The sequence below is a fragment of the Prunus avium genome, chromosome 3, assembly GCF_965620075.1.
Source record: "Prunus avium chromosome 3, drPruAviu1.hap1.1, whole genome shotgun sequence".
Taxonomy (NCBI): domain Eukaryota; kingdom Viridiplantae; phylum Streptophyta; class Magnoliopsida; order Rosales; family Rosaceae; genus Prunus; species Prunus avium.
The window spans coordinates 26,781,214-26,853,302 of NC_142286.1; the positions used below are offsets into that span (position 1 = coordinate 26,781,214).

At 39.5% G+C, this 72,089-nt stretch overlaps 1 protein-coding gene and 1 long non-coding RNA gene across 4 annotated transcripts; one reads left to right on the plus strand and one right to left on the minus strand.

The window, feature by feature from the left end:
• Nucleotides 1–27,138: 27,138 nt before the first annotated feature.
• On the plus strand, nucleotides 27,139–59,262 carry LOC110765284 (protein ACCELERATED CELL DEATH 6-like). Of its 3 annotated transcripts, none has more exons than XM_088251103.1 (5): nucleotides 27,140–27,365; nucleotides 27,504–28,260; nucleotides 29,094–29,623; nucleotides 58,119–58,555; nucleotides 58,759–58,897. In XM_088251103.1, the coding sequence occupies exons 2-5, from the start codon at nucleotides 27,531–27,533 to the stop codon at nucleotides 58,769–58,771; spliced, it is 1,710 nt and encodes a 569-aa protein (XP_088107229.1). In that variant the 5' UTR covers nucleotides 27,140–27,365; nucleotides 27,504–27,530; the 3' UTR covers nucleotides 58,772–58,897. The 3 variants fall into 3 exon arrangements, with proteins under 3 accessions (XP_088107227.1, XP_088107229.1, XP_088107228.1); XM_088251102.1 differs by having other exon boundaries at nucleotides 58,696–58,869; XM_088251101.1 differs by having other exon boundaries at nucleotides 27,139–27,365; nucleotides 58,119–59,262.
• LOC148295839 (uncharacterized) lies at nucleotides 38,525–42,506 on the minus strand. The gene is made up of 2 exons (XR_015834683.1): nucleotides 39,327–42,506; nucleotides 38,525–38,839 (listed from the first exon to the last, which is right to left on the minus strand). It is a non-coding gene; the product is annotated as an uncharacterized LOC148295839 (long non-coding RNA).
• Nucleotides 59,263–72,089: the final 12,827 nt, after the last annotated feature.

A 72,089-nucleotide genomic window follows, 5' to 3' on the forward strand; every position in this document is an offset into this window, starting at 1 on the left:
AATCTATACTTCATTAGATTCGTGCACTTGCGGGTATTTTTAATTGGTTGTTTGCACATTAATTTGTGTCCTTTTAGGAATGCAACAATTTTTGGCGCCGTTGCCGGGGAACTGGCACGGTTGCTTATCTGTTTTGTTTGAGTATGTTTAGAGTACTTAGTTTTATTTTTGTTTATTGATTGTTGTTTCATTTTATCTTGATTTGTTTTTGTTTCTTTTTCTTACAGGAACATCCGAGGAGTCATCTCCACCATCTCCAATGGCAGCCGCAACTGAAATTGTGGAACTTACTATGTAAGAATACTCCAATAAATTTGTGATGGAGGAAGCAAATGTTTTTGGCTCATTTCATAATGAGTTGCCTATGAATGAATATTTCCGACAAACATACAATCCGGAGTGGAGAAATCATTCAAACTTCTGGTGGACCGACAATCCAAATTTTCAACAAGTGTCATATCAACCATATCAAGGCCAACATAATACTTGTCCACCTTATGGTCAACCCCAATATTATAATCCACCACCACTTAGTCAATCTTACCAACCACCTCAAGGACCAACTTTGGAAGAAATTGTTGCTTCAATGGTTAGAAACACAGAGAGTTTCATCATGCAGAGGAATGACACTCACATGCAGAGGAATGATACTCACATGCAGAAAATGGATAAGGCCATTGCCAATCTAGAAAATCAAGTGGGGCAAATTGTCACAGCTTTGAGTCAAAGGGAAGCTAGGATGATGCCTAGGCAAACAGTGATACCAAATGGGCGTGAGCATGTTCAAGCAGTTACCTTGAGAACTGGTAAGGTAATTGGTGAAATTGATGGTTCTAAAAATTTGATTCACAATGTTGATGAAATGCAGGTTGAACAAGTGACTGAGCTTAAGGAAAAGGATGAAATCAACATAGAGGAAAATAAACAAGCAGCATCTTCACCTGAGTGGATCCCAAAGCATGAAATTGCAAGAAGGGCAAGAAAGGAGAAGGTATGTCGTGAACCTACTGATGAAGATATCTTACATGGTCCTTTTCCTCACAGGTTGATGAGTTCTAGGAAAAATCAACATGCCAAGGACATATTGGAAACTTTCAAGCAGGTGCAAATCAACATTCCTCTCTTGGATGCAAACAAGCTCAAGGAATACGAAACTGTTGCATTAACGAAAGAGGTTTCTGCTGTTTTGCAAAGGAAGCTTCCTCCCAATTTACAAGATCCAGGAAGTTTCACAATTCCTTGTATAATTGATGATAAATTGTTTGAGAAACCTTTAATTGATTTAGGTGCTTCAATTAATCTAATGTCTTATTCTATTTTTGAAGTACTAGAGGAAGACAAGCTGAGCATCCATGTTCCAAGTACCAATCATATGTTCAATGTCATTCCTTCTACTCAAATGAGAAGGCCACCCGATCCTAAATATGTGCCTCCTCCATCTAATCCACGTATTGAAAAGCGCTTAAAATTGGTTTTGAAATCTACTCATGCGCATAAAAAGAAAAGAATACGAAATGGGTTGATTAGATGGCAAAGAGATTTGAAGAAACTTCATGTTCGGCACAAGGAGGCGATTGAGCCAAAACCCCCTAAGTGACCATGGTATGTTGGAAGTCCGGCAAAAGACTTTAAACTTAGCGCTTCTTGGGAGGCAACCCAAGGTGAATAGAAGAAGTTTGTTGTCGTCCTAATCGCTTCAAAGTGGAGTTTCTCTAGACTCAAACTTTCTTTTATTTAATTTTATTTATTTAATTTTTGTGTTAGGGTTACAATTTTCCAACCAAGGTAATTTCGAATTTCTTGTTGTTTCTCTTTGTTTTTCTTACTCTTTCTTTCTTTTATTTGTTTGTGTTTCTATTTTGTTAGTAAGTTTGGGAAGTAGATTGCTTCATGATTGCACACTCTGAACTTTGGCTCAAATGCTTATTCCATTTCATAACATGTGATTACATTTATAAACTTGAAAATGCATACATAAAATTCCTAATCACACGTTCATTGTTGCATTCTGCGCCACCTGAGGCTTCTGCTAATTGCCTCTATCTGTTCTTGCTTGTAGAATCTGCAGCAGCTCTACATGATCATCATTCCTTTTTTGCAGCATCTCTACATGCTGGTTGGCACTGTAGAGCCGCTTCTGCAGGTCCGCCACCAGAGCTTTCAGGGCCGCCACCTCCTCACTCAGTGCCCCGCACTCTCGTGTTCTTGCCAGTAGGCGCATGCCCAAATTTGTGGCCGAGACCGCGTTGAGCACGGTTAGATTGTGGGACTCGTCCACTGCCATCTGGTCAGACCTCTGCGCCACATGCAGATGATCTGCAACTGTCAGTCTGCTGACAGTCATGCCCTCCGGCATTACTGCCCTACGCGGCACCACCTCAGAGAAGTTCGAGGCCGAACCATGATGGTATGAGGAGTTTGGGAAGATAAGGTTTGGAGGAGCCCGTGTCTGGGCATTTGGTGGTGCAAGGGACAACTCAAGGTTAAGGTCATCAACAAGCATATCTGGGGATGCCATTGATTTTTCTGTCTGGGCTTTTTGATGGTTTTTCTTGAGTTTGCAGGTTGAAATCCAGGATGCTCCTTCTTTCAACCGAGAAGTGGTTTAAATAGCCATATGCTCATAAGGGAGCCGACACCACTTTGCATTTCCTGCGCAATTTGCGGTTGCGTCCGGTTAAAAGGGGAAGCATTTCTACTTTCGCTTTACTTTCTTTTCCTCCCTGTTTTCTGGTGCATTATGTTTTGATTTCTTTTCAGTTTGTCGTTTTTGTTTTATTTCAGTTGGGGAAGTGTGATTTGTGTCTTTTTCGTTTGTCGCATTCCTTTTATTCCGGTTTGGGGAAGTGCGTTTTGTTTTTCTTCTTTGTCTTTTGCAACTTTCTTTTCTTTTTATTTCCGGAAACGAGAAATTTAAAATTAAAAATAAAATAAAATAAAATAAAATACACGGAAAGGGCAAAGACAACCAGGCACACCACTAATACATTAGAAATTATTCTTTCACAGTGCTCGGTGTCTCGGCCATTGGACCTTTGAGCTTAGCCCTATGGCTATCCTCTTCCGGGGCTTCACGCACAGCCTCTTGGGGCTCATCACTCGAGCTCCCAAAGATCGCACTCTTAGCTTGAGCGTACCTACTCTCGCGATCTGTTTTCTTGCGTTTACCCGGTTGGTCCAGGTCCTCCAGCTGCTTTCTCATGTCATGGGCGTAAACACTTACCATCTTTGAGAGATTTTTGTTCTCTTCCCGCAACGCCTCCAGCTGGTGTCGATTCACCTCTACTATCCTTGCCCTTTCCCTTTTTAAGCTTTTAATAATACTCTGGCATTCTTCCACCATACTTCGCTCCGCCGCCAACTGACCTCTCAGCACGTCCACCTCATGGGACTTCGCAAGTAGGCGATGACCCACACTTGCGACTGTTGCGGTGCTTTGCACGCTTAGTGCCAGAGCATCGCTCACGACCCGGTTGTCATCCCTTGATCCCAGCACCCGTATATCCTTGGGAGTTACTAGATTTCTAGCAACTCCAAGGGCAACATCGTTGTCCAGCAGTATCGAGTCGTTCACTGTCACGTGCCCCCGTGCAGAGGCAAAGTAGGGCATCCACACTGGTGCCACTGCTTGGCCCCGAGTCTGAGTCGGTGGAGCTAGGTTGAGATCCAGCGAGAATGGGTAGGAAGAAGCCATTTGAACTTTCTTTTCTTTTGTTCTTTCTTTCCTCTGTTGTGTGTTTCTACGTTTGTGTGTTTTTCCCCAACTCTTTCTCTTCTTCTTTTATAGAGTTAGTTTTTACATAACCCTAGCCACTGCGCTTCTGCGTTTTGCGCGGCCCTTACGGCCTATCCCCTTAGGTCACCCCACCTGGTCCCCAACCCCTTTAATTACAATTCCGCCTTTCAGCGTTTTTGAGAAACGAAAGTCGTCACGCCTTCCTATGAAGCCAATAATTCTGGCTTGGGACCGTGAGAGAGACCTCTGCTTGTCGACACGTCTCTCCCTTTGTTTCCCGTGACTCACAGGTGTCGAGACTTCAGGGCCCACTTTTTCTATTTTACTGAGTCCTCGCTCTTTGTGCTTCTGACTTGGTTTCTTTGTTTTATTTACTTTCTTCGCTTTTGGGCTTTCGTTTGGGTTGGGCTTTCATTTGGTTTATGCGTTTCATTGGGTTGGATTTCTGCATGTGTAAGACTGTTGTTAGGGCTTACTGTTTTATTTGTTTCTGTTTGGTTTCGTTTTTGTTTTTGTTTTTGCAACCGTGTTGTAGTTGTTTTTTCGTGTTTGTTCTTGTATTTAACTGCTTTATTCCCTTTAATTCTTGTTATAACGTTGTTGATGCCTGAATTCTTTAACATTGAGGACAATGTTTATTTCTAAGTTTGGGAAGGGATAGCAAGTCTTTTTCGTTTCGCTTTAATTCTTGCTTTAATTTGTTCTGTTTTCTTTTCAGTTTTGAGTCTTTGTGTTTTCAAGTCACTTTCCGGACATATATGATGAGATTGTGATGAATGTTTAAATGACTTGATTGAAAATGCTCTAAAAAAAAAAATTAATTAAAATAAAAAATAAAAAATTTGTTATTCACTAAATGGCATCGTTCTAGCATGATATGTTTGAAACCCTCTACGCACTTGCCATTTGTTTCATAATTCTCCAGTTGAGGGACTTGCATGATCCAAAGAATTGTATCAAGCATGAATTAGACTTGTATAACCATATAATGTGAGCTTTGAGCCTTGTGCTTCAATTCATGAGTGTTATACACATATTCCACTTTTCTTGTCATCTGAGTTGTTGTTTGATCTCATTATTCATTGATTTGGTTGAGCACTTAAAAGTTACTCATTCTTGTGCAATTTGATTACATGACATTTGAGAAATGATATTAAGGCCCTCTTTGGACCGTTTGTGCCTTTCAAGCTAACCCTATGCATGCTTAAGCATGATTTTCCATTGTTAACCACCTTGAGCCTATATGTATGCCTTTTCTTTCAAGTAACCAATTATTACTTCTAGCCTTAGCCTGAAAAACAAGAATTTACCTTTCTAAGGAACTCGTGAGCTTTAATTTAGATGTGTTTTTCATGCTAAGTTTGGGAAGGGTTCTTTATCAAAAAAAAAAAAAAAAAAAAAAAAAAAGAGTACTTCACTCAAAGGGTGAAAGAAAAGAGAAAAGTTGTGGTTAAGTGGCAATGGTCTCAAATTAAATTCCATGTTTCTTGGTTGTTCGAATGGAAGGAAGGAGTGTGAATCATAATTGGTGGAGGTATAAGGCTTTGTGGTCTTTTTGATCACCAAAAAAATGAGTGAAAATCTCAAGCGTAATGTTTCAAAGTCTTTTAGTTAATGATTATATGCTCTTACATTGTGAGTTCCTTGGACTTTGTTGTATCCATATCCTTCATTTCTTACTCACCTTGCACCCTTAGCCCCATTACAACCTATAATAAAGACCTAAATTGATCCTAAATGTCATGTGGTTGATTTGCACGCATTTTTCAGCTTTTAAGTGTTTAGCATCCTTCTTGAGATCATATTCATGCATGTTTTTCATCTTGCTAATTTTGAGTTAAGTCCCTTATGGTTTAACTCTATTCTCATGTCTATTATTGAGTGATGCATTGTAACCCTCTTCCGAGTGATTCATTTGTGAGAGGACAACTTAGGTGAGATTTGAAGTTACATTTGTGCTAGGTATGATTTTTGAAGTTGTGTGAAAACTGAAATTGGAGAATGAGTTCCATTTGGCCATCACACTACTACACTTAAGCATGTTGTGTTTTGAACTTTGCCGCCTTGTGAATAATGTCTAAACTGAGTTTTTCTTGTGAAAACTTTTGAGTCGTTTGCATGAGTCGCTCTCTCTTTGGAAAGTGTTCGGAAAGTTTGTTTCGAGTCTTGTTTTAGTTTCTGTTTTGCTCGAGGACTAGCAAAAGATAAGTTTGGGAAGTTTGTTCGGTTCATTTTTATACATGATTTTTCATGTTATTCACCCACTATTTTGAGTTAGTTCTTGACATTTTATAGCTTTTTACTTCCTTTTTGTGTTTTCTTAGATTTTACCTTGGTTGGAATGAAAATGAGCTAAAAGTGCGTTATTAGTTATAAATTCTGTTTTTGTTCATTTTCGTAGGTCAACTTCTTGGCCTGGGATCAACATGCTCTGGTACTCGGATGAGGTCATGATCTTCATGAGACTTGTTCCAATGGATGTTAACTACAACATATCCAAATTTGAGCTCCATTGGACAAGTATTGCCTATCCAACCAATCCAGCATGTTACCACAGCTCTGGAAATCCGAACTTGGCCAGCTTTTACCTCCTTTGTGTTATTTTGATTTTCTTGTTACCATAACTCTTGGTAACAAGAAGTTACCTTAGCTTTGAGATAATTTCTGAAGCAATTGGCATCTTTGTGAGGACAAAGCTTCATGATGGCAAGGGGACAATGGGCTAAGGCTTTATCAAAGGTGGTAGTTTTATATTAAAAGGAAAAAAGCTGGAAAGGAGGAGAGAGGGAGGAGAAGTCAATTGGCAATCAGATATGGAGGGAGCCTTTGAACGTGGAAAGCAATTCAATTCTGAATTCTACAGATTGAGAGCAGATTTTGGAGAGTTTTTGGAGCTTGGAGAAAGCCAAGGTGCAGCCAAGAAAAGTGGAGAAGAAGACTTCCACCATTGATGATCTTGAAGCTTTCATCATTTTCTGAAAATCTGTAAACTCTTTCTAATTTCATTTTGAGTTTGTATTTGAAATAAATATGAGCAACTAAACTCTATAGCTAGGGCTTAGGTTGAAGCCCTAAACATGATTACCTTATTGTTTTGATGCTTGAGTGTATGAATTTCTAAATATTGTTGATGAATTCCAATTCACCAAATTAATCTATCCTTGATGTGTGTTTTTCCTTGGTTGGCCATCTTTGAAAGCATGCCTCTTGAGATTGTTGGGATTATGTGTATCTTCATGTTTTCCTAAGCAATAGATGGATGGAGTAAGAACCATCCATGTGAATTGGTTTCTTGAATACCTAATGTAAACACCATGCTATTAGGATTCTTGTGATGTTCATATTCTCTTTGAACTTAATGGGTTTTCCTTGTAATCGAATCGAAGTACGAACCATACCTAGGTTCGGTTATGAGGAGAGCACAAGTATTGTAGCACGAACCATGCACTTTACGTATATTAGAGAGAATCAATGCGTCTTGAGCCACGACCCATGGTCTTGATTGCGAACATCTTCATCAACACGTTTAGAGTTCATCACTTGAGTATTCATGAACTTTGGTAGAATTGTTTAGGGTGGATTCCGAAACCCTAGTGTTTGTTACATTTTTAATTCCACTCTTTGATATTTCATCTCTGCTTTTCTCATTTAAATTCAAAGTCCATTTACTTTCATGCAATAGAAATAGGTCACTTGAACCAAATCAAAACCCCCCCAATGTGTGTGTGAGTTGTGTGTTTGATACGTGGTGTGTCTTTGATACTGAATTTTATTTGTTTCCGTAATTGTTTTGGACTTTTGGTCCGCGGTGTGCTCTTGCATTTTCTGTTCTGAATCCAACCGTATAAAGAACGTGAATTTTCGACGTACGGTTGGAAAGTTATAGGCAAAACACTGGACAGAGGTCGAAACTGAAAAACAGAGAAACGAATCTGCCCAAAAACGACCGGTCGTTACTGTTCACGACCGGTCGCTCATCACACGTTTATTGAAATTTCGACTCAGCCGAAAAACGACCGGTCGTCACTGTTCACGAGACCGGTCGTCACTGTTCACCGCACTGTTCATGTCACTGTTCACTATTCATGGCACTGTTCACAGGTGATAAACAGGTGATAAAATGGCGATAGAAAATGCTGTTTGTGTTTTTCTTTAGTTTTCTTGTGTTGTTTCATTTCTTTTTCACTTCTTTACTTATTTTTAGTTTCCATTTTGCATTTGCGTATTTGTGGTGTGTCAATTAAGTGTTCTTTACGTACTCAAATTAGAACTTATAGGGAGCCGACAAGTTCTTCGTGGGATCGACCCCGTACTTACATAATCTATACTTCATTAGATTCGTGCACTTGCGGGTATTTTTAATTGGTTGTTTGCACATTAATTTGTGTCCTTTTAGGAATGCAACACATACCCTCCCCGAATCCCCGACTTTTGTATTAAAAATATTTATTATCACATTAATTTATTGTTAAACACATTTAACATAATTATAAAATTCAACTCAAATACTCAACAACACTCTAAAACCCAGGTATTAAAATTTCTTAGAAAATAATATAAAAAATATTTTCATTGAAAAAGATTGGGAAATTGAAAAAAATTAACATATCCCATCCAATAACGGTCAGCCGAACACAGACAAACAACTGACAAAGTGAACATGCTGCAAAAGCTTGCACATAGAAGCCGCATCTTCTTCCTTAGGAGTTAATGTGTCAACTCAGCATGACTCGAAACCCGCACGAGAACTTAACGGGTCAACTAGTGAATGACACATTTATTAAACGGGTCGGGTTTGAGTTGAGCATTCTTGACACGTATATAATCTTGAAACGACACGACCCATTGCCAACCCTAGTTGCCGCTAAGTTGAAGAAGAAGAAGAATAAGAAGAAGAAGGGAGAATGACGGAAGAAAAAAAATATGAGAGAGAGAGTGAGAGGGTGATGCACGGCTCAAGTCAAGCCCTCTAATTTTTAAGGGTTAGTTTTATAATTTTTTTTTGGCTCGAATGCGAAGTGGTAAATACTTTGATTGTTTCATCTAGACACAAGAAGTAATGGTGTGCTAATGGTAAGCTTGTGGGCCGTTTTAGTGTTTTAAGGATAGTTTTAAATTTTTTTAAATAGAAAATTAGATATAACCTCAATTTCTTTTATTTAAAAAACTTTCTTCTTTTTTTTCAACACCATATGGATATGGAAATCTTGATTATGAGAGTGATTTGTGTTTCTTAGCCATCCAATTGGATATGGATACATTTTTCAACACCACATGGATATTTCACCTTCATTATGAGAGTGATTTGTGTTTCTTAGCCATCCAATTGGATATGGATACATTTTTCAACACCATATGGATATGGATATACCTTGATTATGAGAGTGATTTGTGTTTCTTAGCCATCCAATTGGATATGGATACCTCCGTCATAGAGTGGTATGTGATTATACATGTTTGCATATTAATTTTGTTTTTTAAATCAATATTTGTTATGGTGTTTGATTATTTTCGTTATCTTTGGATTGTTTGAATATATTGTTTATTCATGTTTGCATATGAATTTTGTTTTTAAAATTAATATTTGTTATGGTGTTTGATTATTTTCGTTATCTTTGTATTGTTTAAGGAGAACAATATAATTGGGCTTATTCAATAATTATATTTGGTGTTAGGCTTAGAGAATGAATGATAAAAATACTCATACGACAGTATTATATGTTTATATACTAGCAGATATTGGTGTGTGTGTGTATACATACGTTATAAAAAAAGAAAAAGAAAAAAAAGAAGCATACATACATATAATACAAAATATAATAGTATTATACTATTAAATATATTGGCCAAAATATATAGTCGTAAAGTAATATACTCCTATATTTACTATGTATCATATATAAATAAATATGTGGGTGTTGAAATATAACAAATAAGAAGAGGTAAGGAGAGGAATCGGTACTATTAAATATATTGAATATTTCTATATAGCACAAGTGTAGTGGTGCGCTGGTAATCGGTACTATTGTTTGTGCAAATAATTGTGGGAGAATATTCTCTTCTAGATCCTCCGCCCTTTGACCTTCTTTTTCTCTCTTTCTCGATTCCTATAAAAAAGACCGGAGTAAATAGACCACACCAAGGGGGTGTTGGCCAAAGGCTCTCCGATGCCTAAGTTAGTTCAATTGAATCTAGGTGAAACAATAGCTAAAAAAGGGTACGGAGATTTCTCAAGGGTGAGAACCGGGTGGCCGGACCCGTGTGGAGAAAATATGGAGATAGGAGAGCAATGTGAGCGGTGGCAATGGGGTTGCCGCTGCTAGGAGAGAGAAGGGAGAGAGATCTCGAGTATTTTTGCAGGGTTTCGAAGCTAGGTTTAGAAGTAGGTTTAGAGTTACCTTGAATGATGAATGAAGCCATCTATTTATAGGAGCCTCGGAGGCTAGGGCTTCTTAGAGAATAAAACTCATTAGGAAGGAGTTTATTCTTTCCCCAAATTGTAGAGATTGAGTCCATTAGGGATTTGATTGGGATCCAAATCTCCTAATTTGATGATGATTATATCTCCTTATTAGGATAATATCTAAATTAATGACATTATCTTATTAAATAAAGATATTATCCTATAATTAAGATATTATCCTTATTAATTAATTGGTCAAATAAATTGGTTCAATGAATTAATTTAAGGAATATTCTTCTTTTACACGTGGCTTGCTATAATTAGAGACGAAAATATTTGCTTCCACAAATGACAGGACCCGCCCCGAATTCCTTGAAATCCGTGACGAACCCTGTGGCTTTTTCGACATCCACCCGATGCCGGGCCCACTTACTAACATCATCCTCTTCTCAAAAAACAAAGGAAAAGAGGGTTAAGACTTTCTGCTGAAATTTCGGCAGAGTCTCCCCTAAAAAACAGACTTTTCCCAAAAAAATTCAACATGTCAAAACATAATAACAAACCGAACTAGCAGCATGCACAATACAAAAGCACACAGTTTACAGAATAGGCATGTGGCCTTACATCCATCTCTAACATGGGCGATAATAGAGCAATTCTAAAGAGATTCAATTTACAACTGAAAACAAAGTTCAATGGAAATAAAGACAAATAAAGATTGCCCTACAGAAGTTCAGGGCTCGAAAATTCAAGTCTCAGCTCGACCGCTCGGCTCATATCAAGCTATTGCCTGGGGAGTGCAAAACAGAAAATTGTGAGTGGACAAAAATAAAGTTTTATCATAATTGAAAACAACATACTAACCCCACCGTTTGGAAAACGATGCTAAAAACATGCAATTAAAACCATTCATACATAATCAATATGAAACTAAGGTACTCTCGTACTCCCGATATAGTATAGTTCTAGTCAAATTCAATTTCTTTTGACTCTAACCAAACACCTTCCCAAGATATAGGTTTACAAAACGTAGTATGTAAGGAAAACTTTTAAATTAGTTAAGCGTATACATATATATAGTTATATACATATAGACCACGAAAATTCTCATGACTGTATAGATATAACACCACCGGTAATCGTGTTGGTGTTAATCTCACACCAACACGAGTACCGGGGAAAACAATCCAACACAGGGATTGTTTGACTAGTTCGCAAGGTTTCAACTTTCTACCCTGCTTCTAGGGATGAACTGTCCAACCGAGAGACTACCACTCTACAACACACACGCAGGAAAATCCAACGCCACGTGTGGCCAAACCAAACTATGTCTTACATGTGCAGGCTACTTTATCATACGTCGGAAAATCCAACGTCATAACCAAAGTGAGCCCACACGCTGGAAAATCGAACGCCACGTGTGGGTACAGTAACCAGGGGAGGGTACTTAGCATGGTGCAAATACATACTCACATAACAATCAACAAAGTACCCAACTCTCATAAACCACTTGCCCAGTTATCTAATCATAAAGTAAATAATAACTTTTCAAAGCATGTAAAGCATACCCGAAATAATAATAAACTTCAAATATCGAAACAGCTGACTAGATCAAATAAAGCACTTCGAACGAGAATTTTAAAACCGACTCCTAACTTTCTCGGAACTCAAGTGTGTGTATAACGAACGGGGAGTTTCTAAGGTCCAACTATGTGTTTCGAAAGGTGAAACAACCTCGGAAGACTCTCAGTCAATCGAGTGGTCAAACTTCTCAAACTTGGTCAATCAGGCCCACTAGGCCAACGACCTTCGATTTTCGATCCGAAAGTTCCTATGGGCTCAACAACCAAGTCTACTAAACACATTCTGAAAGTTTGGTCTCTATCAAGTGGTCAAATCACTCTCTATAGCACAATCGGATGGTCACCGTTTTAGGAGTACAGAGAACAACATACTTGGAAATGGAGCCGATCCAACGGTCCGAACATATCGAACCCGAATATCACCTAATAGGCGTAAATCCGTTCGAACATCAAACGATAACCAAATTCGAATCCGAGCATACCATTTTGCTCGGGATAACATGGGGAACATTTAAGAACAAAATGGGCCACCACACCATGACCCACACGCCGCCACACACACGAGCAGCTTGTGGGTGTCTTGAGAAAATTTCGGCGACCGAAAAATTCTTGAAACACCCAACAATACCAATACCTACGTGATCGGGACAACTAGGGGAGCACCTTTTGGTCTTAGGCCACGACCAAAAAGTGGTCGAAGCTTGCCGGAAAATCGAATAAAAAACTTGTCAAAACCTAGGTTATAGATTGAGCTTCAAAAACCCAAAATTGACTGAAAGCACCTGAATAGATAGCTAGATTTCGTTGAGAGGGTGAGAAAGCATACCTGGATAGACAAAATTCCATTGTCGTAGTTGCCGGAAACAGCGTTTGAAAATTCGGAGAAAAACCTGGCCTTTTTCGAACTACTGTCGGCAAAGGAGCGGCTGGGCTCGTCAGAGAAAGGGAGGAACAAAAAGATGGGGCCAGGCCGGTTCAAATGGAGGTGGTTTAGTGGCTGGAGGATGAAGTTGCCGACCAAACAGCGACCGGCTGTGTGTACTAAGAGAGAGAGAGAGAGAGAGAGAGATCGGGGGAGGAGAGAGGAGAGAGACGCAAGAGAGAAAAGCTAACTTGGTTTTTTAAAAATCCAACTTTGAAATAATTACAATTGTGCCACTACACTTCCGTTGACCGTAAGTTCTTGCTTAAAACTCCGATTTGAGCCCATTACGTGTCTACGAACTCGTATCAACGAGTTCTACGTAACAATGCCACTCACATCCAAAAAATTGTTACGAATCAAAAAGTGACTAACGTGACCTTACCTCATGAGAAAAAATTGTAATTTCACAATTAAAAAAAAAATTTAAATTTAAAAAACTAAATAAATTAAATAAACTGTTAAAATTGGGTCGGGGTGTCACAACAAATGCCCCCCAGCTTCTACATGGCGCTTGTGTGGCATGTAGGAGATGAACTTGTTTTTCGAGCTTTCCAACTGTGTTTGGGCTTTGTTCTGTGAGTTGGACTCCTTTTGCAGATTGGGTTCCCAATTGGAGTGGGCTTTTGACTGTTCTTGGAGTTGGGTTCTTAGTAGGAATTGGCTTGCGATTCCTTCTTGACCTAGGATGCCCAACCTGTATAAATGCAGGGCTTCTCTTCACTCTTTTTCACATCGCAAACTTAACTTCTCTACTTTCTAGCTTGAGAGAGATCTTGGAGAGTTTGTACTGCTTTTCGAAGAGAGGAGTTGTCGTGCCTCCCAAGGTAACTCGAGCATGTATATTTTTTTTTATTCTTTGTCTTTTTTTTAAACAAAGAGGACTAGGGGGCGGGACCTGACTAGTTGTCTTCGTGACTGCCGGATGAAGGTGGTCGGAGCGTGCCTTTGTATTTGTGGGGAGGCTCCCAAGTGTATAAGAAGAGGTTCGTGGCTAATCTGTACAGTGTTACGATTGAAGCTCAATTCCAGAAGTGGCGGGCCGCTTATGCTTTTGCCATTCCTGATGACGTGCATGTCAAGCTGGCGAAGCCTTTGACTGATGATGTGCCTTGTATGGATGCGAATGATCCAGATGCTAGGATCATCACCTTCCATCCCTTTTATTTTTCCTTGGGCTTCACCTTCCCACTGTCAAAGCTTTTGAAGGAGTTGTTCTGCGCCAGCCATTTCTTTAAGCTGGAGCTGACAGTGCGAGAGTTCTTCTATTTCTTTGAAGTGAGGCACTACGAGAAGTATGCTCAAGTTCGCATCTACCATGCCAAGCTGTTCAATAGTCTTAGTCAAGGAGATCATGTATGGCACGATGATGTGTTGGAAGTCAGTGGACGGTGGGAAGGCAATGTTGGTGATGGTCCTCTTGTTCCCATTACCTATTGCGACGGTACACCATTTTGTTGTTTTGATCTTCTCCTTTTTATCTGAATTTCTTGAAGTATGGCTGACTAACTTCTGTCTTTTGCTTGTAGTGAATGACATATGCAAGAAGTTAGAACTTGGGCCGGACATGGCTAAGGTCGGCCTCGCTCTGAACATTCCCCCAAGGTTTGGTGAGTGGCGATGGCTGTTGAGCGAGTATCGAGCGGAAGTCGATGGACTGTCCCCTACCCAGGATGTCGAGAGATGGAAGTAGAATGGTCTAGACCATGATGATCTGCCTACTGGACAAGAGGAGTGATCTGCTTAATCCCCCTAAAAGAGGAAGGTTGATGTCAAATCCTCAAGAAATCAAGCTACTTCTTCAGAAGCGAAGAATGTGTCTCCGTTGAGGAAGAAGCCAAAGTTCCCTCATCATTTGCTAGGGTTAAACATCTCGTTGGTGAAGATAGCAAGAAGATTGAAAAATTAGGGATGTTCCCCTTAAGGCTCCTATTGACAAATTTAGAGACCGTGATCTGCTCCGTGAAGTAGTCCGTGCGCGATCTTGTTCACCTGTTGAGAGGCAAAGAGATGCATATATTCCTCTCCAAATTTTGGGTCATCTGCACCAGTCAAAGGATGGAGATCGAACTGGGAGGTTTGCTCATCATCATGATCCAGTTGTCGCGTCTCGAGCATTCAAGCGTCCAGTTGATTCAACGTTGTCAACTTCTTTGGAGGTGAGGTTGGCGATGGCTAAGAAAGCGAGAGATTCGTCTGCTCGAGCAAAGGGTTCTTCTGCAATGCCAGCGGTTGATTCTGAAATGGACGAGTCCAACCCTGCAGGGGATACAAACATGTCTAATCTGCTCAAGATGAACTTTCTGTCAAGTCCATCCACTTGTGCTGAGCTAGTTGATCAAATCCGTTTGGCTGGCAATCTTGATACTTTCTCAAGTCTTTCCTTGGAAAAACAAAGGGAAACAACATTTCATCTGCTTCTAAAAGCAAAACTAACGTGGACAAAACTCGCACTAAAATTACTAGCCCACATCACCACAATTAGCCATAAGCCCAAACAAAGCCCACAAATCCAACATAACCCAAACCTTAAAATAACCCATGAGCCTAAACGAACCTTACCACTACCACTTGAAACTTGATAAGATTTAAAAACAAGGAGGAAGAAGCAAAAAGACGAAGACAATAAAGTTCGAATCTTTTCATTCTGCACCATCTTGCACTAAGATTTAGGAAAATCATATTAACCAGACAAAGAGAAGGAAAACCAATTGTAGCAGATTTGGTGGAGTGATTGAAATTTCCAAACCTAATTTAAATTCCCAGATATGATGGGTTCATGATTTCAAATTCGAAAATTGAGTGAAAAACTGAAGAAGAGCAAGAAGCTGACCTTGTTGAAGTGCGATGGAATGAGTCATTTCGGATTGTCAGAGTCGGAGTTGTTGTGGCTGCAGCGATGGGAGGAAGCAGAACGAGGGCAGCGAGGGGAGGAAGAAGAACAGATTTTGGGTTTTTAGTTTTTAGTTTTTAGTTTTTACCTTTTTTGGTTAAGTGAAATTTTAAAAGTAAAAGAAAAAAGATATTTTAAAGTAAATTTTTCTAAACCCTTAGATTAAATCCAAGGGTGGGTGACCACAAGTCTCTTGGACCCCTGTGGTCCAAGAGAACGAGACTGAATAAATGAAAACAACAACTTTGCCAAAGAACGATTGGGTGTTTTTCAGCAACCTTCGTGAAGGACGATGTAGAATCAAATTTAGAGAACATGAGCGGCATTAGGGAGCGGGTTTTGGGAGTAGAATTTGATTGAGAACATAGACTAAAAAGGGTGATAGGGAACTTCAATCTAAACATGGGTTAGAAGAAACCACCACAAGGGGCTTTTTATTCAAAACGCCCCAGTGGACTTATTCACTAACCTAAAAGGAAAATACGAGAAGAGAGGAGGGGGAGGAGAGTAACACCCTCGACCCAATTTAATCGTTTTATTCAATTTAGCTATTTGTGAAATTAAAATTTTGCCCTTGGGTGGTAGGGGCACTTTAGTCATTTTTTATTTTGGAAGGATTTTGGGGAAATTAGTGGCACCATTGCGTGGAGGTTGTCGATACGAGTTTGTAGACAGGCAGCACGCTCAATTCCAAGATGTAATGACTGCGTAAAGGTCTAGAAACGAAAAGGGCAAAAAGGGAATTTTGAAATTTGTTACTGTAGCAAACAGTGCTGCTACAGTCTATTGCCACAGTCCCGGCCAATTCTCTTTATCGTTTCTTTCTCCCTCGGCGAGTCTCTCTCTCTCCTCCGCGCGACACCAGATTTTCAGACGGGGAGTTTGTTATCATCTAGCCACCGTTTTCAATGAAATCACCTCCAAAATCTTCCTCTCCTCCTCCTCTACCTAGCCCACTAGCTTTCTCCGATCGATTTTGCACGGTTTAACGGCTAGAACAAGGAGAAATATTGCTATTTTTATGTCGTCGTTTCCGGCGATTCATCCTCTTAGTGCGTTTTAGCTATTTTGGTAGTTGGTTTGGGTCGATTTGGAGTTTTGAAAGTTCGATTTTTAAACCTAGAATTTTCGACAGTTTTGGCTGTGTTTTGAGCCAGCTTCGGCCACTTTTTGGTTAGGGTCCAAGACCAAAAGTTACTCCCCTAGTTGCCCTTGACGTTTTGGTATAGGTATTGTAAGGTATTTTGAGAATTTTCAGTCGCTGGAAATTTCTCAAGACACCCACAAGCTGCTACTGCATGTGGCAGTGCATGGCCCATTATCTTCAAAAATGTTTCCCTTGTCGTTCTAAGCAGGACAGTATGCGCGGATTTGGAATTGGTTACCATTTGAAAGTCAAACAGGTATTGCACCTAATATGCTCTATCCGAGTTCGATAGGTTCGGACCATTCGATCGATCCTAATTTCAAATATGTCATTCTTTGTACCTCTAGGATATAGTAGGAAGTCGCGGCTCGAGAATTGGAGTCCCGGATACTCCAAATCAATGATTCCAGGGTTAGGCGAAGCGATCGCCGTCCGACCACCTGATCGAGACCAAACTTGCAGGACATGTTGAGTAGGCTTAGTTGAACCCGTAGGAACTTTCGATTTGAAAATCAGAGGTCGTGGGCTCTGTTGACAAATATGGGAAGTTTGTCCCCTCGGTTGACTGTGAGTCTTCCGAGGTAGTTTCACCCTTCGAAAAGTAATAGAATAACCTTATAAATGAGTCTTGATTGTTATTTGAGTTGTTTTGATTATGTTGGGATTATGAGATTATTTTATAGTATTTGATAGTGAGAATAGCACATGCCTGTTAGTTAAGAGTTTAGTATAGTGTGCAAAGTGTAAGATTGTTATTGGTTGTTATCCTAATCTAGTGGTTAGGCTGTTATAAAGTAAAGCACTGTACGCTCATTCTCATTAAGGAAAACATACACAGCTCTTTTCTATATTCTCTGTCTTTTCTCTTCTTCTTCTTCAACTGTTATCATGGTATCAGAGCCATTCATGGCTGACGCCGATTCGTATGGCTCCTGATTCTTTTTCCGCTGCACAATATTTCTTTCTCTCCACAGTATTTCTTTCTCTCTACAAATCGCATCGCTCTTCTGCTAATTTCTTCTTTGTAATTTTCTACAACCCTAAAATCCCAATTCTTTCTCTTCTCTTCGATATTTTCAAAATGGTTACTGCGGCTCAGCTTGCTCTTACACAATCACCGATTTCTTCATTGATTCCAAGCGTAGGAAACACAGTAACTGTGAAGCTTGATGATTCTAATTTCGTCACTTGGAATTTCCAAATGGGTTTACTTCTTGAAGGCAATGGCATTATGGGGTTTCTTGATGGTTCTGCTCCATGTCCCCCTCAATTTGTTGACTCTTCTTCTGATTCTGCCACAAGAATTGTCTCTGATGCCTACAAGGTATGGAAGATTCATGATAAAGCGTTAATGGCTTTGATTACTGCTACTCTCTCTGCTTCTGCAATTTCTTGCATTATTGGGAGTCAGAGTGCTACAGATATGTGGACTAGTCTCAAAGAGCGTTTTGCTGATGTCTCTAGAGCAAGTATTTTTCAGATGAAAACTGATTTACAGAATATCAAGAAAGGGTCTGAGTCGATTGATCAGTATTTCCAGAGGATTAAAGATGCAAAAGACCAACTTTCTACAGTTGGGGTTGATATTTCTGATGAAGACATTGTAATTCTTGCCTTAAAAGGTCTTCCTTATGAGTATAATACTGTCAAAGCTGTTATTCGAAGCAAAAAGAAGGTGGTTTCTCTGAAAGATTGTCGCTCCCAACTCAAGGCTGAGGAAGCTACCCTTGAAGAGACTGCACGTCAAGTTCCACTGTTGACTGCCATGGCTGCTACACCAATTTCAAGTTCTACCTCTAGTATGGCTTCATCTTCTATTGGATCACAAGCATCTGCCGGTGCTTACCCCCATTTGGCACCTTCTCAGTTTCAACAATCCTATCCTCCTCAAGGGTCTCACGGATTTCATTCTTCTCAAGGCTATTCCTCTCAACAAGGGTATCGGTCTCATAATCCTAGGCCTAAGGGTAGAGGGAAGTTGTTTTATGATCAAGGTCCTCGATTTCCTCCTCGGAATTCTTTCTTAAATCCCTCTAATGGAATTCTGGGTAGACCTCCCTTTCCTTCATGCAATGGTGTTCCCACTTGTCAGATTTGTAACAAGAAGGGTCATATTGCAGCCACTTGCATCCATCGATCTACTACTCCTCAGTTTCAACCTCTTGAAGTGGATCCTTGCCAAATCTGTGGGAAAACAAATCACATTGCTGCTACTTGCTTCTATAGAGATAGTCCTTCTTATCCAGGTTCTTCCTCCCAAGGCATCACTGCTATGACTGCTCAGGTTCATCCTTCTATGCCTCAGCAAGAATATTGGATTGCTGACTCCGGTGCAACCAACCATATGACAGCCGATATCTCTAATATCTCTGTGGCTACTCCATATCCCACTAATGAGACCATTGCAACTGCAAATGGGGAAGGTCTACACATCGCCCATATTGGAAAATCGTCTCTTATTACTCATACGCATTCTTTTGCATTGAATTCTGTCTTACATGTTCCACAGATATCTGCTAACTTGTTATCTCTTAATCAACTCTGCAAGGAAAACAAGTGTCGATGTATTCTTGATGATTCCTCTTGGTGTATACAGGACAAGATCACAGGCAAAACCCTATTTCGAGGACTCAGCAATAATGGACTCTATATTCTGCCTGCTCTCTCTTCTGCAAGTTCTACAACTAAAGCTGCTTTTCTTGGGAATAAAGTCACCTCTGACTTGTGGCATTGCAGATTAGGTCACCCTTCCAATTCTATCACTAGTTTAGCTTTGGCAAAATCTCACATTTCTTTTTCCAGAGATATAGACAATCATGTATGTCAAGCCTGTCTGAAAGGCAAATTTACCAAGTTACCTTTTTCCCCTGTCCTGTCAAAATCTCATACCCCCTTTGAAGTCATACACTCTGATGTTTGGGGACCAGCTCCTACTGTTTCTCTTGAGGGCTATAGGTATTATGTAACGTTCATTGGTGAATGTACTCGGTATACTTGGCTATTTCCTTTGAAATACAAATCAGAAGTTTATTCTACATTTGTTCACTTTCATGCCTTTGTGTCCACTCAGTTTGGTGTTCATATTAAGATTCTTCAAAGTGATGGTGGTGGTGGTGAATATATTAGCTCACTTTTTCAGCAATTCTTGAGTTCTAAAGGTATGATACATCATAGATCTTGTCCGCATACACCAGAGCAGAATGGTCTGGCTGAGAGGAAGCATAGACATTTAGTTACTACTGCTGTTACTTTATTACAGACTGCTGCTTTACCTAATCTCTATTGGTTTCATGCCTGTGCCATTGCTATCTATCTTATCAACAGAATGCCATGCTTATATCTTGCCAACTCCTCTCCTTTTGAGGCGTTGTTCAAGACACCGCCAGATCTATCTCATCTCCGAATTTTTGGATGTGCCTGTTATCCTTCTTTGAAGTATGCTGTTACCAATAAGTTACAATCCAAGACCACTCAATGCATTTTTTTGGGATATGCTTCTAATTACAAAGGTTATATTTGTTTTGATCCCGTGGCCAAGAAATTGCTTGTTTCTAGACATGTTCTTTTTGATGAGACTATTTTTCTCGGCACTTTATTACTGGCATCCGTGTCTGTCTCTTCGTTGTCTCCACCTACCGTTTCTCCTGCTCCGGTTTCTGGTGGTTCCTTTTCTTTTCCACCCCATGATTTTTCACTTCATCTCATTCCTCAGTCAGGTTCCTCATCCTCTGTGGCATCCTCTTCTGTTTCTCCTCCTATTCTGAGTAGTGCAGCTGTTGTTGCTGCCTCTCCATCTATCTCTTTACCTCCATCTGTTTCCTCATCTCAATCCCTGGATTTACAGGCAGTCTTGCCTGTTGCTCCTCAGAATATTCATCCTATGCGGACTGGAAGCAAAAGTGGTATTTTCAAGCGACGAGCTTTATTATGTGCCCCGTCTCAGCAGTCTTCTCTTTCTATGCCTGATGTTGAACCTACTACATATGCCTCTGCTGCTAAGTGTTCCCAGTGGCAGACTGCTATGCAGGAAGAAATAGATGCTCTCCACTCTCAAGGGACTTGGACTCTTGTCCCTTTACCTCCTGATAAAAATTTGGTGGACTGCAAATGGGTATATCGCATTAAAAAGAATTCTGATGGTTCAGTGGCTCGTTACAAAGCACGGTTAGTTGCCAAAGGTTTCTCTCAAGAGGCTGGTATTGACTATTCCAAGACGTTTAGCCCTGTGGTTAAGCCAACAACACTTCGGCTTGTTCTTGCTCTAGCTGCTCATTTTGGTTGGAAACTCAAGCAATTGGATGTCAAGAATGCCTTTTTACATGGCATTCTCCATGAAGAGGTATATATGACTCAACCTAAGGGGTTTATTGATTCTAAGTCTCCTACTCATGTCTGTAAATTGGTTAAATCCTTGTATGGTTTAAAGCAAGCGCCTCGTGCTTGGAATGATCGATTTACTAAATTTCTTCCGTCTCTGGATTTTAAAGTTTCTGCTGCTGATCCTTCTTTGTTTATTCGATCCATGGGTGATTCTTTGGTTCTACTTCTCTTATATGTTGATGACATTATCATTACTGGGAATTCTATGAGCTCTATTAAGGAGGTCATTTCTCAGCTTGCTCAGGAGTTTGATATGAAAGATTTGGGAGATCTTCATTATTTTCTGGGGCTACAGATTCAGTATCAGTCAGGTGGTATCTTTGTTCATCAGTCTAAGTACATTACAAATATTTTGAGTAAAGCACAGATGTTGGATTGCAAGCCTTGTATCACACCCTATCATCCAAATCATAAGCTTCTTAAGGATGGTAGCCTCCTCTTTTCTGATCCATCTCATTATCGCAGTTTGGTTGGTGCTCTGCAATACCTTACATTTACAAGACCTGACATTTCCTTTAGTGTTAATCAAGTCTGTCAATTCATGACTACTCCTTTGGAATCACATTATCTTGCTGTTAAACGCATTCTGCGATATCTTAAGGGCACTATGGACTATGGTCTCCTATTCTCTCCTGGTTCTCTCAATTTGAAGGCTTACACTGACGCTGATTGGGCTGGTGATCCCAATGATCATCGTTCCACCTCTGGCTTTGTTGTGTTTCTACGCTCCAATCCTATTTCTTGGGCATCTAAGAAACAACATGCTGTATCTCGTTCCTCTATTGAGGCGAAATATAGGTCGATGGCAACAACTACAGCTGAACTCTCTTGGCTTCAACAGCTTCTTTGCGATGTGCATTTTCCTATGTCCTCTCCTCCTTTACTCTTATGTGACAATCTGTCTGCCATGGCACTTTCCATCAATCCAGTCCTTCACTCTCACGTCAAACATATAGAAGTTGACTGCCATTTTGTCCGAGAAAAGGTTACTGGCGGTCAGCTGCACTTGTAGCATGTTCCTTCTTCCCTTCAGGTTGCGAATATTCTTACCAAAGGCCTCTGCTCTCCTTCCTTTGACTTTCACTGCAGCAATCTCAAGCTTAGGCCACCCTAACTTGATCTTGAGGGGGGATGATAGTGAGAATAGCACATGCCTGTTAGTTAAGAGTTTAGTATAGTGTGCCAAGTGTAAGATTGTTATTGGTTGTTATCCTAATCTAGTGGTTAGGCTGTTATAAAGTAAAGCACTGTACGCTCATTCTCATTAAGGAAAACATACACAGCTCTTTTCTATATTCTCTCTCTTTTCTCTTCTTCTTCTTCAACTGTTATCAGTATTTTTATGGAATTATTGGATATTATATTGATATTTGAAGTTTATGCAATATTTGAAGTTATGGAATATATGATTATGGGATACTTGATTGATTGGTTGTGAAAGCGAGTCTTGTTACTCGACTATGATTATTAGGAAGTGAGTGGACATTGTTTTAAATGAGCATTACTTTTCCAATATGGAATTGCATGCATAAATGGGATTTGATATATGTTTTGACTATGATTTTATTGGAATGTGATATGATTTTTCCAGGGATTATTATTTTTATTATGGTTATTATTAAAATATATGGATTGGGTGATATGGGGTTTGATTATGAAAGTGTTTTATGGATTGTCTTGCATATTTAAATAATTTGGATTATTTTGAATATTGAGACTACGAATATTTTGGGTTGTGAAATTTATAATTTTTGGAGTTTGATATCTATACTATGAATAAATATTTGGGTATATTGGAATATTGATAATTTGGAAAGAAAAAAAAATTGAATTAAGGGAGTGTATATTATTTTGTATTATATATATATATATATGGGTTTGTGAAATGCACCATCATATGTACCTCCCCGGCACTTAGATATTGGAAACAATGGTTACTTTGGAATCTGGGCACCTTTGATTGGGTGTGCCGTAGGCCTTGAGAGGCAGTCTGTGCACCTAGCACTTTCCACAATCACATTAGTGTTGAGGATTCTGCTGTGTGGTCTGGTGAGCCCAGTCCCCCGGTTGGACGGCTCGTTCCCTAGCCACATGGTTATTGAGGATTCTTCCATGTGACCTAGTCAAACAATCCTCGTGTTGGATTATTTTCCCCAGTACATGATGTGCACTATCATATGTACCTCTCCTTGGATACTGATACTTGGAAACAGTGGATATGGATACTTGGATACATGGAAATGGATACTTGGATATGTCGGAACCCGGGCACCCTTGGCGGGGTGTTTCATAGGCCCTTAGCCGGGCAGTCTGCGCGCCTAGGACTTTTCACAGACGCACAAGTATTGAGGATTCTGCTGTGCGGTGAGGATTCTTCCATGTGGTTTAGTCAAACAATCCCCGTGTTGTATTATTTTCCTGTGGTACATGATGATGGTGTGGGGTGTGTGTATATATATATATATGTGTGTGTGTGTGTGTGTGTGTATTTTATATATGTGGGAAAATCTGTAGATCCGTTTCTGGTTTGGGGTTTCTCGAGCATGTGCATGGTGAATGCTCTGCACAGGTGTAATCATTGTTATGATGTTTGGACGGTGTTGTTTTGCAATATATGCCTTGGATTGGGTATGATTGCGAGAAAGAAATGATTTTTGGAAAAGTAATTTGAGTTATGAATCATGGGTAGAAAGGAATTTACAAAATATTTAGTTATATGCCTTGTGGAAATTGAAGTTGAGAATGAATCTAAATTTAATTGTTGGTTTTACTTGGACAATATCTGTATGTTTTTGAATTGTGATCCTTTTTTTTTTTTTTTTTTTTTTTTTGTCATATGAACTACGTGTGACTTGATCCCTCACAAAGGGGTACGTAGGTAGCCTGTGGTTTCACCTAGGTGCAGCCATGAATTAAATTATTATTTTTGTTGAGTTTGGTTTTGAATATGTCGGTGGGCCTGAAGCCTGATAGAAACTTAGGTGAGGTTAAATGCTTGTTTGTATTCCAGTTTTACTGAACGGATGTAATTAAAATGTGTTTGTGGCTATGATGGGTCTGAAACCTGTTTTGGATTGATGATTAATTTTGGCCTGAGTCTTTAGAACTGCTTACAATTGTACATAAATGGTTTTAATTGCTTGTTTTGGCATCGTTTTCTAAAATAGTGGGGTTAGTACGTTGTTATTGTTTATGTTTAAAACTTTATTTTTGTTCACTCACAATTTTCTGTTTTGCACCCCCCCAGTAGTAGTCGACGCAAATCGAGCAGTCCGGCCTAGCCTCCCTCTTCTCGTGCCTCAGCTTAATTGTAGGACATTTGTTGTTCATTTCTTGAAACTTTTACTTTGGTTGTTCAACTAGAGATTCTTAGACTGCTCTGACATTACCCGTGTAGGGTTGAAGTTAAGGCCCCAGAGGCCTATTTTGTAATCTGTGTGCTGTTGCATTGTGTGTGTGCTGGTAGTTGGTATTCTAATTATGTTGTTTTTAACAGGTGGGAACAATTTGGTAAAGTGCTTTTTTTCAAGGGAGACTCTACCGAAATTTCTGTAGAAGTTGACTTGTTTATCCCTTTAATTTAGGGCTAAATGACGTTTTAGTAAAGTAGGTCCGACATCGAGTAGACGTCGGACGGGAAGCAGGATTCGTCACAGATTCTGATGGGGAATCTAGGGCTGGTCCTGTCAAGGAGGGGCAGTGACGCTTTTTCCTCCTGCCCCCTCTATGGAATTTTCCTTTAGAACTCATAGAGAGAGAGAGTGGCTAGGGTTTCAATTGTATACTAGTTAATTTACTGTTAAAAAACTCATAAATATTATTATTTAAACTAATTAAAAATCTCTAGTTATTAATAAAACATAAAATTTCAATATAGAACTAAAAAAACCTAGTTTTAACAACAAAAATAGTTGACTAGTTGGAGAAGACCAGAGAGTGTCTTGCTCTACATCTCTCTCTCCCTCTCTTACTAGCTTTATGGATTACAGAGAGAGAGAGAAGGTACTTTTCTCAAAGTTGCACTGAATATAAACAAAAACGAAATATTGACTAATCAAAGCCGCATTGGGAAAGAGGGACCAATTTAGGGGTGTAACTCGGTGGGGGTCAAAAAGGTAGGAGATTGACGTGGTGGAGGGAAGGGGGGGAATCGAGGCGAGGTGGTAACGGCTCATGAGGATTACGCAGTCAAGGAAATCAAGGGGTTGGGACCATCGAGTGAAGATCATTCAGAGAGAGAAAGAGAGAGGAGGGGTGGTGGGTGGTGGGTGGTGGTTAGGTGGTGTGGTGGGTGGTGGCTTCTTGAGAGAAGAAAAGGGCTTAGAGGCTGCTAGGTTTCCCAATATTTTTTTCTTTATTTAAAAATTGTAAGGTTTTTGGTTGAAAGGATTTTTATTTTGTTAAGTATTCATGTGTTTTTATTTGTAAACTAAAATTAGTAAATTTTTTTAAAAAAACAATTACAGTTTTTTATTATTAATTTAAAAAATATTTATGAATATTTTAATGGTAATATAACAGAATAGTCAAGATTGGCTAAGAGAGTAAAACACAATGACCAAATTGGGCCTGATTTCAATTTAGGTCTTCAGAAGTGGGCCCCAATAACACTTTGCATACAACAAAATTGTTATCAAACATGCCTAAGGTGATTTATTTGAAAACTAGATAACTAGTCTACTACACCATGCCCAGGGAAAGAAAGAAAAACAAACAAAAAAACAAAAAGAAGAAGGTTAATTCCAAATGGTGTTGCCAAGAAATATCATGAATTTTACATGATTTTTAAACTTTTTTTTGTTTTGTTCGAAATAGAATTCATCGGTGTATTAGGCCATCTCTAAGGGAGGGCTACACAAATGGCCAATTCCTTAAAATTAGGCCACATGTGGCCCTTTGGCAAGCTTGTGCTAAATAATTGGATGGGCCCAGCTGACGTCACCTAGCCGTTAGCTAACGTCAGTTAGTTTTTAAATTTTTTAATCCAAAAAAATTCTAAAAAAATTCTACTTTTTTTTTTTTTGGTATAAATACCTACCTCATTCTTACATAATTTCTCACAACATCTTCATCATTTTACATATTATTCTTCATCAATTTCATCTTTTTACATAATTTCTCACGTTCTCTTCATTCTTTTACAACTATCCTTCATCTTTTTTCTATTTAAATTAATTTTTAAGTTGTTTTTAAAACAAGACAAAGACTACAAGAAAAAAATCTGATCTGAAATCTATAGGACTAATCACGTTTCTTATAAAATCATTTATTAGAGGACTAAATATAGCCCTCTTCACTTGAAGATGACCTTACATCACAGAAAGATAAAGAGATAATAAATATATAACAAGGACCCCAACCACACAAGGAAATGAAAGGGTGCCCATCCAGCCACAAAGAAAACAAAGGCCAGAAGAAATCAATCCAAGTGAAGGAAGTAAGAGAAAGAAAGCGATGCCCAATTAAACTTGCACAATACAATTTTCAAACTTATGCTCGAAAGATAGCCAAAAACAAAAACCTATGGAGAGAGAGAGTGTACTTACGTTATATCAATTTTCATTACTCACTCCAAATAATAAGCTAATGAATATTGTAACTCCAATGTAAAATCTCTTGTGTGCAATAAAATGAGTGACTGATGATGTGCCAGCTTCAATCAGACTCTTACAATCAGATAGCTGAACCGCAGACATCCCTCACATGTATGTTGGCTTACAATGACTGAGTCCATTCATCATCTTTGATTTTTCATGGTCAGTGATTATTACTTGTACGGAGCTTTGCTCACCACCACACCACCCATAGCTTTCAGCCATGTCTGTTGATTCCTTAACATTGTCTGATCAGAGTTCTTAAAAGTGATTTTACAAAGCGCAAAAGTCATCTGACCAACAAATTGGGACCACCTCTTTTGGTTTTGTCGGCAATTAATTGTCCAAGTTTTTACCCTTTCAGGTAAGTAGTCATTGATTCATTTTCTCATTGTTTTGGTTGCTAGCGATTCATGATAGTAATCAATTTTAACTAGGTGGTTTTGCTAATCCAACATCAACTGTCCATTCTTTTTAGAGATCCAACGGCTGAGCATCACATTCATGAGGACCTAGTTGGTTTTGCTAGACCTGGTGGGCTTCCTCCAGCAGTTACTAGTTTTCTAACAAATAATGCAGTTTAGGGTTTCCCAAGCGACATATTGAGTTGTAGTGTAGAACTAGTACTGTATTCATTTCAAGTGAAGCAAGCTATTGTTCGCCCTCTCCCTCTCTCTCTTGAGCTCCTCCACCTCCATCATTTTTCGGTAAGTACGTTTCAGACCTTGATTGTATCTAATTACTTAATTATCTGTAATCATATATATACATATATATAGTTAAGTTGATATAATTAAGAGGGCACTCATAGTCACTCATTGATCGTTCTCTGCAACGTTGTGCAGATCGGAAAGCAACGTTGAAGTCCATATATGGAGCCGTTAACTAATAGGGAGGTACAGTCTGTAACGGAACTACCATCACAGGAAATAGAAGCGCATCATCGAACACAGGACTTTGAAGAAACAGATGGTTATGCTGATAACTTGCGCTTGTACCAGCAGCTGTACAGCTATGCTACTCATGGCAACACAAATAGATTTAACGACACTATTGCAAATGAGCTTCATGATCCCAATGCTCGCGTTCAGCTTCTGTCTCGACGGAGCCCCCAGAATAACACATTTGTTCACATAGCTGTGAGTTCCGGCCATGCCGAACTAGCAGCCGAGATCTTACAACAACACAAGCCCCTTTTGTTAGAGAAAAACTTTGAAGGCGACACTGCGCTCCACATTGCGGCCAAATCCGGGGATATAGATACGACAACAAACACTCTTCTCCGCGAAGCACGAGGAACAACAGATGTTGAAAATAATAGTGATGTATTGATGTTGCTGAGGATGAAAAATAATGAGGAAAACACTGCCCTGCACGAGGCCCTGATTCGAGGTCACCAATCAGTAGCCAAGTGTTTGATAGAGGCCGATCCTGCCGTTTCACTTTACACTAATAAGGAACAAAAGTCCCCTTTGTATTTGGCTGCTGAACAAGGGCTTGTTGAGATAGTGAAGCTAATAAAAGAAAAAGCAGTTGAGAAGAACACAAAAATTCAAGGCAAGTCCCCGTTGTTTGCGGCAATTCTAGGCTGCCGGAAAAAAGGTTCGTACATTGAAATAATAATTCTTTTTTTTAATAGTAAATATGACTTTTCCCCTTCAAACTAATTATGTCTTATCTACAACCCATCATTTTATTTTTCTATAAATAAAACCCAATTGTTATAAGTAAAATCCGATGACTAGGATCCAATTCATCAAGTTATTAAAAATAGCATACCTAGTCTATAAGTGAAGAGCACCACTACCAACAGGAGTTGGTCCAAGTGGAAGGGGCTTGGATCCTTTAAACAAGAGGTCCTGGGTTCGATCCCAGGCGCTTGCGAATAGAGCAGACTTTGTTGGGAGAGGTCCCCGCTTTGCGCCCGACAGTACCTCGAGGGTTAGTCCCCGCAATCGCTCGGGGGATACCTTGGTTTTCACCAAAAAAAGAGCACCACCCCCAATATATATTTCCCTTAGTGGTATTACATATATACATATAATTAGAGGATATTAGGTAAAATTTCCCTTTACACGATCTAGAGGAAGTTTGAACTAATTTGGATTGTAACTCATTATTCCATTGCTTAAAATTAGGGACTTAAAAAACTGTCATCAATTAAAGAGTAATTTAATAACATAATTGGTAAATAAATCAAATTACATGGACACATTCTATATGGTATCTAATTTTAAAATTGGATTTTACTTAAAGGTTTTATTTTTGGTGGTCTAGAATGTTTGAATTGTAAGGGCCTATATTAATGTAACTCTTTTTTTGTCATAGCGACCAGTGCGATAGATTTTGATAGATATTACAACCTCTTCATAGAAAAACATTATCATTATAATCATGTTGTTCTAATTTATACTTGACACGTTTACTAACGCCAGAAGTCCTAAAGATAATATCAAACATGGAAGCAAACATTTTGAACTCAAAAGATGAGAAAGGGAGGACTCCACTGCATTGTGCAACATCAATTGGTTATCTAGAAGGGGTTCGGTTCTTAGGCAGACGTCTCATGGATTCTCATCGAAAGGATCATTGTGGCAACTTTCCGATCCATTATGCATCAAGCAAAGGTCATGTCGACATTGTTAAAGAGTTGCTTCGACATTGTCCCGATTCAATGGAATTGAGGAACTCAAGTGACCAAAATATACTCCATGTTGCAGCAAGATGTGGTGAGGACAATCTTGTCAAATATTTTCTCAAGAATGTTGAGTTTCAAATGTTGATAAACCAAAAAGACAACAGAGGAAATACTCCTTTGCACTTGGCAAAGATGTACCGTCATCCCAAGGTTGTGCACCTTTTCACTTTGGATAGAAGGACCAACTTAAAGGTCTTGAATGATAGGGGCATGACAGCTCTTGACATTTCAGAAAGCACTTTGGAAACTAGTGCATCGTATCATGGGGTAAGTTTGTGCTATATCTACTTTTATCATATTACTAATGATGATGATTTTGGCTATCATAACCAAGGGACTTCCTTGTTTTAATTAGGGTGTTAGGTACAAGTCAGCATTTAGTAGTCTAGAAATTGAACAAAGAACTAAAAGGAGGAACAAGTAATTGAGAAATTACTGAAAACACTTGAGGTTGATATAAATAAGCTGGAATGGATGATCTAAATTAATAGAAATTCTAATTCCAAACAATCAAAATATACTGAAAACCCTAAACCCTAAACCCTATTTGGATTCAATTAAAAATAATAGAAATTCAAATTCCAAACAAATCAAAATATAAAAATCTAGTTTTAGTATAAGATACAGTTTATACGAATATTAATACCTCAATATTGACTAAGTATGAAAAATGGACCATGTGAGAACTGACAAGAGGGATCTCAGGAGTTTAGATTAACTTTTGCCAAACAAAGTTTATTTTATTGTCATACATTATTCAATTAATAATGTTTTCTTATTATTTATTATTTAATAATATTGTCGGACCATGTGGCATCACATGAGTGGGTCTACGTGGCATATCAAATTTCACATAAGCAGTTAACAAATTTATTAACGGCAAAAGTGACTCGCCAAACTAAAACCTTAAACCTTGAACCTTAAATAAATAAGAGTGCCGTTAAACAAACCCTAAAACTAACTGAGTACACCCTATTACCAAACTATTTATTGAATTACTAATGTACCCTAATATTAAATTACCAAAAAATATGTATTAAATTATGAAACAAATGTAATTTTAATAAATAGACTCTAATTTTAAATATATAAAAAGGCCACCGAAAGAAAGAAGTGGAGAACGAAATGGCGAAGCCATGAGGAAAAAATGCAGACAAACACTTATCAACCTCCATCGAAATATCAGAGATTTGTAGAAAAGATGTTGAAACAACTTCCTGGTCCCAGTAGAGACCCACACAAATTAAAGGGAAGAAAACCTTGGGATAGCTACAAAGTTAGTGTAGGAAACAAATGATGAACATTAGAAGACAGCTGGCTATATCAATCAAAGAGAAGATTTAAATAAAAGTGCAACACCACCAAATAGACCAGCATATCATTGGACGTATCAACTTGGGAAGAAAGCCCCAACAAGCCACTGACATATCAGAAATTTTTGACAGTGGTGTTGAAATGGCCAACATTATTCAACTTGATAGAATTAAGAATCAGGCGCGTTCAAACTTGGTTCCTGCTTCAAGTGGAAAGTTACAAGAATTTACAAGAATCAAGCTTTGAATTGAAGGAGTTAGCAAATTTATTCTCACATCAACTTACAAAATTAAAGATTTTGATGCAAATCCAAAATCTGAAAAGAGGATACGAATTTATGTAAAAGTTTAGGATTAGGGTGTACCAACAGTATTTTTGGTAGTTAAATAAGGTGTACTTAGTTAATTTTACATTTTAATTAAAATATTAGGGTGTACTTAGACCATAGGGTGTGCTCAGTTAATTTTAGGGTTCGTTTAGCAGCAATCATAAATAACTAGCCTCTCCGCACTCGCTTCCGCGCCTACGAGATGTTTTTTTTTTATATTTAATTTTATATTTAATATTTAAATTTATTTTAGAATTAAAAAATATAATGGGTAGTTGTGTTCCATAAAAATAGGATTAATTATTTTTTATTTATGAAAAAGTATGAATTTACCATATTATCCTCATTTAATTAATAATTTCAATTCTTAATGTTCGCATTAACTAAGGGCATTTTCTGGTATTTTGAATGTTTCACCATTCTATGCCTTTTGCTTTATATATATAGATAAATGAATATCCCTCAGAGTCTTCCCCAAACCCTAGCACCCCACCATCTCCTCACTGCCACCCACCCCCACCGACCGTCACCCTCGTCCTCCCCACCCTCTTAGGGCCGCCACCCACCCCCTCCTCTTTCTCTCTCTCTCTCTCTCTCTCTCTCTCTCTCTCTTCGAAACCAGGTCGGGTTTTGTCGGCCTTAAATTCGACACCCTCATTGACGTCGAGTTCAAACTCCAACTTCATTTCCAACCCCCAATCTCCCATTGTCCACGTGTCCTACGCTCTCTCAGCCCATTTCCTCCGCTATCTCCTCAACTTTCCACCACATTTCCTCGTCTTGCCTCTCATTCAAGCTCTCTTTCCCTCGACGACGACGACCCCATCGTGCAACAAGTCATCCATCTCACATCAACGGGAACCACGTCGGGTTGGATCTGAACTCCATGATGTACTGGCCCATCCTTGTCGAAATCCCTTCTCTCCATCTCGCTTTCTCCTTCTATGACTCCAAATAACCCAATCAACACCACAAGCACCCAGATTTGGTGAGAAGATCTCATCTTTGAATTTTAGGAGTTTGTTGTGATTTGTTTTCTAATTAGGATTTTCATTTGTTTATAGCTTTTGGCTTTTGATACCATTTTGTCGTTTTTGCCGTTGTGTGGCGGATCCGTGTTGTAAGTCTGAGTACATGTGCTTCTAGTTGCTAAATTGGGGATTTAGTCATGGTTTGGGTTGTGCGTGATTCACTCCAGATCAATTCAACATGTTGTTGTGTTTGATTAGTGGAGAAGATTTACCCATATTCGATACATAATTGCTTTGTACTTTTGCTTGTTCATAAATTATATACTATCACTTATTTTTGAAAAAAAAAATATATATATATATATAGGGGCCAAAAAGAAATCCCTTTCTCCTTTTATTTAATTTGAGCAACCACCAAAAAAGAACAGTTTGATTATGATATACCCAGCCTTGGAAATCCAAATTCTATACATATATATACTCTGAATTTAGCACTCAGCCTACCATCCATAAATCAAAGTAATTATGAAATTGTGGGTTGGAGCAGAATCTCTTATATTTACAAGGAAAGTAAAATCTATTTCAAAAATTGGCTATGACCCAAATCAGATAATTGACACACTTAGCAGTCAAGCTTAAGATAACCGTAAGACACAAAAACAAATAACCCATAACCAATTAAAATAAGAGAAATTTATAATAAAACTCATTTCTTGCATTGATTTTATATATAGACACTAAAACCTATAAATTGAAGAAAAAAAATCCAAAAAGGACAAGCTGATGTGTGAAATACCATTATTACCCTTGCATTATGATTTTTAGAAGAAAAAAAACTATGATGTTTTGTAACTTTTAGGTTTTTCAAGGCTTGTATGGTATTTTTGATCCCTTTGAAAAGACAAAAATGAGTTTTTTTTTTCCTAAGGTTTGATTATTTGAGGGCTTTTCTATATTTTGGGCCCTACTTATGGCCTTACATGTGAAAGCCCTTAAAATAAAGTGAGTGAGAAAGAGAAAGAGAGAAAAAAACTATGACGGTAGTGTTGTAACTTTTAGGTTTTTCAAGGCTTGTATGGTATTTTTGATAGACAATATGAGTTTTTTCCTAAGGTTTGATTATTCTAAGGCTTTTCTATATTTTGGGCCTTACTTATGGCCTTAAATGTGAAAGCCCTTAAAATAAAATGAGTGAAAGAGAGAAAGAGAGGAAAAACTATGATGGTATTGTTGTAAACTTTTAGGTTTTTAAAGGCTTGTATGGTATTTTTGATCCCTTCGAAAAGAAAAAATGAGTGTTTTTTTTTTTTTTCCTAAGGTTTGATTACTCTAGGGCTTTTCTATATTTTGGGCCCTACTTATGGCCTTACATGTGAAAGCACTCAAAATAAAGTGAGTGAGAGAGAAAGTGAGAAATTTATAAGTTACACAAACTTACCCAAATCCTTGTTGCATTTGTCACTCATTGCTGAATTGACTGCTGAGAAGGCAGAAGTCGCCAAATCCTTGTTGGATTCATCAGTCAATCGACCTCTAAGAAGGAAGAAGTCGTTCTTGACATAACCGGTCAGCTTGTTCTTGAAATTTTTAAGTTACACAAACTTACCCAAATCCTTGAGAAGAACCGCTCAGCTCTTTCTTGACATATACGATTGCCAAATCCTTGAGCTTTTGAGAGCAGAGAGAGAAGAGTGAGATTTCGAATCCTCAACAATGAGGCGTATTCAGCAAACTCAACCACAACAACTGCTCGCCAAATCCTTGCATTCAATATCGCTCAGCTCGTTCTCCCCAAACCCTTGTGATCATTAAGTCTTTAGGGAAAGTGAGATTTCGAGAGCAGAGAGACGAATAATGAGTTTTGATACTTACGAGAGAGAGCGCGAGAGGGTTTAGACTGGTCAAATTTTTTGAGGGAAAGTGTGAATTTTTTTGGGGTGAGTTGAACTGGGTAAAAGGCATCAGTCCTTAAAACTTTTACTTAAAAAAACCTAAAATATATATGGCATCAGTTTAAATATCGACTGATGCTACTTCGTTGGCAAGGATTTCCAAGCATTAGTAGCGATGTCTTTATAAACCTATGGTCTTCCTATTACTTATGGAACTGATGCTTTAGAAACTAACAACATCGGTTTCTTAGTTTACCGATGCCTAAAGTGAATTTTGACATAGTGAAATCTCGTAAATTAACTCATTTAACAATGTTAATACATAGAATTAAGGGAACTCAATATGAAGTTTATTATTGTGGTAGATACTAACCCAATTTCACCTAATCTAGATAAGGTCAATGACTAAAATATAGCATCTAATTTTACAATAATGTAATAAAAAAACCTCAAAATTACACACATTGCTTGTATTTTGTATTTTTATGTCACTTGTATATTGATTTTGTTTAGGCTTTTATAATAGAAAGTGCAATGCAATGTGTATTTTTAAGTTATTTATAAGATCCCATATTGACCAGCGGAGAGGGGGTGATGTGCCTTATATGTACATGCCGGCCTCTATCTAGCACGAGGCCGAGAGCTCACTGGCTTCGAAGTCATGGAAACTCCGAAGTTAAGCGAGTTGGGTGACCCACTAGGAAGTTGCTCGTGAGTTCCTAGAAACAAAACCGTAAGGGCAGAGAGTGGGGTTCAAAGCGGACAATATCGTGCTACGGCGGAGCTGATCCTGTGATGTGACAATTTGGTATTAGAGCCACTCTGCCGTGTGGTGCAAATATGCCGACGAGGACGTCGGGCCCCTAAGGGGGTGGATTGTAAGATCCCACATTGACCAACGGAGAAGGGGTGATGTGCCTTATATGTACATGCCCGCCTCCATCTAGCACGAGGCCTTTTGGGAGCTCACTGGCTTCTAAGTCATGGGAACTCCGAAGTTAAGCAAGTTGGGGCTAGAGCAATCCTAGGATGGGTGACCCACTGGAAAGTTGCTCGTGAGTTCCCATAAACAAAACTGTAAGGGCAGAGAGGGGGGCCTAAAGCGGACAATATCGTGCTACGGCAGAGCCGATCCCGGGATGTGACATTATTAATGGTATACTTAGGCTTTTACAATATAACTACAATGCATTGTGCATTTTTTTTAATCTTCTTCTTTTAAAAAAATCTTTTTTAATTAAATGAAATGAAAATGGTGTCACATGACAACTGGTGGTGGGTGGTGTCACATGCCTATAGCACATGGGCTTACTCATTGACCTTTAACGAAACAAAATTTAAAACTAATTCACCTAGTCCAAAACAAAAATAGGCCATTTACCATATACTAATTATTAAATTTCTTTATCACTATACACTAATTTTTCTTAGAATTAACATTTGAGACTCCAAATTCAAGACAACTACCATGCAATCACTGGAGGATCCATAGAGGCACAAGGAGGTACAACTCCACCTCCACTTGCCAGAAACTTCCTTGGAGATGCTGGAATTTACCCCTTTGCTAGTGCCCACAAATTGTTCGACTAAATGCCTCAAAGAGGTTGTTTTGTTGGCAGTTTGTGTGAGACCCTTAATATTTATCTTAGATTGTTGGAGTCGATCTCACGAGCATGTAGGAGAAAACGGTTCATCAATCAGAGCTCCAGAACTAAAGTTATGAAGTTTAGAATTTTTTAAGAATTGATGTTGCAGAGGAAGTTCGACGAAGAAGAAAGACTCGGATCAATCCAGCGCTTCTCATTTTGATTCCTTTTTTTGATGGTCCAATAGCAAGCCCCACGTGTCAATTTCTATTTGGACCAACTTAAAAAATTCATTAAAAACTCATATGTGCACCGAAAAATTCACCGAAAATTATACCAATCTGACGTAGAACGTTTAGCAGAGGAATTTGAAGCACAGCTTGATAGGCGCAAGGTGAAGATGAATGGGCCATGAGTATTACATGCCATGATTTAAATAGCATTCAATATGTATAATTAATCATGCAAATTACAAGTAGAATAAATAGGCAATGTAAGCGTTGCCTTCGGGATGAATCATGTATTCCAGAATAATCAATATAGTGTGTGAGAATTCTCTCACTTTTCTAGTGGATTCTAGATGAATCTTTAAGGGTGAACGTGAGGATCCCTCTGTGTATCTTCCTGCTGCGTCAATTGGCATCATAGCAGGTTTGCCTTGGCTCGATGGCGAATGACCCGAACAATGATAGGACCCATCCTGGTGGGGAACCAGTTTCCAGGAGAGAGTTTGACGCTCTTGCTGCGAGAGTTGAAGAGATTCGGCAATTGCTTCTCAACATGGGAAACAAAAACAACAACAATAATATACAAAACGATCGAGATAACCGACGTGGTGGTGGCAGAGGCAACCGTGATGGTCATCATCAACGGGAGGCTAGTGAATCGGATTCTGAGGAGGAGATAGAGAACCCACATGCTGCTAATCCAATTAACCGACAACCCATTGAAGATTATCGAATGAAGGCCGACATCGCTTATTTTAATGGCCATCTATCCATTGAAGGATTTTTAGATTGGCTTGTGGAGGTAAAGAGATTCTTTGAGATTATGTCGGTACCGGAGGAGAAGATGATTAAGATAGCGGCTTTTCGCTTGAAGGGTGTTGGAAAAATGGCTCACATTAAGTATGCAAGTGAAGGAGTTTCGAAGCAGATTCGAAGTCTGAAGAATTCGCAGGAAGCGACCGGTCGCAAGGTATCCAAAAGGTATCAGCGACTGGTCGCAATGTATTCGCGACCGGTCGCCCGCAGTGCTGTTTCGTTTTTCCACGCGTTTTTTAGGTTCCTTTCACATGTGTTGGTTCCCTACCTAATCCCTCGGGCCTCTAAGGTGTGTTATGGGTTCTAGGAGGTCTAGCAAGGTGCTGGAAAAGCTGGAGCACCATTGAATGAGGATTGTTGACTTGTTTCAAAGAGTACCTACCTTATAGCTCTAGATAGGGTGGCTGAAGTTGCAGCTATCAATGCCTAGCCTTTGGTCTGCCTAAGTTGTGGTCCATGTTAGGTAACCAAGGGCAGAACGTGGGAGGAAAGAAGGAGTCTCTTTTGAAGTCCAAAGGCTTGTGTATTAAAGGGAAGAGGAAGCAAGACAACAAGTGTGGTTTTACTTCTCAAGGAGTGGACAAGTAGCTGGGAGCTAATGTGTCCAAGAGAGGTTTAACTTACCAAGGGAGGAAGAGAGAGAGGGCAATCAGTTCAAGATAGGAGCTGAGTTGGGTCTTGAGAGTTTAGACACCAAGGAGGGAAACACCAAGTGTGAGAGAGTATTCACAAGTGCATCAAAGTGTTGAGCAAGGGGGTGAGAGAGAAAAGAGAGCTTGGGAGAGAATAGAGTTCTAAGGGGGTTTCTTTGTAAACCAAAGTTGTAACTTATTCTTTCATTAGTGAATTTCTCAAGAGGATCACCAAGAGGATGTAGGCAATTGCTGAACCTCTATAAATTCTTGTGTCACTTTGTGCTTGGTTGATTTCTAAAGTGTGTGAGTGTGTGATTCATCTATTATTGTGTTTGTCACAAAGTCCATCAACAACAAGATCATTAGGGGAGGGTGAGTTGAGTTTGTTCTCAATTTCACAACAAAGGGAAGTGTGGCTGTATGGTGGGATAATTTGCAGAAGTCACGACAGAGGCAGGCCAAACAACCGGTTAGGACATGGCGTAGGATGAAACAGTTGATGATGGACCGTTTCGTTTCAGTAGATTACGAGCAGCATCTCTATCGCCTCTACCATAATTGTACCCAAGGTAGCAGGGCAGTAGAGGATTATACTGACGAGTTCCTATGGTTGGCAAAGAGAAATTCGTTGAATGAGACTCAAGGGCAGACCGTATCAAGATATGTCAATGGATTGACGACGTCAATACAGGATAGAATTGGGTTACAAGTTTTCTGGGATGTCCATGAGGCTCAAAATATGGCTATGAAGGCACAACAGTTAGAGAAAGAATTGAAAGAACGTGAAACAAACAGAAGAAATCGAGCTATGGCAATAACAATAATTACCAGAGGAAGGCAGCAGATTCTTATGTTCCTAACAAGGAGAAGAAAGAGGTTCAGCCGACCCAAAGGAATAATTATAAAGGGCAGAATTACAGAGGAGAGAGCTGCCAGAACACTGACATAAAGCAGAATCGCACTACTACAATTTTCTCTTGTCCTAGCAACCATCTATGGTCAGTAGAAACTCTATTACTAGCGGAATTTCGTCAGTATTGGCTTCCTGACGAGTGCAGTGGCAAAAATGAGGGTTGTCAGTAATTCTCCCGTCAGTACTACTATTACTGACCAACTTTTGCAACTTATTCGTCAGTAAAGGTCTATCTCTGACACAAGTCATAAAGGACTCCAAATTACTACTGACAAAACAAGTTGCCAGTATTAAACAAGCTTTTGTCAAGATTATTGTCAATTTATTTGTGAGCTGATGCGCCATTAAATATGTTTTTCTTTCAAATGCCTTTTGTTTTGTAATATTATCTATACATTTTCTTTCTTTAAAAATTTAATTGATATACTAAAATTGTAATAATAATTATAAGTACACTATTATAAATGGTCAAAGATTGAACCATACAACAACAATCCTTATAAAATATGATATAAAGTCGATTACAATATTCAAACATTACAAAGGTCTGCCTACATCAGTGTTCAAAAACCTTAGTTGCCTAACCTATACAAAACTATGAAATATTCTACCAGTACTACAAAAGACCCATTGCCTTCTTCTGAATCCAAGGAACCTGATAGGGTTTCACCCCAAGTCCTTCACCACGAACTCTATTATTTGTCTCAAGACCCATTGTCTCGACATAAGCCCTTCTTCGTGTCTCTAAATTATCAGCACATTCATCTTCAATTAATCCCTTAAACTTTTCCTGCATTTCAGCTTAACAAAAAATTATATATATTCAGTTTATCTTCTCCATCCAATTGTGGACATCATATAATAAGCAGCCCAATAAACTCTACAATGACATTATGTATTAAAAATTAGGACAATAGTCTTCTGGATCTCTACATTTCTGTTTTTCATGTACTTGAACAAATAAAAGAACATAAAGAATAATGAACAAGAAACCATAAATAAATATAACTACCTTTAAAAAACTTTCTAGGTGCTTAAACAAATAACAAGTCAACCAAAACAAAATAAGAGAACAACTCAGACATATAAAAGCCCAATACTCTCACTACTACGAACAATTTTATTCAACAATAATCAAAGAACAACCATATAATAGATAATGGAAAAACGGCAACAGACCTGGATTTTAAGTTTCCAAAAAACATTCAACAATCTTGCAATAGATAAATACATACCCCACAAATCAGACTCATCAAACAAACAAAAGAAATAGGAACACAAGTCTCACCAGAACAGGGGCCTTCTTTCAAGAAGAAGAACCAAATCACCCACAACTGAAAAGAGCAAAGAAAACCCCCAAATTTAATCTCCCTGTCAATTTGAACCAGCATATACGTAAATCACTACCACACCATACCTCCAACTCCAATAGCTCGAAGGAAGAAAACGATTTCTTCAATGGAAAAAAAAAAAGAGAGGAAGGAAGAAGGGAGAGTGAGTGACACACAGAGAGCAAAACCAAAAAAACAAAAGAAAAAAAGAGAAGAGATGGTTCGTTTGGAATAGAGAGGGTTTTGAGAGTCACTTTTTTGTAACCAAAAAGTTAAAAAAATATATTTAAGTCTAGTAGGGGCAAAGCAACTTGTCAGTGATAAAATTTGGCTTCCCGCTATCTAAAAATTTGGGCGCCTGCTGTTTTCATTTCCTGCCCTTGAAGCTGCTGGCGCTGTGGCTCGCCAGTAAAAGTAGTAATGACCAAAGATTTCGTCAGTATAATTTAGTCATGACAAATCACTTTACTTAGTCAGTAATGGGTTCTAATACTGGCTGAAATGCTCCTTCGCCAGTATTAGGTTGTCAGTATAAGCTAAAATTGTAGTAGTGTCGAAATCAAAGACCAAACCTTGATCCATACGCCAGAGCAACTGGTGATGTCTGTTATAGGTGTTTTCAGCCTGGCCACTGGTCCAATAACTGTCCGAAGCGGAAGCAAGCGAACCTTGTAGAAGGGATCGAAGAAGCTGATGATCACAGTGGAGATTATGATGATGATTATGATGGGGCTGAGTTTGCATATGAAGATAATAATGAGGTTGTGAATTTGATGATGAGTCGTACTGCTACTAAAGAAGACGAAGTGCTCAGCATGGTGCTACAATGAGCTCTCCTTTTGCCTAAGCAAGAAGGGCAGAGAAATAATATATTTCGCTCCTTGTGTCCTGTTGACAACAAGGTGTGTATGTTGATTGTAGACGGTGGTGGCTTTGTGAATTTTGTGTCGCAAAAGCTGGTTGATTATTTAAAACTTCCAACAGAGAAGCGTACGGATCCTCATATGTTAGGTTGGGTGAAGAAAGGACAGTCGGTGAAAGTGACAGAAGTATGCAAGATTCCTCTTTCTATCGGTAAGCATTACAAACATGAGATTTGGTACGATGTAATTGACATGGCCAGCCATGTATTACTAGGAAGGCCTTGGCAGTTTGATGTTGATGCTACCCACAAAGGGCGTGATAATGTATTTATCTTTGAGTGGGGCTCTCGTAAAATTGCTCTTGCTCCTGTTGATCAATATGGAAAATTAGAAAAACCTCAAGCTAGGAGTTCAAATTTTCTAGCTATCTCCAGGAATAGCCACGAGTTTGAAGACATTATTAAAGAAGTTGGATTCATGTATCCAGTTGTACTTAAGGGGCTCACGGTGACAGATGCTGTTATAAGTCACATTCCTAAAGAAGTGCAGGAAATTTTTAGAAAGTTTGAAGATTTGGTTTTTGAAGATTTACCAGAACAACTTCCTCCTATGCGAGATATTCAACATCAGATTGATTTAGTCCTTGGAGCAAGCCTTCCTAATCTACCCCATTATCGGATGAGTCCGAAAGAAAACGTGATCTTGAAGGAGAAGATCGAAGAGCTGCTAAAAAAAGGATTTATTCGTGAGAGTATGAGTCCTTGTGCAGTTCCAGTCTTGCTAGTGCCAAAAAAGGATAACACTTGGCGTATGTGTGTTGACAGTAGAGCCATTAATAAAATCACCATCAAGTATAGATTTCCAATTCCGCGGTTGGAGGATATGTTGGATGTTCTTGAGGGTTCTAAGGTGTTTTCGAAAATTGATTTGTGCAGTGGCTATCATCATATTCGAATTAAACTAGGGGATGAATGGAAGACGGCATATAAGAGTAAGGATGGTCTGTATGAATGGCTGGTAATGCCATTCGGATTATCAAATGCACCAAGTACTTTCATGAGACTTATGAACTAGGTTTTGCGTCCTTTTACTGGGTCATTTGTTGTTGTGTATTTTGATGATATTCTGATTTACAGTAAAACCAAAGAAGAACATTTAGTGCACTTGAGACAAGTTCTGGATGTTTTGAAAGAGAATAAACTTTATATTAATTTGAAGAAGTGCCATTCTTTACAAATAAGCAGCTATTTTTGGGGTATATTGTTAGTGAAGATGGAATTCATGTGGATCAAGACAAAGTACGTGCAATCCGAGAATGGCCTACTCCGAAGACTGTAAGTGAGTTATGTAGTTTCCATGGCCTTGCTACTTTTTACAGGCATTTTGTACGAAACTTTAGTACCATTACAGCCCCTATGACTGAGTGTCTCAAGCAAGGAAAGTTTCAGTGGGGTGAAGCACAAGACAAAAGCTTTGCATTGATTAAAGAAAAGCTTAGCACTGCACCGGTTTTAGCCCTTCCCAACTTTGAGAAGATATTCGAGGTCGAATGTGATGCAAGCGGATTGGGTGTGGGAGCTGTGTTGTCTCAAGAAAAAAGACCAGCGGCATTCTTCAGTGAAAAATTGAGTGAAGCCCGTAAAAAATGGAGTTCTTATGATCAGGAATTTTATGCGGTTGTGTGTGCTTTGAAGCAATGGGAGCATTATCTAGTGCAACGAGAATTCGTTCTTTATACTGATCATGAAGCTTTGAAGTTCATCAACAACTAGAAGAGTGTGAGTAAAATGCATGTAAGATGGGCCACTTTCCTTCAAAAATTTCCTTTTGTGATTAAGCATAAATCTGGATCTCTCAATCGTGTTGCTTTTGAGTTGGAGAGCAAACTTGTTGATTACTGTAGCACAAGAGATTGTGGGGTTTGAGTTTCTAAAGGAGTTATATGAAGCTGATTTTGATTTCAAAGAAGTTTGGGCGAAGTGTGATCAGAATCAACCTGTTTCAGATTACCACATTAGAGATGGGTATTTGTTTAAAGGTAACAGGTTGTGCATTCCTAGCTCATCCTTACGAGAGAAGCTTATTCGAGATATTCATGGGGGTGGTTTGAGTGGACACCTTGGCAGAGACAAAACCATCGCAGGAATTGAGGAACGTTATTTTTGGCCTCAGTTGAAGAAGGATGTTGGCAAAATTGTGAGAAGGTGTTATGTATGTCAGGTGTCAAAGGGTCAAGCACAAAATATTGGTTTTTATATGCCTTTACCGATTCCTAACGACATTTGGCAAGACTTGTCTATGGACTTTGTGTTGGGACTTCCTCGAACCCAAAGTGGGGTCGATTCTGTGTTTGTTGTGGTTGACAGGTCCTCTATGATGGCACACTTTATAGCTTCTAGAAAGACTTCAGACACTACTCACATAGCCAAACTATTTTTCAGAGAGGTTGTGCATTTGCATGGTGTACTCAAAACTATTACATCTGATCGTGACACCAAATTTTTGAGTCACTTCTGGATTACCCTATGGAAGCTCTTTGGTACTACCTTGAAACGTAGCAGTACAGCGCATCCACAAACCGATGGCCAGACGGAGGTGACTAATAGAATGCTTGGCAACATGGTTCGAAGTGTTTGTGCTGATAAGTCAAAGAAGTGGGACAATGCCTTGCCTCAAGTAGTGTTTGCTTACAACAACGCAGTTCATAGTGACAGGACCCGCCCCGGATTTCCTCGGAACCCGGGTCGGATCCCGCCTAAATATCCGGCATTCCGCAGATGCCGGGCCCATGTACTAAAACCCGAGACTTTCTACCAAAATTTTGGCAGTCTCCCCTGTAAACAGGACATAACCCAAAAATTTCAACCTGTCAAAAACACAGATATTTATTCAACCCAACAGCCAGCGTAAAATATACACAAAGCTTAGTGTTACAAACCATGGCCTCCGGCCTCAAAATACCAAATTCTAACTGGGCAATAACAGAGCATCTAACAGAATTCAACCAACCAGTAAGAATAGAGTTTTACGAGTTAACAGGGTACCGAAGCTCTACCAAAGCTCAGAGCACCAAAGTTCACGGTTCAAGGGCACACGACACAGCTCTGCTGCTCGTACCAGTCACTACTGGCTGTGGGGCGCAAAACAGAAAATTGTGAGTGGACAAAACAAAGTTTAGTTCAATTTAAACCAAAGTAATATAACCCCACTGTTAGAAAACCATGCATGAACTCAATACATTAAAAACCATTATATTCATACATATATAGTTTGCTCAAACCGAGCTAAATCCGAAATTCAGTGAAACTTGCAAATCAACCCACCCAAACCTTTCCTTACAAAACTCAAATCAAACTCTCGAAACCCGTGCCCACCGGCACGACGAGCGGGGAAGTATCCTCGCTCAAAAATAAGAACAATTGCATAATACTAAAATATGAGAGATACACTCTATATATATATAAGACACACCTAATTGTACCGGGGAAACAATCCAGCAGGGGATTGTTGGCTAGCTCACAATTATCAGCCCTCAAGCGGACTATGTGGCTAGGGACAAGCCGTCCAACTGGGGGACTAACTCTCAGCCAGCACGTACGGACGAAGAATCAAGACCCGTACGCCTGTAAACAGTCCTACGCGCGCAGACTACCCAATTAAGGGTCTACAGTGACACCCCGTTAAGGTATGCCCCGGGTTCCGATATTTCCAAGTATCACATTTCCATAATCCATTCACAAATCCAGGGGGAGGTACACGGGGTAGTGCTTATAGCACTTCAAACTGACAATCTATACCACATCTTTCCACAACTCATAAAACAACCCCGTACTTCCCACACATAGCCCTCAAAGATATATAACAATTCACATATATCAATTTATATATACTCAAGATACTTAGAATATCAAAACCCAGAAAATATACCAAATACTTACGAACATATTAGTTTCACTTTAAAGCACAAATTAACTGTCAGTAAATCCTTAAATTCTTATACATGCAATTTCCAAGATAAATCCATGCTATTTATTTGAAAACAAAGTCCACTCACAAGTAGTCCCAAGCTGCGTGACCCCGAGAGGGTCCTGCCTGCTCCGAAGGCGGAGTCGGATTACCTATTTCAGAATAGAAATACGATATAAAAATCCAACTCTTCAAAATAAGACTTTAAAAAAAATCCTAATTTTCCCGGGTTTCTAGTACGCACGAGGAACGAGACACTCCTAGGGTCCACCTAAGAGTTTCAAACGCTGAAAAAGTCTCGGAAGACACTCGGTCAACCGGACGGTCAAAACTCACGATCGAACGGTTATCGTAAATCATAAACTTTAAATTATTGAACCGGAACATCCGGGGTTCCGATTCACAATCCGTGAATTCCTATGCGATCCTAGGAATACCTGGAACAACATACGTGAAATTGGGTTTGATCCAACGGGCCAAACACATCGAACCCAAAAATCACAGATTAGGTAAAATTCGTTCGAGGCCCAAACGATATCCAAATTGAGATCCGTAAACTCCTACGCGCTCGTGACAACGTAAGGATCATTCTAGGATAAAATGTGGCCTCTGCCGGACTGCCCACGCGCCGCCCCACGCGCTGCCGCACGCGGGTGGCTTGATCACAATTCCGGTGACCGGAAAAACTTAGTATTTTGGCTCCAAACTCCTAACCTAGGTAATACACCTAATTTGGAACCACTTTTCTTCTTGGGTGAAGACCAGAAATTGGCCGGAAGTGGCCGGAAATTTCGACTGAAAATCGGCTGTAGCTAAACTTCGAAATTTAACTTGTAAACTCTCAAAATTTCTGGAAACCTAACCAACAGGCAGCTAGAGCACGAAAAATAGATGAATTTTCATACCTCACTCGTCCAATTTGGTTGAGAATTGAAGGAGAACGAAGACCCCAAAGTTACTGAAATTTCCGGCGACGTTTCTGCGTTTTCCGGCGAATTCCAGCAGTTCCAGGAGCTGTGCTAGCCGGGGAAGAGAGAGGAGGAGGTGGCGGTTCGATCGAGTCCGGTCTTGTGGCCGGTGGTGCAGCGTGGCGGCGACGGTGGCTGCTGGAAGTGGCGGCTGGAGGTTTTTGTCGAAGGGGAGGGGGCTGCTCGCGGGAGAGAGAGAGAGAGAGAAATGAGAAATAAAATCTGAAAAAATCTGATTTTATTAAAATGAAATTCTGAAAATTTCCAAATAGGCCCTTAATGGTTTTTTTACCATAACTTCTTCGTTTCAAATCCGAATCGAGCCTACCGCGTGTCTACGGACTCGGCTCAGTACCACCTTTCTAAAAACACCACTTGCTGCCCCAAACTCTCTCCGGATAAAAATTGACCTTTTTGCCCCCACTTCGAAGGCAAAATTGGAAATTCCAAATTTTAATTAAATTAAATCCAAACTTAATAATATTTTGGGTCGGGATGTTACAATCTACCCCCCTTAAAGAATTTCGTCCTCGAAATTTACGTACATGTCAAAAGAAGAGGTAAGGATACTGGGCCCGCATCTGCTCCTCGGGTTCCCAAGTAGCTTCCTCTACAGTCTGACTCCTCCACAACACTTTCACCATTGGGATAGATCTGGAGCGCAACACTTGCTCTTTTCTATCCAGGATTTGTACGGGTTCCTCAACATACGACAAATCTTCTCTCAACTCCATGGGTTGCTGTTCTAAAATGTGAGAAGGATCAGGCATGTACCTCCGTAGCATGGATACATGGAAAACGTCATGGATCCGAGATAGTTCCGAAGGTAAGGCAAGTCTGTAGGCAACTGGTCCGATACGCTCTGTGATCTCATACGGTCCAATATAACGAGGACTTAGCTTCCCACGTTTACCAAATCTCATCACACCTTTCCAAGGAGATAACTTCAAAAATACCCAGTCTCCAACTGCAAACTCAAGATCCTTGGACCGGTTGTCCGCATAACTCTTCTGTCTATCTTGTGCGGTCTTAAGCTTCTCTCGAATCATCTTTACCTTTTCAGTCGTGTCCCGAATACTATCCACTTTTTCCACTTTCCTGTCACCCACCTCATTCCAACAGACTGGAGTTCTACACATCCTCCCATATAAAGCCTCATACGGAGCCATCTCAATGCTCGAATGGTAACTGTTATTATACGCAAACTCCACCAAAGCAAGGTGAGTATCCCAACTACCTTTTAACTGTAACCCACAAGATCTCAACATGTCCTCCAGAGTCTGAATGGTTCTTTCCGACTGTCCATCAGTCTGTGGGTGGAAAGCAGTACTAAAACGTAACCTGGTGCCCATAGCCTCATGCAAGCACTTCCAGAATCGAGAGGTAAACCTAGCGTCCCTGTCCGATACAATGGACACAGGAGCTCCATGCAATCTCACTATCTCACCTACAAAGAGCTTCGCCAGCTTCGTCAAAGAATAGGTTTCCTTTACAGGTAGGAAGTGAGCTGATTTGGTGAGTCGATCAACTATCACCCAAATTCCGTCATACCCATTAGCAGAACGTGGAAGTTTAAAAACGAAATCCATTGTAATATGCTCCCACTTCCATTTAGGGATCGGGAGTGGCTGCATAAGTCCAGAAGGCTTCTGTCGCTCTACTTTCACTTGTTGGCACACCAAACACCTGCTCACATACTTAGCAATGTCACCTTTCATATGCGGCCACAAGTAGTACTCACGTAGAGTCCGATACATCTTAGTACTACCTGGATGCATAGAATAAGTTGAACAGTGAGCTTCCTCCATAATTTCTCTCTTCAGGTCGTCATTCCTGGGTACACAGAGACGAGTTCCAGTTACTAAGGCTCCGTCTTCTCTTATAGCATAATCCCTCCGTACACCACTTTCTACTTCTGACCTTATCACACAAAGATTAGGATCTTCCAATTGTGCTGCAATCACCCTCTCAATCAGGATAGGCCTCACATACAAACTAGCAAGTAATGCACCCTGTTGACTCCATTCCAACTCTACCTCTTCCTTCCGTAGTTCCCCCATCAACGGAATATAAACCCCTTTAAAATGAGCTAAACTCACATTAATACTCCTACTCAAAGCATCAGCTACTACATTAGCTCGACCGGGATGATACTCAATCGTACAGTCGTAATCCTTAATCAACTCCATCCAACGTCGTTGTCTCATGTTCAACTCCTTCTGAGTGAAAATGTACTTGAGGCTCTTGTGATCAGTGAAGATCTGACACGTCTCACCATACAAGTAGTGTCGCCAAATTTTGAGAGCGAACACCACTGTAGCAAGTTCCAAGTCGTGTGTAGGATAATTCTGCTCGTGCTTCTTGAGTTGCCTTGAGGCATAAGCAATCACCCGATCATGCTGCATCAAAACACATCCTAGACCTTGTAATGATGCATCACTAAAGATCACAAAGTTCCCTGAATTGTCTGGAAGAGCTAAAACAGGTGCGGTGGTTAACCGCGTCTTCAACTCTTGAAAACTCTGTTCACACTCCTCCGTCCACTCATACTGAACATCTTTTCTCGTTAACCGTGAAAGAGGTGCTGCTATAACGGAGAATCCTTCCACAAACCGACGATAAAAACCTGCTAACCCCAGGAAACTCCGTACTTCCGTCACACTAGTGGGTTGCACCCAATTCACGACAGCTTCTATTTTCCGAGGGTCCACATAGATTCCTTCTGCTGATATCACATGCCCGAGAAAGTCCACTCTGTCCAACCAAAACTGACACTTACTGAACTTGGCATACAACTGCTTTCTTCTCAAAGTCTTCAATACCAACCTCAGATGCTTCTTATGACCCTCCAAAGTTCTGGAATAGACAAGGATGTCGTCTATGAATACAATCACAAAGCGATCCAAGTAAGGTCGGAACACTCTGTTCATGAGATCCATAAACGCTGCTGGAGCATTAGTCAATCCGAAAGGCATCACTAAGAACTCATAATGGCCGTAACGAGTCCTGAATGCTGTCTTCGGAACATCCTCATCTCGTACTCTCAGTTGATGGTAACCCGATCTCAGATCGATCTTAGAGAAATACTTGGCACCCTTTAATTGATCAAACAAATCATCGATTCGAGGCAAAGGATATCGGTTACGCACTGTCACCTTGTTCAATTGTCTGTAATCAATACATAGCCTCATGGTTCCATTCTTCTTCTTTACAAACAACACCGGTGCACCCCAAGGGGAAACACTAGGTCGAATGAATCCAAGATCAATCAATTCCTGCAATTGTATCTTCAACTCCCGCAATTCTGCTGGTGCCATCCTATAAGGAGCTTGATAAATTGGGTTCGTGCCTGGAAGGAGTTCGATAGTGAACTCGGTTTCTCTCTGAGGAGGTAAACCAGGAAGATCATCCGGAAAGACATCTGGAAACTCACGAACAATAGGAACATCTTCCAGATTCAAAGTGATCTCCTGAGTATCAATGATGTGGGCTAAGTACCCCACACATCCCTTCTTAAGTAACCTTTTTGCCGTGATGGCGGAGATAAGACAAGAAGGAAGAACTCTACGCTCTCCACAGAACACAACTTCAGGTTGTCCTGGACTTCTAAACACTACCTCCTTCCTGAAACAATCTACCGATGCACGATGCTTTTCTAACCAATCCATTCCCAAGATAATGTCAAGATCTACCAAATCCAAGGGAATCAAATTCGCATCTAACATTGCATCTCCCACTTGGACATAACAACCTTTAAGCACCATGTCCGCAAACAGGACGTCCCCAGTAGGTAAAGAAATACTAAAACTTCCTGCCATGGGTGTGGGTCTAACACTGGCATAAGGAACAAAGCTACTTGCAATGAATGAATGGGTAGCCCCGGGATCTATCAATACACGTGCAAGGTAATCAAAAATAGGAACCATACCAGTGATAACATCCGGTGTGGCCTGGGCCTCCTGCTGTGTCATAGAGAATACACGTGCCTGAGTAGTAGCACGCCCTGGCTGGCCCCTCTGACTCCTACCGCCTCGTCCACGGAAAGTGGACTGAACCCCACTGCTCGAAGAAGAACCGGCTGCAGAAGAAGATGCCCCACCCCGGGTCTGACCATGTCCTCTACCGCTTTGCCCCTGCTGGGCCCCAGTCACCTGTCCCGTAGTAGCACCAACAATGAGAAGTGGACACTCACTCCTATAGTGCCCAGGCTGTCCACACTGAAAACAGGTAACTCCGCTCCTCTGGGTGGGACCACTAGTCTGCCCACGTAATGGACAATCCCTCCTGAGATGTCCTGTCTATCCACAGATATAGCAACTTGTACCGGCCACCGACTGCTGTCCTGAATGCTGGCCCCACACTGGTCGAGCGCTAGACCGACCACTGCTGGAGCTAGACCTCCGTCCACCGGACCAGCTACTACCTGCTGAACTGGAGCTAGATCCTCTCTTTGATGGACCCTGACTCGGTCCACCAATTCCTGACATGTCTCTACTTCGTCTACCAGCAGTCAATCTAATTGTTCTTTCCACTCTATCAGCAGCTTCAGCCAGTGCCCTCATAGAAGTATGTGGAGTAGCAGTAACCTTACCCTGAATCTCCAACCATAAACCATATTCAAATCGCATACACTTCTCTTCTTCAGTGGCTACCATGTCCGGTGCAAACCTTGATAACTCATTGAATTTCTGCTCATATTCAAACACGGTCATATTTCCTTGAGTCAATTGCTGAAATTCAATCTTCTTCGCATTCCGGTAAGAATGCGGGTAGAACTGCACGAAGAAGACGCGCTGGAAATCCTCCCAAGTCATATCAGCTCTCCTAACAGTTTTCCACCAATGATACGCATTCCCTTTCAGTAGAAAAACCGCCAATCTCACTTTATCCCCTTCCGGACATTGTAGAACCTCAAAAACTCTTTCCAAATCCGTGAGCCAAGCCTCGGCTTCCGTAGGATCAGAGCTACCAAAGAACTCTTTAGCTCCCATATCTTTGACTCTTTTGATGTCTGAACCTTCCTGCTCTCGTCTCCCTTGCATGGTTCCTTGCATGGCGGTAGCCATATTTTGGGCAAGCTGTGTGGTAAACTGATTAGTGAACTGGTTCATCACTTGTTGCCAATCCAACATATTCTCACCAGCTTGCTCTCCAACAGGTGGTGGTGGTGGAGAGGGTGGTGGAGATGGAGATGGAGGTGGAGGATTGGGTCCATATCTCTGAGTACGACCACGACCTCTTATTCGAGCACCACGACGATGCATGATTCTAAACCCAAGAAACCACCAAATCATTAGTACCAACACGCAAAAGAAGCATGATAGTCCCAAGAAAAGAAACCTAATGCTCTGATACCAAGCTGACAGGACCCGCCCCGGATTTCCTCGGAACCCGGGTCGGATCCCGCCTAAATATCCGGCATTCCGCAGATGCCGGGCCCATGTACTAAAACCCGAGACTTTCTACCAAAATTTTGGCAGTCTCCCCTGTAAACAGGACATAACCCAAAAATTTCAACCTGTCAAAAACACAGATATTTATTCAACCCAACAGCCAGCGTAAAATATACACAAAGCTTAGTGTTACAAACCATGGCCTCCGGCCTCAAAATACCAAATTCTAACTGGGCAATAACAGAGCATCTAACAGAATTCAACCAACCAGTAAGAATAGAGTTTTACGAGTTAACAGGGTACCGAAGCTCTACCAAAGCTCAGAGCACCAAAGTTCACGGTTCAAGGGCACACGACACAGCTCTGCTGCTCGTACCAGTCACTACTGGCTGTGGGGCGCAAAACAGAAAATTGTGAGTGGACAAAACAAAGTTTAGTTCAATTTAAACCAAAGTAATATAACCCCACTGTTAGAAAACCATGCATGAACTCAATACATTAAAAACCATTATATTCATACATATATAGTTTGCTCAAACCGAGCTAAATCCGAAATTCAGTGAAACTTGCAAATCAACCCACCCAAACCTTTCCTTACAAAACTCAAATCAAACTCTCGAAACCCGTGCCCACCGGCACGACGAGCGGGGAAGTATCCTCGCTCAAAAATAAGAACAATTGCATAATACTAAAATATGAGAGATACACTCTATATATATATAAGACACACCTAATTGTACCGGGGAAACAATCCAGCAGGGGATTGTTGGCTAGCTCACAATTATCAGCCCTCAAGCGGACTATGTGGCTAGGGACAAGCCGTCCAACTGGGGGACTAACTCTCAGCCAGCACGTACGGACGAAGAATCAAGACCCGTACGCCTGTAAACAGTCCTACGCGCGCAGACTACCCAATTAAGGGTCTACAGCGACACCCCGTTAAGGTATGCCCCGGGTTCCGATATTTCCAAGTATCACATTTCCATAATCCATTCACAAATCCAGGGGGAGGTACACGGGGTAGTGCTTATAGCACTTCAAACTGACAATCTATACCACATCTTTCCACAACTCATAAAACAACCCCGTACTTCCCACACATAGCCCTCAAAGATATATAACAATTCACATATATCAATTTATATATACTCAAGATACTTAGAATATCAAAACCCAGAAAATATACCAAATACTTACGAACATATTAGTTTCACTTTAAAGCACAAATTAACTGTCAGTAAATCCTTAAATTCTTATACATGCAATTTCCAAGATAAATCCATGCTATTTATTTGAAAAAAAAGTCCACTCACAAGTAGTCCCAAGCTGCGTGACCCCGAGAGGGTCCTGCCTGCTCCGAAGGCGGAGTCGGATTACCTATTTCAGAATAGAAATACGATATAAAAATCCAACTCTTCAAAATAAGACTTTAAAAAGATCCTAATTTTCCCGGGTTTCTAGTACGCACGAGGAACGAGACACTCCTAGGGTCCACCTAAGAGTTTCAAACGCTGAAAAAGTCTCGGAAGACACTCGGTCAACCGGACGGTCAAAACTCACGATCGAACGGTTATCGTAAATCATAAACTTTAAATTATTGAACCGGAACATCCGGGGTTCCGATTCACAATCCGTGAATTCCTATGCGATCCTAGGAATACCTGGAACAACATACGTGAAATTGGGTTTGATCCAACGGGCCAAACACATCGAACCCAAAAATCACAGATTAGGTAAAATTCGTTCGAGGCCCAAACGATATCCAAATTGAGATCCGTAAACTCCTACGCGCTCGTGACAACGTAAGGATCATTCTAGGATAAAATGTGGCCTCTGCCGGACTGCCCACGCGCCGCCCCACGCGCTGCCGCACGCGGGTGGCTTGATCACAATTCCGGTGACCGGAAAAACTTAGTATTTTGGCTCCAAACTCCTAACCTAGGTAATACACCTAATTTGGAACCACTTTTCTTCTTGGGTGAAGACCAGAAATTGGCCGGAAGTGGCCGGAAATTTCGACTGAAAATCGGCTGTAGCTAAACTTCGAAATTTAACTTGTAAACTCTCAAAATTTCTGGAAACCTAACCAACAGGCAGCTAGAGCACGAAAAATAGATGAATTTTCATACCTCACTCGTCCAATTTGGTTGAGAATTGAAGGAGAACGAAGACCCCAAAGTTACTGAAATTTCCGGCGACGTTTCTGCGTTTTCCGGCGAATTCCAGCAGTTCCAGGAGCTGTGCTAGCCGGGGAAGAGAGAGGAGGAGGTGGCGGTTCGATCGAGTCCGGTCTTGTGGCCGGTGGTGCAGCGTGGCGGCGACGGTGGCTGCTGGAAGTGGCGGCTGGAGGTTTTTGTCGAAGGGGAGGGGGCTGCTCGCGGGAGAGAGAGAGAGAGAGAAATGAGAAATAAAATCTGAAAAAATCTGATTTTATTAAAATGAAATTCTGAAAATTTCCAAATAGGCCCTTAATGGTTTTTTTACCATAACTTCTTCGTTTCAAATCCGAATCGAGCCTACCGCGTGTCTACGGACTCGGCTCAGTACCACCTTTCTAAAAACACCACTTGCTGCCCCAAACTCTCTCCGGATAAAAATTGACCTTTTTGCCCCCACTTCGAAGGCAAAATTGGAAATTCCAAATTTTAATTAAATTAAATCCAAACTTAATAATATTTTGGGTCGGGATGTTACACATAGTGCCACAGGAAAGTCTCCTTTCTCTTTGGTCTATACTTCAGTTCCTAACCATGTCGTTGACTTGGTAAAACTTCCCAAAGCTCATTGAGTTAGCATAGGCCACTACTACATTTTACATTTTGTGCGACGAAGAAAATTTGGTCGCGCAAAGTACATTTGAGTCGCACAAATAGTCGTGCGACAGAAGTTTCGTCACGCAAAATTTGTCACGCAAAGATCGTCAAGAATGACGTTGCGCGACAAACTTATTGAATTGGTCGCGCAAAATGGAGCGACGGTTAACCTTCGTTGCACCAAAAGTCTTGGGACGGCAAGATTTTCGTCGCGCAAATATTTCAGCAACGAAAGTACAGTTGTTGCAAGAACACGGCGCGAGGATTTATCTTCGTCGTGCATACATGCAGGGACAAGAGAATATTCGTGGCGCAAATATTTGCGCGACGAAATCTATTTGTCGCAGATTCTTTAGCGAGACGAAAACGTTGGTCGCGCAAACATAGAATAAATTGTTTAAAATTTGTTTTTACGGGTAACAAAATTGTAAATTTGGTTTTTAATTTGATTTGAATTTAATTTTTTTGGTAACAAAAATAAATTTGGTTTTTTTTAAATTAATAAAATGAAATTGCAATAAAAAAATGTAATGAAGAGAAATTTTTTTGTTATAACAGAATATATTTAGTACAATAGAAATATTTAAAATGTAATTAAGAAAGTTAAAATCTAATCAAACAACCCTCCAAAATCTACATTGTCGTCTGGCAAATGCTGCGTGGAGGTCTGGACATTGTCGACAAGGGGAGAGGTGTGGTGGGCATGCTCGGGTTGGCGGGGCTCGGAGGTCGACGAGGGAAGAAAAGGCGGTATTGGAATGCCAGACTGAGCGGGGGACTGTAGAAGATGTGACAAATGACCTTTGAGCTTTGCCACCTCTGCTGTCAAAGTAGTCACCTGACTGTTTGACTGCGATGATTCACGAGGTTTAGGTGCCCGCTGTCAGGCATTCCCCATCCCTCGATAATATGTCCCTGGGCGCCTCCCGAGAGTTTGATCCAAGGTTTCAGTCAGGATTTGAAACCCCGCATCCTGTGGAGGAGCCACGGACTCGAGCGGCGTATCGGGAGGAAGCTAGGAGGTGGACTCCTGAAGAACGAACTGGCTCTTCTCAATCATCGTCGTCTCTTGAACATAACATAAAATATTAATTAAAACATTCATATAATAACCATGAAACTTGAATGCGTAAGATAATAATTAAAATTAAAGACTGCTTACATGAAGGGACTCGGCCAACTCATTCCCAGGTCGAACATAAACGTCTCCAAAGACGTCAATCTCAGGGAATTTGGACCCCCCCTGAATTGAACAAGAGAAGAAAAATGTTAGTACGAAAAAAACAAATTAATATTAATGACATATTAAAAATTAAATAAAAATGACTTTATTATTACCCGGCGCCGCGCCTCCATCCTATAGGAGATGGCCCTGGAACCTGAATGGTGGAGAAGAGTCTTCCTCTCCCTATTGCCCTTATTTGCTTTGGCCTTCTTCTGTTATACAAAACGTATTAGTTGAAATTCAAATGAAATATAAAAAATTAAATACACATTAGTAAGAAACGTGTAATAAGTTTCAACTTAATATTAAAAAATACCACATAATCGGCCTCTTGAAAATGACCGCAGAGCCACTGCCAACTATCCTCCTGGCCCTCAAGCTCCTTCGGGCAACCCTCCTAAAGAGCGACCTACGGATCATCATATGCCTGAAAATGGTGGTGCAGGTCGCTCTTTCACTGCTTGTACCTCTCAGCAAAGAGTCTGTTGAAGTACGCCAACAACTCGTCGCCGACGTTCTCTAAATTGTAGTTTGTCTGCAATAAATTCATTACATATATTAAGTATTAGAAATAAAATTTGAAGGGAAAACAATTAAAAGGTATAGAATACATACCGACAGCTGTCCGCACACCTCCATCCGCACCTCGTCAGGCATGACCTTCGCCGTCTTCAACTGGAGACAAGGTCCTCAGGTGTTCTTCTTGGTTGCAAAGAAATATAAAATTAACGTTAAATAACAAAATCCTACTAAATTCTTGGTCCGAAACAACTGGAGTTGAAGGAAATCTTTACTTGGTTGTGACCCCAATGCACCAGCAGCAGATGTCGAAGTGGTGTCGGTCATGCTGGGGGGGCGGTGATGCCGCCTGGCACTAATAGGTTGCACCACTGATGACTCTGATGACACCGGCGCATGGGAGACCCCAGGACAAACCTGCATGGCGTCGACCTGTGGTGGAGCAGTGGCAGCTATGGTCGCAGCCGGGGGAGGCGTACTCTGTGCAGTCATCATCGCCTTACGACTTCTAATAAGGTTTGACATCTGCACAATTGAACAAGCATCCAAAGTTAAAAACAAAGTTACTCTAATATGTGGTCTAAAACCATTTAAACAATGAAATTAACAATGTTAATACGAATTTACAATAATACTTTTACTCTAACGACAAAAAAAACTTACCCAACGCATGTAGCAGAGGCAGGAAATGAAATTCAATCTCTTTGGTTGAAATTTGCAGGCTGAGAAGAAGGAGAGAGAGAGGGGCAGAAGCATAGGCAAAACTGTTTTTTCAGTTTGCCTCTGCAATGGCTGAAACTGCATCTGTTAAAGACGACGCATTTTGCGCGACGAATAGGCCTCTTCCGTCGCGCAAAGCAAAAAATAATTTAGTCGTGCAAAATGCCTCTTCCGTCACACAAAATCCAATTTAAGGATGCGCAAAGACGTGATGCACGTCTTTGTGCGACGACGAGATTATATCCGTACCGCAAAGTTTAGTCGCGCAAATGCACTGTGTCGTAGCTCAAAACCCAACTTTGACATTTGACACACATGTAGCGCCGACATCCACCTTACGCGACTAACAGGCCCGTCATCGCGCAAAAATTTGGCGCTAAAAAAGCTGAACCACTTTTTGTTTTCCCGCGGTTTTTTTAGCGTGACAGGAACGTTTTTGGTCACGCTGAATATATTTGCGCAACGAATATAGCATCGAGCAAATTTTGCCCCCAAATGTAACTTTCCCGGGGTTTTTTTCCCTATGTTTGCACGACGGTGGAATGATTTGTCGCGCAAAGTATACTAGAGCGACAAATGTTGTAGTCGCGAACGTTAAAAAATATAAAATTAGTAGTGGCAGCTCAACATATGGCTAAAAACGTTATGGAGGTTAAAGAAGAAGTGCAAGCTAAGTTGGAAAAAACCAATGCTAGGTACAAAGCTGCTGCAGACAAGCATATGCATGCCAAAGTTTTCGATGAGGGGGATTATGTGATGGTGTATCTCAGAAAGGAGCGGTTCCTTGTTGGAACCTACAGCAAGCTGAAGCCGCGCAAGTATGGACCATATAAGATTTTGAAGATGATCAATGATAATGCTTATGTTATTGACCTGCCAGCATCTATGGGAATTTCAAGCACCTTTAATGTTACAGATTTGTATGAGTACCATGAAGATGAAGCCCTCTATTCTGAAGATAACTCAGGGGCGAGTTCTTCCGAAGTGGAGAAGACTGACGTAGAATGTTTAGTAGAGGAATTTGAAGCACAACTTGATAGGCGCAAGGTGAAGACGAATGGGCCATGAGTATTACATGCCATGATTTAAATAGCATTCAATATGTATAATTAATCATGCAAATTACAAGTAGAATAAATAGGCAATGTAAGAGTTGCCTTAGGGATGAATTGTATTCCAGAATAATCAATATAGTCTGTGAGAATTCTCTCACTTTTCTGGTGGATTCCAAATGAATCTTTAAGGGTGAACGTGAGGATCCCTCTGTGTATCTTCCTGCTACGTCACAATCGAACTTGTAATCACGTGTACTTTTATCTCGTGACCTCCAAACTACATGTGCTTTTAGTTAGATTAATTGGTATTGATCGACTTTCGTGAGATTAATTATGTAATTGACATGGATTTTGCTCATATATATTTGATATGAATTTTGGTAAACTAATTGTATCCATTGACATAGATTTTGTTCATATTAATTGATATACCATATAAACTATAATCAATAAGTAATAGACGTAAAACTCTTATTTGTTTTAATTTTGAATGACATTAGTATTGTTTAAAGGCTTTTTATCACAAATGGTCCTTGACGTTTACGAAATTATCACGAATGGTCCTTGAGGTTTTTTTGTGACACTAATAGTCCTTAACGTTTGGACTTTTTATCACAAATGGTCCTTGCCGTCAAAAATTCTGTTATGTGTATGATGTGGAAGATAAGTGGAGCCCACATGTACAATCACATCGTGACATGTGGATTAAATAAATAAATAAATATTTTTTTATTATGAAAATCCATTAAAAAAACCATTTAGAGAGTAGAGAGAGAGAGAGAGAGAGAGAGAGAGAGAGAGAGGCTAAATGGTTTTTTAATGGATTTTCATAAAAAAAAAAAATATTTATTTATTTATTTAATCCACATGTCACGATGTGATTGTACATGTGGGCTCCACTTATCTTCCACATCATACACTTAATAGAATTATTGACAGCAAGGACCATTCGTGATAAAAAGTCCAAACGTTAAGGACTATTAGTGTCACAAAAAAACCTCAAGGACCATTCGTGATAATTTCATAAACGTCAAGGACCATTTGTGATAAAAAGCCTTGTTTAAATTCTAAGGGCATTTGCTTGTCTAAATTATTTTTTGAATTTTTAGGGTTCTAAATATTGCACCTCCCCTGAAAAATTCATGGATCCACCATTGCACGCGATTCTTATATGCCTTGGTTTCAAGCAGCAAAGTTTTCAATATATTAATGATACGAGTTGCGCAGATGATACCTTCTGTAAAAGAAGAACCAAATGGCGTGATCCAGTTATATTCCTCAGAGGAAAATCCAAGAGACTCCAGCAGCCTACCTGAACTTGATCAAATTTTGGTTGAGCCAGGCCCAGGTATGGAAACAAAAAGAACCGCTGCTGGTCAGATTCAGAACAAAGCAGTAGCGATAGCTTGGTGGCTGATAAATAGACTGGTAAATTGCTTGGAATACCCAAGAACTTGGTTGGAAGAGACACGTGGCATGCTGATGATTGTGGCGACCATGATATCAACTACAACTTTCGAAGCTGCAGTTAACCCACCAGGTGGTGTTTGGCAAGACAATAATACAAATAGTAGCGCTGGAGGTACTACTTATTGCACCCAAAATAACATATGCTTTGCTGGAACTTCAGTGGCAGGCAGCGCCTTCCCAAAAGACTTCCTCAGGTTCGTAACATTCAATACCGTCTCGTTTATTGCTTCTCTCAGTGTCACCCTTTTGCTTGTTGGCGGATTTCCCCTCCGGAATCGCGTAATTATGTGGCTTTTATCAATGGCCATGTGTCTCACTCTCACTTCTATGGCAGTCACCTATACACTGGCTGTCCTGTTAGTGGTTCCTAATAGGGACATTTTCTTTTCATATCAAGGTATATCCTGTAAAGCCTTTTTGGGGGTTTGGATTGCGTTGCTTCTAACCATCGCTTCAATCCACACCATTCGCCTTATCATTTGGTTGTCAAGGAAGTTGTGGGGCAGGTTCAAGCATAAGATCCCAAAAAGCCTCAGGAACGTGGTTGATAGTTTGGTTGATAGTTCGAGAGCACGTCACCATAACAACAAATTCTAAGGAGAGTATACGCCTGTCGTTTCTTTGTGTGTTGGAGGAACTACACCGGATTGCTAAAGTAAACCATCTATTTGACGATGGAGAATGTGTTTAAGGAGAACCAGCAGATTGAGTTTGGCTAGTGAGCTGTGTTTGCCTTAATTTGTTTCTGTTAGATTTTGTTAAGAGTGAGTCAGAATGATCAGTTTGTTTATTAAAGCTTGGTGAAAATTGTTTCAAACTATCGATAACTGATAGAAGATATATAAAATTCTTCATAGGCTTTACAAGATGCATAACTGATGCAAAGTATGCATTAATAATTCTAGTGTTTGGCTAATAGTAAAGAGAAACGTTAAGCTAACGTGTGGTTAGTTAGTGACCTGTCAAGGCCACGTGTATTAGTTATGTTCACTACTACAGAAATTGAAATAGACGACGGGAATCCACCGTCGTCTAGCATGTTTTAAAACCGACGTGAAATCGACCGCCATCTTTTAATACATAAAATAACAACGGAAAATAACCGACGTCGTTAGTATATTACACGTCACAAAATAAATAAAACCGACGTGTAATTCATAAATAAATAGCTTAAAAAGACAACTTCGACTGTATTAGATGACGGTTTTAGTAAAAGACAGACGTTTAAATAATGTTAAATGTCAAGAACAACTACAAAGCGGACGTAAAAATGATTATCAACGTCTCTATTTGAAACCAAACCGACGTGTAAAACATAGAAACCGTCATGGTTAACATATACTACGGAAAATAACCGACGTCGTTAATATATTACACGTCATAAAGAAAAAAAATCGGATGTCTAATTCCTTAATAAATAGCTTAAAAAGACAACTTCGACTATATTAGATGATGGTTATAGTAAAACACAGACGTTTAAATAATGTTAAATGTCAAGAACAACTACAAAGCGGACGTAAAAATTATCAACGTCTCGAATTGAAAGAAAACCGACGTGTAAAACGTAGAAACCGTCGTGATTAACATATACTACGTTCAGTAAATAAAAACACTGACGTCTAAAACATATAACATGGTAAATTAGATGTCACTTTTGTCAAAAAAAGGGACGTTTGAAAGCTTTAACATGGCACATATTTACATGGACCGACGTAAAAAACGAAATAACCACGACCCTTTAGGTCACCACAGACGTTGAAAATGGTTTTGATGGCTTGAACAGAGAAATAAACGACGTGTATTTAATATTACACGTCGGTTAATTAAAATATCTGTCATGTTTAACCCATTTACTATGGCCTAGGAGTCACATTTTGGGACGTGGTTAATTATTTACAACATCGGTTTGTATAGGCTTTGACATGGTTTGCATTTTAAAAGTCTCTTTTGTGAGCCACTTAGACGTGTATAATCTCTGAGACGTCATTGCTTTTAGCCTAACCGTCGTTAAGAAGTAAGGAAACACCTTGAATTATGGATTTGACGTCGGTTATTGTAAAAAATGAAGGTCGTGGTTAGATCTTTACTTTGTCCCAAGAATCCAATTATTCGACGTTGTTATATAACTTACTACATCGTTTATTTGTTTATTCCATGACGTGGCTAGTCTTTGTTAAGTCTCTTTTATAACCTTTTTTGACGTGTGTATTCTCCGAGACGTCAATTGTTTTATTATAACTGACGTGCAACATTGTTTTTACGACAGTAATCATCAATTGATGGTATCCTTAAATTCGTCAGTTTGAGCTCTCTTCCGTCGTGTAATTCTTTATTATACGTCGTTGATTATTTTCTTTACCGTCGTTGTTGTTAATATTTTTTATTTCATTTTTGCGCTGGCATTCCACGTCGTTTTTGAAAACCCGACGTTGGTTATATTTTAGACGTCTCTTTTTGCAATTTTTGTAACTTGACCGTTATATTTTCAGCTTTAACCCATTATTTTTAATTGTTGATTTGTCGTGCCCAAAGCCTGCAGAATGAAAATGTGATCGGAATTTAAATGATATACATTAATTAATGTCATACAATTAACTGCATAACTAATGTCATACATTGCAACAATCAATCAATCCATATATCTTCACACCCATCTCTAATATTCTCACTCCCAAACTCACCCACTAGGTCATCAAATGTGTCAACATTTGGTATCCCTCTAGTAAATGGCTCACACTCAATTCTAATATCACCTAGCACATCATCACCAATAACATCATTATATTCTCTATTAGGCATTGATAACACTACCGACCAACCACGATGCATTGGTAGTCAACATAAAATACTTGTTTGACTTGAGAAGCCATAACAAATTGGTCATTCCTATGTCCAATTTTACTCAGATCTACAAGGGTAAATCCGAGTTCGTCGACTACAAGGCCCGAAGTGTTATCTATCCAATCACACCTTAAGACTGGGATTCTAAACTTTTGGTAGTCAAGGTCCCAAATTTCTTGAATAACCCCATAAAAACCCATATTGGAGACAATAGGGTTTTTATCCTTGGCACTAGAAACTTGCATAGTATGTGCAAGTAAATAAACTCCACTATTTTGGACAGTTCGCACATCATCTTGTACCTTGGTGTTAAATTTGACACCATTAATAAGATAGCTCCTATATGATGGCACTGTCATGCTTGGACCAGCTGCTAACGACCTCAAATTTTCTGATACGCCATTATTGTCTTCCCCATTAAGTTCACTTTGAACCTGCAAATTAAACATATATCTTAATTAAATCTAACATATAGAAAGAAAGAAAATTAAAAGTTCAATATGTCATTCAATAACATATATACCTTAAAGCGTAGCCATTGAATGAAAGTGCTATTGTGCTTATCTTGTAGCCACTTCGTTCACTTTCTAAATTTTGGATAAGTGGTCTTGATGTGGATCATATGTTCCCTACAATTGGCACGAAAAAATCACGCATTACGGTCCCTTGTATATAAGATAAACATAAGGAGTAATAATATTTAAAATGGCTACATATGAAAAATTAAACTCATACGTACTCGATATAAGGTAGGACTTCCTCCGTATTCTCCAAGACATATAGATGTGCCTGGTTCAACAAGTCCAGATCAACTAAGCTCACTGTGCAACCTGATAATGGCTTTGAAACTACCATCTTCTGGATTGAAGGCACTCCAACTGTAGTAACATCAGATAAATGCTCGGTACAAAACTCTACAGCTTCTTCAGCTATATACCGCTCAGCAATGCAACCTTCGGGACGAGTACGATTCTGAACATACCCCTTTAGCACTTTCATATATCTTTCAAACGGATACATCCATCTAAAATATACTGGCCGACATAGACAAACTTCTCTGACAAGATGTACTACTAGATGAACCATGATATCAAAGAATGAGGGGGGAAAGTACTTCTCAAGCAAACACAAAGTAACTACTACATCTTCTTCCAACTTATCTAGCTTGGAAACATCTACCGTCTTTGCACATATAGCATTGAAGAAGAAGCACAATCGAGTAATTGCATACCTTGCAAGCTTCTCCAAAACAGAACGAATTGCCACAGAGAGCAATTGTTGCATCAAGGTATGACAATCATGCGATTTATGGCCAAGAAGTCTTGAATCTTTTAAAGATACAAGATTTTTTATATTTGAAGAATAACTTTCAGGGACCTTCATACCACAGAAAGAATTGCAAACTGCTCTCTTCTCTGCTCTTGACAAATTCCAAGGCCCTGGAGGCAAGCGAGTAAGTCTCTCTCCATACTCGGGTTGCAAATCAGTTTTGACCCCCATGTTCAATAAGTCTAACCGAGCAGCAATCCCATCTTTATTTTTTCCAGGGATCTCTAGCAATGTACCAATGATACTATCGCAAACATTCTTCTCAATGTGCATAACATCTAGGGCATGCCTCACAGGGAGTTATTTCCAATACTCGAGATCAAAGAATTTTGATTTCTTCTTCCAACAAACTTTGTCACCATCATTCTCACCAACACTTCCCCCATTTTTCGAGCCCCATATATAATTAATATCTTCAACCATATGCAGCACTTCTTCTCCGGTTAATGGCTTGGGAGGCATGCCATATTCAGGTTTCCCATTAAAAGCTGCACGTTGCCTCCTATATGAATGATTGATTGGTAACCACTTTCTATGCCCAATGTAACAAATTTTGTGGCCATTTTTTAACCTGTGACTAGGTGTATCATCACCGCATATTGGACAAGCTTTATATCCTTTAACAACACAACCAGATAAGTTTTCATAGGCAGGAAAATCATTAATTGTCCACAGTAATACACCTCTGAGTGTAAAGTATTCTCCTATGTGGGCATCATACACTCCTCTAATCCCATCCCACAGAGATTTTAAATCATCAATCAAAGGCTCTAAGTAGACGTCTATATCATTTCCGGGTTGTTCATGCATAGCCATGGTGGGAGATTATATGTAACTAACATAACTGGCCAACAACTGTATCTGCTACTTAAAGAACTGTGGGGATTGAATCCATCAGATGAGAGGGCCAATCTCAAGTTTCTTGGCTCATTACCAAAGTCGGGCCATTTATCATCAATAAGTTTCCAAGACGGGGAATCCGCTGGATGAGACATATGACCGTCAACTGATTTTCTTGCAGCATGCCAAGTCAAACTCTTAGCTGTCTTATGTGATTGAAACATCCTTTTAAACCTTGGAATTGGAGGAAAATACCACACCACCTTCGCTGCCACACCCTATTTCAAGAACCCATGTTTGGTTTCCTTCCACCTTGAGATACCACAAGTAGGACAATTAGTAGCTTCCTCATACTACTTCCGATACAAAATGCAGTCATTGGGACATGCGTGGATTTTCTCATAACTCATCCCTAAAGCAGACAAAGTCTTTTTTGCCTCGTACATAGAGGAAGGTAATGTATTTCCTTATGGAAGCAATTCTCCTTGAAGTATCAATAATTCTGTAAAACAAACGTCACTCATCCCTTGTTTTGCTTTCAAATTATATAACTTCACCAAAGCCGACAACTTCGTGTACTTACTGCAACCAGGGTACAAGGGTTCATTGCCATCCCCAATCACATTGGCAAACTCATAAGGATCATATCCAATATTGACAAAATCTGTTTGTGCCTAATAAATCACGGCCATGAACTGGCCGAAGGAATCCCTTTTTCGCAGCCCAAGCACTTCCTCGAGAAGCTAAAGCGCAGCGTTTCGCCAAGGTGTTTTGCCTTCCTGAAAACAATGAAAAAGTTGCCATGGCATGATCATCTCGGCCTCGATTGTAAGCCGAGGCTGAGGCCGAGCAAAATGACGGCCAGAGATATCAGAATCAAATCATCACATGATAGCAGGGTCCCATGCTTCATTTAATGAAGTAATGCCTCTGTTTATTGCAGCAGACCCACTGGCCAAGAATAAGCATTTAATGCATGAGGGAAGGTGGGAAGTGACTGAAGTCAGGGTTTGGCGACAGGAAACAGAGTGATTAGACGTGGACATTCTCACAAGAATTCTTGCAGCTTGAGAGAGGGTCACCAGCCATCAGAGCAATAAATGCGTCTCCACGGCCAGAGGCGCAGAACCCACGATCAGGGCAACGGCCGAGATTCACCAGGATTTATGGGGTCGCAACACCATACTTCACGATCCCAAATGTTGATTGGACTACCCACTTGCTCTAATCAGGCTCCACTATGCAGGATTTCAGCCTCGATTACTCCTCCAAGAAACTCCTATAAATACAGGGCTCAAAATACATTCAAAAGGTTCAAACACCAAACCAAAGCCTCCCACGGAGCAACTTATATTTTCCTGTAATGCACTTTCAATATCTCTACTTGTTTTCCTAGGAGTAGTGTTAGACTGTAAGGAAAATTCATTCATCAATATATCATACGACCCTTGATTTTCAAGGCGCCGGAGCATCATCCTTGTTATTCGCTCATTCAGCCCATATATCATACGACCGTCGCTTCCTGAGCAGCGCGCCGGAGCACCGCCCAAAACCCACCAACACCATCACTAAACGGCCTTGTAGCTCAGGCCGTGAACCTAACAGCCGAGATTAGTTCCTCTCTCGGCTACAATCGTTTGATTAGAAGATGAGTCCAAACAGGCACACCACTTAACCATTCTATCCACATCAACCATCTCGACGCACGGTAGACCGTGCTGGCACGCCCGCGCACAACCGCACCGCACCCAAAAGCAGGAAGCCGCGTGTCAACGCATATCCCCTCGGCCCGGAAACCCAGGCCGTGAGATCTGCGCGGTAGACAAAATCATTATCATCCATCCCTAATTCTTCAGAAACATAACTGAACCTACTTTGCTCATCTTCTTCCACATTTCTACTAGCATTGGTAGTCCATTCCCAAGGTTCTCCGTGCCATGTCCAAATCTTATAGCTTTGGTCAATTCCATTAAAGTATAAGTGTTCCCTTATAATTCCAACCCCAAACAATCGAATATTCCCACATTTAACACATGGACAACGAATATGAGTTGTATTTCCAAGATTTTCTACAGCAAAATTCAAAAATCCTTCCACCCTTAACTCATATGCCTTCGATCTTTTATCCGCATGCATCCATGACTTATCCATCTCACAGTCTATAAAATCATATAAATATATATATATATATATATATATATATATATATATATATGAAAGTGGAAAGACCAGCAATGAAACACTACCTCATTCAAATAGCAGAGAACAAATTGAAAATAAAATATAAAACATGAACAAGATGACGGTTTTTACAACATAATCGTCGTTTAATATAAAATCAGACGACAGCATCTATAGTTACCGTCGTCATTAAGTACCCAAACCCAAAAAATTTGTACATCATTCTGGTAGACTAAAGACGACGTTTAATGGAGAAACAGTCGTCTTTAGGCTATCAGTTGCGGCTTAAAACTCAGACGACAGGAGTAAATGAACAACCGACGTATAATAAACATTTAGACGACGGTTTGATCCATCAACCGTCGTCGTAGTTTAAAAAAAACAGCTTAAATATCCCATCCCCATTCCTTTTCCAAGAACCCATGGCCAAAGAAACATAAAAGAACCCAAATAGAGAGTAATTATTACAAAAATGCAAACACCAAAACATAAAAGAACCCTAATACAGCTACGCTACCAACGAAAACATTTATGGATTTAAGAAGAGATTAGGGTTAAAGGGACTAGGGTTGTACTTACATGGATATTGAGAGAGAGCTGAGAGAATATAACAACTGCTTGAGAGAGAGCTTGGAGAATCTACGTACCCAATGCTTTGAGAGAGAGCTGAGAGAATATAACAAAAGCTTGAGAGAGAGCTGAGAGAATTAGGGTTAAAGGGACTGGGGTTGTACTTACATGGATATTGAGAGAGAGCTGAGAGAATCTACCCAACGATTTGAGAGAGAGCGAACACTTTCAGACAAATTTATGTTGAAGAGAGAGAATGAACTATTTGAGGGTTAAAGGGAAATTCTGAAAATTTTAGGTCGTGGTCAAAAATTTTAAAGTACCGTGTTTTTCAACGACGACGGTAAATCTTATATATAGATGTCTAATATGTACTTACGACGGCGGTTTTCACACAAGACCGACGTTGTAAACAAAACATACGTCGCCACTTAATAACTGACGTCATAAACCTGATTCCATTAGTCTGGGTTTACATAGTTGACCAAAAACAGCGGGAGAAAACCGGCGTCGTTTCAATCCTAAACCCTAAACCCTAAACCCTAAATTTTACAATAATTTTAAAAAAATACACAAGTATGAGAAAAATGAACCGAAAATTGCTACGGACTCCTTACAACAATGCCTTCTATAATAGTAGACTAAAATATGGATTTCATCATTTTGAATTTATGGGCACCAATGGATCACCTAAACTTTAGGGTTATGTTATGTAAAGTATAAGGAGTACCGTGCTTTGTCTCTAACTTTGTTTGAATTTTGTTATCATTTGAACTTTGAAAACTAAAATTACATTTTTCAGGCCTTAACGGGTAAGATATTGTCTCAATGAGTGCATAAAATTTGTCGGTATATTTTTCGGATTTTGTTTTGAATATATTATTAATATTAGTAATTAAATACAGTAAAAAAATATTTTTAAAATTATATTTTTTAAAGCTTTAGGGGAGAGACAATATTTCAATGAGTGCTTGGTAGTTGTTTGTTTAATTTTTGGAATTAGTTTTGAATTTAATATGGAATTAAATAAAATATAAAAGTCATTTAAAATTAAATGCCAAATGACCTAGCCGACGTTGTATCCTTTTACAATGACGTTAAACATCACAAACTGACGTCATATATTTTTTGGACGTCGAAACGAATAGAACACGACGTCAATTGTTTGGAGAACCGACGTGGGTTATTGTATTACCACGACATTTTATTTTATATAACCGACGTTGTTTATATATACGACGTCAAATTTTTAATAATAACCGCCTTTGTATATTATTAAGACGTCGATATGGTTGTACTAACAGACGTAGTATATCGGTACAAAATTCATCTGTACAAGATGAATTAATTATAAACCGTCGTGTTTATGACTGTTACATGTCGTTTTTAAGAATTGTCGTCGATGTTATATTTCCAATTACAGCAAGACGACCATTGTGTTCACATATGAGACGTGTAAATTAGAATAAGACGTCGGTTTTTGGGAACTAAACAAATTTTAACAAAAATTTTAATTTTTTTTTATTGTTGTTCGATTAATTACAACAAAAATATTTATGTACATTTTAAATAAACTAAAATAAACCTAAACATTGTTCATAAATATTTATGTACATCAATTATCTTTCGGTAATAACTTGTTCACGAATTCTGCCCATTCATGCCTAACTTCGTCAATATGTTCTTGTGTGTACTGAACTCGATCTTTTTTCTTTTCAAACTGCAAAATAAACCAAAAAACCGACGTGTTATAAAGATACAAACGACGGTTTTAAAGAAAAAATTTGACGTAGTAAAATAAAGAAAGAATGCCTCGTAAAATTTTGCCTTTTACCTTCTTCTCGAAATCTAGGTCTGGATCATGAATTATATCTCTCATGAATCGCATCACATAATAGCCACACTCTACACTTGTTGGTTTTTCAGGAGTGCCGCGTAGATTTTTCCAAATGGGCTGTTTACGTGCTGAATTTTTGTTTATATGACTGTTAAACATTCTAATTGCCCTGCTACAAGAAAACAAAGGGTGTTAATGACAAAATGAAAAATTTAAATACAAATAGTAACCGTCGTCGTAAATCAGTCAAAATGACGGAGTTTTAAAACAAATGACGTGGTATTTTGTTTCAAACGGCGGTAAAAAATTACCGTCGTTGTGTAACATTATAACGTCTGTTAGAGGAAAACGTCGTATAACAAAAAATTGAACATAAAAAATTAAAACGTTCTTAAATAAAACCCAAACGACGTGGTAGTTAAATTAACACGACGTTTTTAAGACAATACTAACGTAATAAATTATTTAAAACGTCGGTAATAACTTACCGTCGTTGTATTGTCATTATAACATCGGCATTCTAAAAAACCGTCGTATATTCAAATGCTTTAAAGGAAAAAAAATCTAAGATCAAAAGAAATCAATTTACGTATTTGATCGGTGCATATTTACATATCATTTTGTACCCTTCTAATTTATTATTTGGTTATGTTTTTGAGTTAAACTTGTGCTTTTAATAAGTTTTGTGTTTGTTTCAGTGTAATAAACTTAAGGACTCACTAATTGCATTTTGGAGACAAGTTAGCTCAAAACGGTGTCTGCAGATCAGTCAACTTCACGGATTGGACTGTACTTGCTCAAGAAGAACTAGATGATGAGCCATATATCATTGGAAAGATACGGAAGTCTAGTTTCTGTATAATTTTACGGTTCATGATTCCGAGTCTTCTAGAGAAAGTTATACATGTTTTGGCAACTTAAGGTCAAATTCGGCAGCATCTGCGTTACTGGGCCAAATATCACATTTGAAGGCCTTCCCGATTTTTCCTTGAGTTGGGCTGCATATGCTTGGAAAGATAATTCAAAGAGCTTCAAGATCCATATTTTTCCAGATTTTTCAGATTGGAGCCACAAGCCCAAAACGAGCCCGCAAGCTGGCTGCAATGCATTGTCATGCATGACATATGCATGATGAAGTGTTGTTGATTGTGGGAAAGTTTGGTGAAGCATATTCAATACCTATTTTTGAGTGGAATTTTGCAGCAGCCAAATGAATTAATTGAAGTTGAAGTGGATGATGCAACACTAAGCTTAATGACAAGAAGAATTGTTTTCAAATGCAATTGTGTGTTAGGTTAAGTTGGTGAATTAAGTGTTGTATGTTAGGTGAAGTTAGTGTGTTTAGAAAATTCAATTGTATAATTCAGATTTTCACTTCCCCTAGGCCTATAAATAGGGAAGTTCTCTAAGCTTGTAAACACATCCCAAGGGGGGGAGCTCTCAAACACTTCTCTAGAGCTCCCTTCCCTTCTCTCCCTCAAATTCTCTTAGTTTTCCTTTCTAGTTCTCAATTGATTGTAACAAAAATCCTTTTACTAAATTTTCCTTTAAGTCTTTCCAAGTTCTACTTTAATTTTCATTGTTATGTAAATTCTTTTCTTTAGTTTTTCAAGTTTGATTAGTTTCCAAGTTTCAATTATGGTTCATGTTCTTATTCATTATGCTTATAAGTTAATATGCTAGTTTGAATGATTGATCACCATTTAGGCTTGCATGTTAGCTATCTTGGTTTGAATTAAGAGTATACACCATGCTTTAATTCTAATTGAACTATGAATAGGAAGAGTATGTATGGACATTCGACAACAGGGATTAGATACATGCTTGGTTGTTTAAATTGTTCTTCTATGCTTAATGGGTTCCTAATGCTTAATTTTAGGTTAGACAACAAATGATCAAATTAGGGAATTAGGAACACAAGGTTATGACCAAACACCATGGCTTAATCATACTTTAGCTAGAATCAATCCGTTAATCTAATTGAACTTGGGAACTTATCTGCTTGAGTTAGTTATTTCTTTCTTCCTTGTTTTATTTATTTCCTTTCTTTTTCATTTCTGTTTTGTGTAGGGAAAATGAATTGAATCATTCAATCACCAATCCTCGTGGGATCGACCTCGCACTTACATACGCTAAACTACAAACGGCTCGTGCACTTGCGAGTATCACAAGTTGAGGGGATGCAGCTTAATCCATTTTGGTGCAGCTGAATCTACGCAACAGTATTCACTATATTTTTCATGTCGTCGGCAACGGAGCGTTTTGGCAGTGAATTCATTTAATAGGCAGTCTCCGTTGCTGGTCTCACAATTACCATCACCCAATGACCCCTACACATAATGATCCATATAGGTTAAATAGTACTACACATAATGATCCAACGGAGCGATGAGTTGCTTATATATTTGTGTGTTTTTAAAAAAAAATTAAAATTAAAAAAAAAATTTGAAATTTGGGTTTTTATTTATTTATTTTATTTTTCCTTGTAAATTTCAATTTGGAACTTCTTTGTTTTCTTTTATTATTAATTTTTTTTGGGTTAGTTTATTTATTTTTGTGGTGTGGTTAGTTAGTTTATTTCTGAGTGTTAAAAACATATTTTTTATTTCACTCAAACACTGCATTACAAACAAAGAAAAAAAAAACATTCAAGTAAATTTAAAAAAAAAAAAAAAAAAAAAACATCTTCATCTTCATCTTCATGGCATGCCTCTATTTTCTCTTACTTGCAGAATCTGCAGCAACTCGACATGGTCCTCATTTTTCCTCTGCAGTGCTTCCACGTGCTGATTGGCACAGTAGAGCCGCTTCTGCAAGTCTGCCACCATAGCCTTCAAGGAAGCTATTTCCTCGCTCATCGCGGCACACTCCCGTGTTCTCGCCAGTAATCGCATGCCCAAATTGGTAGCCGAGACCTCGTGGAGCACAGTTAAATTGTGGGACTCCTCCACCGCTGCCTTGTCAGACCTCTGTGCCACATGCAGATGATCTGTCGGTGTGAGCTTGCTGCCAATCATGCCTCCCAGCAGCGCTGCTCTGTTCGGCATTGCCTCAGCAAAGTTTGAGGCCGTACTGTGATGATATGTGGAGTTTGGGAAGACATGGTTTGGAGGAGCCCTTATCTGCGCATTCGGTGGCGCAAGGGACAATTCAAGGTTAAGATCATCAAGGTGAGTGCATGAGGATGCCATTGTTTTGTTTTTGGATTTTTTGATATTTTTCTCTGAATTTGCAGGAAGAAATGCGGGGTGCTCTTCTACTTCACCGAGATGAGTTTAAATAGACTTATACAGACGAGGGAGCCGAAAGCACTTCGGATCTCGAGGGTGCTATCCTGTGCTCTTTTCTCTCGGATCCCTTCATTTCTGGCGCAAATTGCGAGCACGTTTTTTTTTAAAAGGGAGCATGCTTACACTTTCACTTACTTTTGCCTCCCTGTTTTCTGATGTTTGTGTTTTTGCTTTTTCAGTTGTTATTATTATTTTTTTAAAACTTGTTTTCTTCTTGTTTGACAGGTTTCTTAAGAATTTAGTTGGAAGAAGAGACAAAATTAAAGATGCATCTTGGACACCTGGTGCAAGAATCCCAACTTTTCTTTTAAATTCTTGTTTGAATTGCGTGTTTATTTCAGTTTTTTTTATTATTTATTTTTATTGTGTTTTTATTTAATTAGGTAGTATAATTTAAAACTCATAGGATATTCTTTGAAGGAGCTAAATTTTTGGTAACTCTAGTGAGCAACCGCAGTCTATACAGTGTCTAGGAGTTCTTTAGGCGACACCTTCGGTGTCTAAGAAGTTCGGGTTTTAAGCGGGACCATTGTGACCCCTCCAACCTTCCCGGAACCCCTGGCTGTGTTTTTTGAGGCCCTTAACTGGTCATCCTTAAGTTTTTCTCTTAAAAGAAGAAGCAGTTATTTGTGTGTTTACTTAACTAATAAAAATTTCATGTTTGGGTTTTCGTGTTTTTGTTTGATTGTCATTCTTTAAATTTAGGGTCAATCGTCTCTTTGAGATAGCATAACATTTTTATAAAAAAAAAAACTTTAAAATTAAATAATAAATAAAAAACTGAAATCATTTCTTCTTGGCGCTCGGTGTCTCGACCATAGGAGCTTTTAGTTTGGCCGT

Coding starts and splice junctions, on each gene's coding strand:
- LOC110765284 (XM_088251101.1), top strand. CDS start 27,531: ATGGAGCCGTTAACTAATAGGGAGGTACAGTCTGTAACGGAACTACCA. Junction 28,261..29,093: donor TCTAGGCTGCCGGAAAAAAG/GTTCGTACATTG, acceptor TACTAACGCCAG/AAGTCCTAAAGATAATATCA. Junction 29,624..58,118: donor CTAGTGCATCGTATCATGGG/GTAAGTTTGTGC, acceptor CGAGTTGCGCAG/ATGATACCTTCTGTAAAAGA.